The sequence below is a fragment of the Mus pahari genome, chromosome 17, assembly GCF_900095145.1.
Source record: "Mus pahari chromosome 17, PAHARI_EIJ_v1.1, whole genome shotgun sequence".
Taxonomy (NCBI): domain Eukaryota; kingdom Metazoa; phylum Chordata; class Mammalia; order Rodentia; family Muridae; genus Mus; species Mus pahari.
In genome coordinates, this window is record NC_034606.1 from 55,997,173 (window position 1) to 56,069,261 (window position 72,089).

At 40.2% G+C, this 72,089-nt stretch overlaps 2 protein-coding genes across 3 annotated transcripts in view; one reads left to right on the top strand and one right to left on the bottom strand.

Moving 5' to 3' along the window:
- The first annotated feature begins 17,308 nt into the window (after positions 1-17,308).
- C17H12orf40 (chromosome 17 C12orf40 homolog) lies at positions 17,309-57,466 on the top strand. The gene is made up of 14 exons (XM_029547871.1): positions 17,309-17,369; positions 24,002-24,137; positions 27,324-27,363; positions 32,228-32,366; positions 34,997-35,129; positions 35,480-35,528; positions 36,955-37,131; positions 38,922-39,037; positions 42,031-42,545; positions 43,287-43,356; positions 44,672-44,732; positions 48,965-49,028; positions 53,770-53,852; positions 56,770-57,466. The coding sequence occupies exons 1-14, from the start codon at positions 17,309-17,311 to the stop codon at positions 57,253-57,255; spliced, it is 2,130 nt and encodes a 709-aa protein (XP_029403731.1). The 3' UTR covers positions 57,256-57,466.
- A 6,278-nt stretch (positions 57,467-63,744) lies between these two features.
- Positions 63,745-72,089, bottom strand: part of Slc2a13 (solute carrier family 2 member 13) — a 304,413-nt gene continuing 296,068 nt past the window's right edge. For both annotated transcript variants that reach the window (XM_021216709.2, XM_029548259.1), the window contains 3 exons: positions 71,839-71,960; positions 71,538-71,690; positions 63,745-68,428 (listed from right to left, as the gene is read on the bottom strand). In XM_021216709.2, coding sequence (XP_021072368.1) covers positions 68,202-68,428; positions 71,538-71,690; positions 71,839-71,960 — 502 coding nt within the window. In that variant the 3' untranslated portion in view covers positions 63,745-68,201. The remainder of the gene's footprint in view (positions 68,429-71,537; positions 71,691-71,838; positions 71,961-72,089) is intronic.

Consider the following 72,089-nt stretch of genomic DNA (forward strand, 5'->3'; position numbering starts at 1 on the left):
CAAGGCAGGGGCATTGTTTAACTTGGAAAAGAATACCTTATTTTCTTTGTTAATCAGTGACTAATTTCACAGTTAGCCATGGAGGCAGTAGCAGAAAAGAAAGATACAAAGATGCAAACAGTTTTTAGACCCCAGAGTACTAATGAGAGACTGAGGACATAGGATTTAGTCACTACAGCACTGTGGATGTGGAACACATCCTTTACCACACCCTCAAGCACAGGGTAACTGAAATCTAGTCACTCTCTGAGGTTTTACTGTTTACTGAGGGAAAAAGCAGTATTACTACTGAGAATGTTTAAGAGTGGGGACTCACATTCATACTAAAAAGCAAGTGGAATGAAAAAGAATGGAACATAGACTAGATTAGCAGAAGGTTTGACCAATCAGAAGATAGGTAGATGGAGATGACAAAACAAAACTGTTATATAAATATTTGGAGTTAAAACTCTATTTAAATACTTTAAATGAATGCATGTGGGTTTCTTTTTTTGATAGTGAGCTTGGGAGACAGGAATGTAGGTGTTTTCTATTAGTGAAGAGCCAAATTCACAAGTAGCCCAGCCACAGCAATGCCTTGTGTTACACTATAGTATCACTAGTATAGAGGTTTGCATGTTGTTGGGTAGGTTCTCAAAGTGATACAAGCTAGGATTATGCTAGAAAAATTTATACTGCTTTTCTATAGTTCTAGTATGACTATAATCTTCAAATTTCGTTGACAGACATCTTAATATGTTTTGTGGAAATCACAGGCTGTATGACTTGGGACAGGATGTGCCACTTTCCTATTCATGCATAGAGCCAGGTTGTAGAGGACATTCTGTGGGAAAGAATATTGTCCATGTGAACTTAGATACAGAGTCTTGGAATTGAGGTATTCATGTGAGGGAAAGGCATCGATCCATGAAGCAAAGATTTCACTTGTCAGTAAGAGTTCTGTCTGCCCTTCACAAGAGGCATTTGGTGAAATCCAATCCCAGCCCCCATCTACCCCCAGTTTTGACTCTATTTCTGCACAGGAGACCTCACTGGAAGTAGCCCCCCATCTTGAGGATTATTTCATGGACAAAGTTCACAGGCCTGAGAGATCGGCTGACTTATAAAGCCTCTGCTCTGAGAATGTCCCTTTGTAAAGAGAGATAGCTTGTCCTGCTGACGTGTCAAATGTCATGAACTCCTCTGAAAATCTCCACTGTAATCTCTGAGAAAGGTGAATTACTGATGGAGTGACTAGAATCATAACATGTGATCACTCCCGGCTAAGTTCTAGAGAGGGAGCAAGAAAGAAGATTTAGCTATCGTTTGATTTTTGGGTTAGAATAGTAGAGGACCTCTCTTTGTCTTGGGTTTGTGTGTCATGAGAACTTCAGTGTTAAAGTTGAACCAAGGTTCTAATGTGCTGCATCTAGGAAACATTTCCTTTTGAAGAAGAAAATCCGTATGGAGAAATGGTCATCCAGTAACATCCCATAAGGTCTTGGCTTTAATAGGGTTTCTTGGTGTGGTAAACGAACGTGCCACTTACTTTAGACATCAGCTATACTTCCCTTTTAGTATTTAAAACCATACAGGTGGTAAAAGTTAATCAGTAATTTTTACTGTCAAGGTCAGTTGAGGATCTGGTCCACAAGTATCAGTTGATAATATGGAAAACCCTTGGCTCCTTTAGTCTTAAAAAAAAAAAAAAACCCTTGTGTTATATGCTAGGATGAGTCAGGGTCTTTCTGACCATTCTGCTTCCTTTGAATGAAATAGGGACTGAGTTATGACTCTCCACTGTAGAATGTACACTGATTAGAGTTCAACCTCTGGGTCTCTACCACCTCACTGATGAAGCAGGCAGGCAATGTACTAGAATAGTGGAGCTCTTAGAAAGAGGTCCTGTTGTCCCCTGGGGCCTTGTTGACCTTGGAAGGTAAAGCTCAAAATATTGACTATTGTTCTGTCCTCTTCTCCACATAGGCATATGCTTCCAAGTATGGTTAATAAGTACCTAAAAAGGTTAGTTGCCTTTAGTCTGGCACATTTACCCTTTCAAAAATGATTGTTATACTTGAAAGTAATAATAATTACATTACTTTAGTGTCTCCAACCATTCCCATATATCCTTGCTCTTGCTTTTTCAAATTCATGGCTTCTTTTTTAAACACACACACACATCACAGATATACACACAAATACTGATGAAGGGATGATAAAAATGTAGACAATTTTCTTGATGAAATTTCAGGTTACTGAAATGAGCCAGGTAGGATATGTGAAGTAAACCAGACCCCAAGAGAGAAATGACTCATGTTCTTTTTCATCTCTGGTTCGTAGCTCAAGACCAGATGTGAGTGTAACCTGGAGTAACTGTAGAAATCAGGAAAGTAGGAGGGGACAGTGAGGTGGAGGGAGCAATGGAGAGGGAAATAGCAGGCTATGGGTGGTGTGAAGGGGAGAGTGAGAACAACAGAATGGGATTTAATTAGGGAGGGGAAGATAGTAAGAAGGAGGGAGGTAAAGTAGCAGTGAGGATATCTGAAAGGAGTCATTAGATACCTAAAGTTATAGAAAATACATATGAGTGTGTGTATGCATGTGCATATAGAGTATAAATGAAAAATTTCCATCTGGGCTGACAGTGCTCCTTCCAAGAGCTAAGAAAGTTCCCCAAAACCATGCCTGAGAAGATCCCTTTTGAGTTGTTGGTCAGGGGAGCTCAAGAGATTCCCCAAACATTATAGGCTATTGCTCTTGCTTTTGGTTGCCTCTCAGGCGGAAGGTAAACCCCTGTTTCTGAAGGCACTATGCACTTTGGGCACTGGACCAGAAACAATGAAGCTGGATGTGGTGTGGAAGCCTGTTTCTCAGAGACTAGCCTTTCTGATACCAGAAGATGCTATGTGAGCTTCCCAAGGATGAAACTTGGGCAAAAATCAATCTTTAAAACAAATCTAGATGTTGTTAAGACTCAGCTGTCCTCATTACGCTGAACACACACACTTTCTTTTAAAAGCCAGTTCTAGATTCTATGAAGAACAGAACAATAACTTAAGAGAACACCATTGATTTTTAAAAAGGATGGCACTGTGGCCTTAGAGATTTTAATAACCTTTTTATCATCGTGCATACCATATCAAACTCTCATCTTTTACCTTATATAACCTACTCAGAACTTTTGTGACCCTCTTAAGCTTCTGAGCTTCTTCTTTATCGTTCCCATTCTAGAACTATCTAACCATCTCACCTTAGGACGAAGTCCTACAATATACAAAGCTTTGTCTGCTCGAGTGTCCTTGCTCTTCTAATACTTGCTTCTCTTATTTACTGGCTGCCTTTTACTCGTCTTTCCTCACATCACGAGACATCATGACATTAATACATTTACTAACTTATTTCAGACTCATTATTGCTTCCAATAACGTAAGGCCGAATCCAGAACATTTGCCTTTCATGTGCAAATTTGTTTATATGAATCTTGCACGTGCTGCGCTGCGCATTTACGAGAGGCGGTAAAGTTCTTTTCCTACCTCACAGTGCTGTCAGAGAGGGAAGAATTTATTTTGAAGGGCCACCGTCTGACAGCTTAGATTTATGTCATAAGTTTTTGGTAATAAACACCATGGCCTTGGAGAATCCTGGTGACCAGTTCATCTGCCTTTATAAGTGTCTTAACTTGAAATGCTGCCCTGATAGACTTAGAGGTGGCCAACTCCTTGAAACTCTGTACTCAAAACCAGCATGTGCCCGCAAGTGAAAGCAGGCCAGCTGAAAAGTTGACAAGTGCCCTATCTCCTACAAAAGGACAATACTATTAATGGCATTTTCCTCTAGAGGCCACTTTTTTATATTCCCCCAGTATAAATTTAGGCAAAGCTCAAGAGTGTAGAAAAATATAAAGTATTTTATTTCATGGTCCGTGGATCAAATAAATGATGGGTGGCTATCCATCCAAAAGACCAAAAGGCAATGTTACAATGTCTTCTGGTTTCTTGTTTTCCTCTACATCTGGAAATTCTCTGATATTTTTTCTCCCTCATTAGTGAGCATTAAGAGAGGTCAACCAGAGTAACTGTACTCAGTGACATGACCTGAAATCTACAATGTGAACAGGAGGGAAGATGAGGAGCCATCCTTACCAACATGACCTTTATCCCTATGGTACTGATGAAGTCTTCCTATCTTTTTTTCCGGGATGACTTAAATAAATCGGTGGTAAAAAACATGGAATACATCTGAGGCAGATCAATACATCTGGATTGTCAATTCTAGCGTTAGTTTGGTTTAGCAAGAACCACACATCCTCTCCATCTCTGAACATAACCTTAGTAAGGTTAAGATTCCCAACAAGACTAGGTCAGGACCCACAAGCTTCTTTGATTGGTAGAGACGAAGCTTTTCTTTTCATTGAAGGCTACTATTCTCTTTCAGATATGTCATAAATTTCCTGTCTGTATGGAATGACTAGGAGGGAATTAAAAGAGAAGGCTGTCTATTCTGGCTGGATTGTGTTAAAGGCACATGGCTGCAGGTCCCATGTAGTACAGTATGTAAAGTAATGCCTCAATACCAAAAGAATTCACCAAGGGAGTATGTCATTGCCTTCATAGTATGTTATAGAAAATGCATTGATCTTATCACATAGCAACAGGACACTCAGAAAACATTACATAAGAATAACTACAGCTTAATAAAAGGACATGAGTTATGTGGATATAGCAGTAGACAGAAAGCAGGAGTGAGTGGTGTAGGTCTGAAGTAATAGGGAACCAGAAAGAAGCAAAATCTTTCATGGTCTCCACTCTTGGAGGGTTCCAACTGGAAATAACAAAAGATGCCACCTGGATATTGTTTTGCTCTCCCTTTGGATCCTAGGTACAAGCTGCTGGGACAATGGCTCATTAAAGAACTGGAAGGGACAGGGACATTCATTCAGCATGGATCTGTGCTGGGCTGCATTGGAAGCATATAGAGAAACTGAGAAGAAAGGGTTTCATGGAGTCACTTTGTCCACGGTCCATGGTGAGGGCATCACAGACTGGCAGAGTGTCTGTGCCCCTTTCTATATTAGTTTAGCAGTCAATTAGAACCCTCAGAAATGAAGCTGTGAAAAAGTCAACGTCAATTTAAAGCTTTAGCAGCTTTGTGTGACATTTCCATTCAATGAAAAACTATTTGGGGCCTTGGGACCAGGCACTTAGCTGTAATCACAGTACATATAGTCTAGGGCAGTTCTTAGAGCCCTTTGTTTTGATCAGGGGTCTATGTGCCCAACCCTGAAAAGCTGTTTTTTCTTTTCCTTTCTCCACATATAAGCAGAGAGCGGTCTGTCTCCAAGGCAATGGTGATAGGGAGCGAAAGCGAGGGGATCTCAGTGCTCATGCAGAGAGAGGAAATTAGACAGACATAGTGTTGTTATTTATATCTTGCTCTGTGATTACATCTCACAATTATATCTGACTAGTGCTATAGATACAGTAGAAATACCCCCAAGGAAGAGACAGGGGAAGCATTGTGGGAGGGGTGATCAGGAAGGGGGCGACAAGTGGGAAGTAAAGTGAATAAGTACAATAAATAAATAAATAAATTTAAAAAAAAAAAAAAAAGAAAGAAAGAGAAATTCCCAAGGGGAAAGGGCATTGTATGTGTTCCCCATGTACTGCCCTTGTCCCCAAGAAAGAGAGTCTGCGACTAGAGGAAACCACAGAGAGGTAGCTGTCTATTAGCAGGAGTGTTCCCGTAGCTTCCGACAGGGCAGAGGCTGCATAGGAAGTACACATAGTCAAGGGTGACCCCAAAGTCATTTTGAGCCCTTTTTTGACAGCAGTGACTTTGAAGCCAGAGCCCTGAGATGTGCATGGCAGCTCTGTGCCACAGAGTGTGTTTTTAGATAGGTACCGTATGCTTTGTCTCATTGGCCCCAGGTCAAGGCAGAGAAGATGGAAGGGCCCACTTTTAGGTAGTTAAATGAGGACCTCTACTTTGAAGTGTCTGACTTAGTTACTTTCCTATTTCTGTGATAAAACAGTATGAGCAAGGCAAGTTAAGATGGAGTCATTCCATGGAGAATTATCATCCGATAACCAAAGCCCATGCTGTTGACTGACAGGATGCCATACGCCTGATATGTCTGTAAAGGAACCTGGGAGAAGACTGCAGTGCATTTTAGCTGACCTTTAACTTGGGGCACAGGTTCTTCTCTACTAGGAATACTTACAAGGAATAGCTTTTTCCTCCCTGTGAGGAAGTGGGTATGATGGCTGGGCTGAGCCATGAAGAATGCGTCTCTGGGACATCTGTAAAAGCCAGCTCTACCATCCCTTAATCGGGTTCTCTCATCCAAGGAGGGGATCAGGGCATTATGTGGACACTGGAAAGGAGTGAGCAAACCTCCAAGTTTCCTAGAGAAACGGTTGTCTGATTGGAGGGTCAGGGCGGTTCAGGATAGTCCAACCAGGGGTGTCCCATCTGGCCATATCACGGACAAACCTCCAGAGCTGCCCCTACTTCTGGTACTCTTGTTTCCCATGGCGTAATCTCTGGCAGACATGATCGTTGCCTGTTTCTGTTTGCAGGTTATCTAGGAGATGCATTTATCTCTCCTATTCTTGTGCTTTTTCTTTGGGCTTTTATTTCCTCCACCTCCTTCTCCTCCTCCTCTATGTTTTCCTCCTCCTCCTCCTTTTTTGTTGTATTGATTGTAATCAGTGGAGGTGATTACACCTGGCAAATGTCCAGAGCTAACTGGGCAATGAATTTATCTTTAAGAAATATCCAGCCTTCTACACTATCATAACTTAGTAGGATATTCTTTTAATCTTTCCAAGACAGCAGTAGGATTCTCCTGTACCCCCTGATGCATGGTAGCCAGGTAACTGTGATGAGGGACTTGGCCCAGCTGTTTTGAGTTTTCCACCAGGCAGACTAGGAAATGGCACATTCTCTTAGGTCTCCTAAGTCCCACTCAGGGTACTTGTAAGGAATGCCAAAGCCCCAAGAGGGACTGGAGTCCACGAGTTGTGTTCAAAGATCCTTTGTTTCTAAGACCTTTTTAGGGCCTGTTCTTCAAGTCGGAAGACTGGCTTAAGTGCTGGAGAGCCTCTACGTACTTTTCAGGGATGTTTGAAAATATGCCCAGGTCTTTTATCTGGTTTAAATCTCACAAGGAGAAAGAGATAAGTATTTCAGATGATCCAAGTTCTTCTATTGTTTCAGGCAGAGGGCAGACTGATGGATTCTCGTGATAAATTGGCAAGCTCCCTACCCCAATCAAACAGTGTTCTTAGTGGATAAATATTCCTAGGGAAGAGTCAAAGATGGCTGCATAGGAGATCCATTTGACATTTGAGACTTAGATCAAGTTGGTCCCTTGGGACATAAAAGACTTGAATGGAGGGACTTTACTCCATTTTTAATTCATCCAACAAAATAAATTCAATTGTTGAATGGTGTTCGAATTTAAGCTACCATTTAGAGGCCACATTTTTCAACCCCAGCTTATACTAGGGCCAAGATGTATTCTGAGATAAAAGGTCACTTTTTAAAGAGTAGTTGGGTCAAATTGATTCTAGTTCTTCAATAGTGTATCTGGTGAGATAACTCAGTCATCCACATGCAAGGGAAGGGAAAGCAGTGAGTGGCGTAGGCAGTCCTGTACCCTTTAGGACACAGTTGCAGCCCTCCCAAGAGGCTTAGAGCCCCACGGGATATTCCAAGGAGGTTTGTGATCCAGTAATGTTGGTCTCTCTGAGTTACCCTTTGCTGGGTCCTTGGTTCCCTCCTCCTTATTCTTAAGCACTCCGCTCCTCCAGGACATAAACTAGATGAATTCCAAGCTAAGCTTTAGTCCCAGGAACGCCTTCTGAAAATTTGGTCCCACTATTTTTTTTTTTTTACTTTTCATTTTTTTTTGTTTTTTAAAACAATTTTTAGTTTAAATATCATTTTTATTATAGTCTATCCCTCTGCCAAAGCCTTTCAGATCCTTTCCTACTCCCTACCCAACCAACTTTAAGTTCTCTTGCAAAAAAAAAAAAGAAAAAGAAAAAAAAAGAAACCAAAACTAAGAAAACACAATAAAGTAATACCCTAAATGAAAACAAACAAACAAACTGAACTGTAAGGAAATAAAATCACACAAAAAACTATGGGGTCCATTATATGTCGTTCAGCAATCCATGAACATGAGGCTCGAAGTGAAGTGGTTGATATACCCAGTGTCATTTCATTGGAGAAAATGAATTTTTCTAATCCCAAATGTGTATAAATTTTAGTTTAATTAACCTTTGCCCTAGGGGCTAGGGATTCATTCATTCATCCATTCATTCATTCACATTTTCATTTTAATATAATAAAATAATATATATTGAAATAAAGCAGAAATTATCACATCAGTTTAGACAGGGCAAACCAGTAGAAGGAATAGAGCCCAAGAGAAGGCACAAGAATAAATCCCACATGCTCACATTCTCAGTAATTCCGTGCAGACCCTGAACTGCAGACTGTAGTGAGGTAGGTTCACTACAGACCCTCAGATCTCCTTGGGCTACTCTAAATCAAATCTCCCAGTCTCGTTCTCAGTTCTGCAACATAACACCAGCTGCACTCTCCCTCCCCACCTTTCCCCATGGCCAGTGATTCCACAGATCTACCTCTCCTTACCCTCCTTCCTGCATCCCATTGTGTAATCTCAGACCCCAACTCCAGCAGGTACTAGCTGGGAACCCGTAGGCGCCTCCTCCCAGGGAAGCAGGTAGGTTGGCTGGAGGTCTTCGCCTTTCCCTCTGCCTTTTCAGATCCACTGCCCCTGCTTATTTTTCCTGACCAGATTACCCAAAGATTCCTTGATACAAGTGATGAACTTTGCTTTCTAATACAATATTAGAATTTGAGAATTAGAATCTTTGAGAATTTCATACACTATACTATTATTATGATCATATTCACCTCAATTTTGTCCCCACCCCCACCCCCCACTCACCAACCTACCCACTTCTACTTCCTGGCCCTGGCATTCCCCTACACTGGGGTATAAAACCTTCACAGGACAAAGGGCCTCTCCTCCCATTGATGACCGATTTGGCCATCCTTTGCTACATATGCAACTAGAGCCATGTATTTTCTTTGGTTGGTGGTTTAGTCCCAGGGAGCTCTGGGGGTACTGATATAGCTGTCTCCTGAGAGACTCTGCCAGTGCCTGACAAATACAGGAGTGGATGCTCACAGCCATCCATTGGATGGAGCACAAGGTCCCCAATGAAGTAGCTAGAGAAAATACCCAAGGAGCTGAAGGGGTTTGCAGCCCCATAGGAGGAACGACAATATAGTCCCACTTTTCAGATGATGTAGAACCAGTGTAGAGAATGCTGGGACCTGGTGGCTTACATCTAGTCATATGACAACTGGGGACAGCTAGTCAAATGACAACAGGGAAGGTGCTAGAAACAGGAGAACCCTTCATAGAGGAATGTAATTCCATTCTCTAACATCCCATGGCAGGATGGACTGCTTAATGAGCCCAGACAATTCTCTTAGAGTCATTACTGTTTGTTCCCTTGTTAATGGTGTGTAGGCCAAGAGCCATACTAAAATTTGACAATAGAATAGAGAGAGGTTCTTGGGTAAAAGATAAGACTCATTTTTGTAGACATGAGAATAAATGTCATCAAGATCATATCCTGTAATATCTTGTTATCTTTCCAGGCAACCAAGCCACCAACTGAATAATCATCTCAGGGGGTTCCTGATGTCTTTCCAGAACATGACCAGGATAACAGCCTTCATCTGGAGAAGTATATAGAGAAGGAAACAAGATAGCTTCCTATGAGCTTTCGTAGTTGTAGTAAGCGATCAGAAAGGCAAGGGTCTGAAGAAGCAATGCTACAGACTGGACGGGCACACATCATGCAGGAGGGAGGGTGAAGGGGAGCAGTTCAGCTGAGGGGTCACATGATAGCCCTTGAGATGGAGAGCTTCTACTCCACTGTTGTGCACAGTCCAGAGACCAAGCTATACTAAGTATGTTGCTGTTCCTGAATGAGTGAGTTTATTAAAGATGTAATCAGGAACAGTGGAAGATGAGCAAGGAGCAGATAAATAGCAAGCAGCCGACAGCCAAATGTTGTCAAATCAGGAGTTTACAGCACACAGCAGGGACAAGTGGAGTAACCTGACTTAGAAAGCAAAGGAAGGTTATATCATTAAATTTAAGGATTGTAAACATCCAGGAGAAATTGGCTGGGGAAGTTGAAGCCATCAGCTGGTGTTCCTGATGGAGCCTTCTCTGTGGATGAGCTTCCCACTTTCTGTTCCCACTGCCAACGATTTTTGTACCACGGAATAAGCGATACATGGCGTCTTCCTCTGGCTTTCTCAATACAAGTATACGGGAGGAGATACATTGAGACAAATATCTTTAAGTTTGAATGGGTGTTTGCCTTCCATACTTCCGGAGACAGTACATGACAGTTTCCCATTCTACTGTCTCTTGTACCTGCAGATAGAGGTGTGAGGGATCATAAGCTGCAGTCCTGAGGTAAAACCAGTGCTGTGGTGTGTTTGGTCTTGATTCTAGCAGCAGTCTATTCTTGTGCTCTCCAAAGAATTCAGATGAGAAATAGTTGTAGATCAAGCAGCCATTGTTTTTGAAATTTACCCCCAACCCCTCTCTGTGTGTGCCCCAGTGCTTGTGTGGAGATCAGAATGTAGGAGTCAGTTCTCTCTGTTTACCATGTGGCTTCCCAGAATCTAACTAGGGTCCTCCATCTTGTCAGCAAGAGCCTTTACCCTCTCACCCACCTCATCCTTCAGTGTTCTTTCTGAAGCTGATCTCTCCCTAACAAACATATGCCAAGTTTAGCATTTGTCTTAGACTTTTTAAAACTTGATTTTTAAAGATAGTGTAGCCCAGGCTGACTTGAAAAATCATAGTAATTGTCTTAACTATCTCCCACAAGTTGGAATAGTAGGTATGAGCCACCGTGCCTGGCTGTGGTGTTCTGTGTTTAAGCTAAATATTGACTAATTTCCATAATTCCACTTGATGAGCTTAGTTATATTCAGTGACATCTCCGCCATCACTGTACCTGTGTAAGAGCAATGTGCAGAGAGAAGGCCTCAGTTTAACCCGTGATTAAGCTGTAAGGCGGCCAGGGATGGTAACGATCGCTTTTTCCGACACTCTCTACATAGAAATTGGCATGCCCTGTTTAAAGCAGCACAGAAGCATGTGTTACAGTGGAGGTATTCTAAGACTCCAGCAAGTTGAGACAAACAGCTCCTTGGCTCGTGTAGAAGAAACACTGTTACTGTCTGTGTCGGAAGGTTGAGGACATGGCCATCAAGCTGTACTATTGCATACTGAGGTCTGCGATGTTGCATGGCTCTTCTAGTTGATAATAGGAAATATGGTCATTTTTGATATGAGACAATGAAATATTTGAAAAAAGTTATGATCCCTAATCAGTCCTGCCAGCGTTGACAAGAATGCTGTTGCTATAGTGGTTTTGGTCAGTACCATTTTTTTATTTAATATTTTTTATTAGATATTTTCTTTACTTACATTTCAAATGCTAGCCCCTTTTTTGGTTTCCCCTCCGAAACTCCCCATCCCATCCCCCTCCCCTGCCTCTGTGAGGGTGTGCCTCCACTTACCCACCCACTCTTGCTTCCCCATCTCGAATTCCCATACACTGGGGCATCCAGCCTTCATAGGACCAAGGACCCAATTTTTAAAACGTATTTATCTTTGAAGTTTGTATTCAAGTGTATGTTGTATATTGAGCAGGTTGGGTTTGTTTTTGTTTTTGTTTTTCTGTGTGTGCCTATCATCCTGACCTTTGCCCCCTTCTCCTCCCTTTGTCCTTAAGTTAGTTTTACTTCTACTTTCAGGTCATGTACATACACATGTGGCTTTGTGTATCATGCAAAACCTAGGACAGACAAATATGAGGAAATATATAGTATTTGTCTTTGTGAGTCTTAGTGTATCATTTCAGTTTGCATCCCTTGTTTTCTACAGATGACACATATTCTTTCTTTTTATTGATGAAAAATGGCACATTTTAAATTTTCATTTCTAAATGAAATGATGGCCACCCATGCTGATTCTGTAACAGATATTGTGAACTATGTTGTAATAAACACTGATACAAAGCATTTCTGTGTCATTCTGAATTGGAGGCCTATGAGTGAATACCAGGTAGTTGTATGGATGGGCCATGTGGTAGATTTACTTATTTATTTTTTGTTTTGTTTTTTATAAACTTACCGTGTGTATGTTTTTATACGAGTATGCACAGATGTGTCAGAGCACACATGCGGAAGTCAGAGGACAACCTATGGAGATTGGTTCCTTTCTTCCTTCATGTGAGCCCTGGGAATTGAACTCAGATCGTTAGGCTTGGCAGCAAGCACTTTTACTGGCTGAGCCATCTCACTGGTCCTATTTTCAATTTTTCTTTGACAAACCTTTGTACTGCTAATCTAGCCCATAGTGGTTAGAGTACTGTACACTCCATCAGTGGTATAGAAGGTTCCCTTCTGCACACATCCTTGATAGCTTTCATTTGTTTTCTTCATGACTGCCATTCTGACTGGGCCAAGACAGAATTTGAATTAGGTTTGATTTTCATTCCCTGATGGTTAGTGAGGCTGAACATTTTCTCATTGTTTATTAGCCATTTTTATTTCATCTCTTGAGAACTGCTTATTAATCTCTCTTGAGTTTTGTTGTTGTTGTTCTACAGCTAGCTGTTGTAGTACAACTTTTCCACTGGGCATAGCATGATTACTACCTTGGAGTAGAAACTACCTCATCCAGGTAAGAATTGAGTAGAATAACACAGAGATGACTAGGTCTATGGCTATGGTGATGAACTGTTGATACTCTAGTCGGAGGCTGGGAGAATAGGATAGGGATGCTCATAGCATACATGAAGTAGGAGGTTTACTGAAAGGGGGACTCCATGATGAGCCTCTGGGAGGTGGTTATGCATGGTGAAGTGAGACACTGCACTATTGCATGCGTTTTGCTGACATTCACACTCCTATAAGTAACCCTTCACCCATGCCCTGTAAGGAAGCTAGGTAAACTAACTTGCTCTCCAAGTTGGACTTCAGTGAAATTGTTGTTTGCCCTATTGTTGGTGTCCTGTCTGGATGAATGAACTTCTCCAACTCTGGGCTTGTCACTAGACCTACAGTGCCCAGTGTCTGAGTTGTTTTAGCAAATGCAGGAGATTTGAGATAACTTCTTGTATTCCATTTGACCATAATGGATTAGAGTTAGAAATCAACAAGAAAAATCATAGAATATGAGCATAGAGATGAAAGAACACACCATTCAATGATGAATGGGATTGGCAAATAATATCAAAAATTCCTAGGACCAAATGAAAACATAATTTATAAAATATATGAGATCAAAATAAAAGCAGTTCTGAGAAAAAGTTTATACCTATCATCCCGACAGCCTTCTTTAAAAAAATAGATATCCCAAATAATATGCCTTTGGGTTTCAGAAAAATAGGAATAATCCAAACATAAAGCAGCTGATGAAAAGAAATATGAAGATGGGGAGTCATGGGGTAACCGACCATTTTCTGACAGAATCTGTTTTACAGAAAGATGCATAAGCTTCTGAGAAAGATGATCTCTAGATATCTGTTAGGACCATTTGATACATAATGTCATTTCACTCATATGTTTCTGGTTTTATTATTAATTATTATTATTATTATTGTTGTTGTTGTTTTGGAATGTCTGTTGGTAAGACTTGGGTATTGAAGTCATCCACTATTATTGTGTTAGGTTAATCTGTGACTTTATTTCTAGTACTATTTGTTATATAAATTGTGTGTCCTTATTTTGGTACATATATGCTCAGAATTATAATGTCTTCTTGATCAGTTATTCTTTTGATAGTGTGACATGGCTAGTTTTGGATTGAAATCTATTTTGCCAGCAATTAGCATAATGACATTTGTTCATTTCCTAATTCCAGTTACTTGGAATACCTCTTTTTCCATTTTTTTACACTATGACAGCTGCCTATTTTTGATGGTAAAATTTATAAGAGATATCAAGTAGATTATTTGGTTTTTCAGCACAATTTATTTGTCTGTATCTTTTGAATTGGAAATTAATATTATTAATAGATTTATTTAAAGGTGCATTTTCTGTCATTTCATTAGTTTTATGTACATTTAGTTTGATTTAGGAATAAATTCATTTTCTTCTGATTGAGTGATAATGTGAATATCCTGAAATAAGTTTCCATATTAGATGTAACTCCCATTCTAAAATCCTCTCCAGTATGGACTGGGAATTTATGTTTACAAGCATAGCCTATAGTTGTGGAATAGTGTTTCTGTGTTAAAATACTGAAATTCATCCTATGAGAAGTTATTTTAAATAGGTTCTGCATTCCTGTCTCATATTTCTGTTTTATTGGCTTTATAGTTTCTTCCTCGGTGCTTTACTTTTGTAATTCATGCATTTCCAAAAGCCTTTTTGCTTTTTATGAGATGTACTTAAAGACAAGATTCTGACATGTACCATTACTATTCCTGACACATCGGGATGACCTGCTTTAGTTTTGTGGAAAGCCAATGTAAGTACTTTTTCTAGGCTAGATACTGTCTTGAATCTTAACAAATCCACTAGTTAGGAGTGTTGCATTATGATGTTTCAGGCTAATATTCATTTCAGTGTAATACAAGCTTTAAAGTGTTATGTTCAGTTAATAGTTAAGACTATTTGCTTTATGTTTGCCGACATTAATCATAGTTGTAAAATTTAAAAGATCTTGATATTCTGAAGCAATTTGCTTTGCATGCCACAAACCCTTCAGAAAGTAAACCAAACTGAAAGTTACAAAGCAAAACCAAACCAAAGGGGCAGAGTTATAGTGATGACGTTAGACATTTGTGTGATGTCCACAGTGTTTAATTCCTGATAGAGTTTTTATATCTACATGCTGCAATGTAGATTTTAAAACTTATTATCTTTTAAAAACATTTCTTTAACAGCCATATTGTTTTGTGTCTTTAATTTTAACAGAAATGTTTCTTGAGGGTTACTCTTTTTACTTCTTACTAGAATACAGGGGTGGGAATTCTCCTGCGAGCGTCTGGGATCGGCATGCTTCTCTTCCGGCCTGTGTTCATTTCTCTCCCCTCTCCCTTTCATTCTGTCACTCAACTCATTTCATTTTGGGATTATAATGATCACATTTCTCCTTCTTCCCTTCCTCCCTCCAAGGCCCCCCATTAATCCTTCTTCTTCTCTGTCAAATCCATGGATCTTATTTCATTGATCATTATTGCATTCATATATGTATATGTATACTGTACATTCTTAAACATTACCTGCTCAGTCTGTGTAATGATATCATATGTATGTTTCCAGTGCTGATCATTTGACACTGGCCAACCAGTTGTGCCCTTCCCCCAGTATGACCATTTCTGCCCCTGGTACCCTTAGTTGTCTCTAGTTCTTTGTATGTGGATGAGGCCTCATGAGATTTTCTTAATTCATTTTGGCGGGTCCGTTGGTGCTGTCTTCTTCAGTTAATATTTGGGAAATTGTTTTAGAGTGACAATGGCTGTAGCTTCTGACATTACTGGGAGAGGCATTTTACAGCAGACTCTCTTATCTTCTGGCTTTTACAATCTTTCTGCCAACTTTTTAGCAGTGTTCCCTGAGCCTGAGGTGTAGGAGTATTTTGTAGATGTACACGTTGGGACTGGGCTCCACTGCTCTGCACTTTGCTTGCTTGTGGTTTTCTGTGGTGATTTTTGTTGAAAAACAGGTTTGTTTGATAAGGAGTGAGGATTACACTTATTAGTGGGCACAAGGGCAAATATTAAGATTGTTACTAGGCATTATGCTAATTGAGTAGAGTAGTGATTGTAGACTCTCTTCCAGTAACAATACTTTACCAGCAAGTTTACTAGCAATGTTTCTTGTAGCAGGCATGGATCCTCCTTTGTTGAGAGTATATGAAGTCTAATTAGAGAGCTCTAGGTTCTTGCTAAAGTATGTGTGGCACTAATGCACCCATAGTGCCCTGCTGGCTGCTGATGTGGGTTTCTGGCATCATCGTTGGGTAGGACTTCTGTTTGCTTCAGTTCTCTGAAGGCTCGCATGTTGTCTTCTGGTACCATGAAAGCTAGGGAGAAGGCATTTAGGTTGTTCCAGCTCATGGGTCTCTGAGCCCATTTCAGAAGCACAGAATGTCTTCAGCAAATGCACTTTCTTTCCACCTCTGAAGGGCAACCAAGGACAACAGCCATAGACTGTGCGTTTTGAGAGTCTCTTGGACAGTATTGGCCAACAACTCAAAAAAAGGCCTCTCATGCCTGGCACTGGGGCTTTTGTTAGGTGGTCCTTTGGCTCTTGGTGGGTAGTGTTGTCAGCCCAGATAAGAAAAAAAGTCATTAAAAGTTTCTTTGTATATTTATTCAAATAATTACATGTGTTACATGGTTTTCTTCTTTTTTTTTTTTAAAAAAAAAAAGATAGTTAATAGTACAATATCTTATTCCTTTTTTAGATTTCTTGTTGTTGTTTTATCTCCCCTTCTATATTTACTTCCCGTCCACTCCCTAGAGAACCCCCCTCTTCTCATTTCTCCTACCGATAACGTGTGCCCTTCTATGCCCCTTCTGGGTTTACCCTAAAGAGCCCATCTTTCTCATTTTCTCACTCAGATTGCTCCTACTCTGGTATTTTCTTCTCTGTTGTTCTCCAGCTCCCCCAGTTAGTTTCCCTGTCCTGCCAGTGGTCCTGTTTCACTCATCTGCTCTCTGTAGTTACTCTAGGCTCTGTACTCCCATCAGAAAATTTTGGGCTAGGACCCTCTTACAGAGAGAACACGTGACTTTGTTTTTCTGGGTCATTTCACTTAATATGATCTCTTCCCTTCCAATGCATTTACCTGTAAAGTTCATGATTTCATTTTTTTTTCTTTTTACAGCTGAATAGAATCCCACAGTGTATATGTACTATATATATATATATATATATATATATATATATNTNTNTNTNTGTGTGTGTGTGTGTGTGTGTGTGTGTGTGTGTGTGTGTATTTATATTTTAGAGACAGGGTTTCTCTGTATAGCCCAGGCTGTCCTGGAACTCACTTTGTAGACCAGGCTGGCCTCACACTCAGAAATCTGCCTGCTTCTGCCTCCTGAGTGCTGGGATTAAAGGCGTGTGCCCCCAAGCCAGGCTGTACCACATTTTAATTACGCCCTTGATGCTTAAAGGATGTTTAGGTTGTTTCCATGTCCTCGCTATTGTGAACAGAGCAGCAGTGAACATGGCTGAGCAAGTGTCTAGGGAGTCGGATGTGAAACCCTTTTGTCATATGCCCCAGAATGGTATACCTGGATCACATGGTAGATTTACTTTTAACTTTCCAAGAAAACTCTATATGAATTTCCATAGGGGCTGTAATAGGTTGCATTACCACTAACAGTGAATGAGGGCACCATTTTCCCAACATCCATCAGTATTTGTTGTCTGTTATTTTGTTGATTTTAACATTCTGACGAGGATAAAAATAAACCCTCAGAGTTCTAATTTGTATTTTCCTAGTTGGTAGCAAAGATAAATTTTTTTTTTTATGTATTTCTTCTTTTTTTTCTTCTTTTGAGTGGGTTGTGAGACCTGGTCCATCTAATTCAACAATGACTGTCTACCAGTGCAAAGTCCAAGAACCCAGTATTTGTTCAGCCTGTGGACCTGGACATCTCAGCTGATATTCACTATGTGATAGAATCCTGAAGACAGGCTCTAATGACAGTGAGGGAAGAGCAGCAGGCTGAGCAGAGTGAGAGCGAGAGAGCAAGAGCAGAGTGAGCAAGAGAATCCTTTTACCATGGTCTATTTTTTTAAATTTAATTTTATTTGTAATTCATTTTTTACACTCCATATTCCATTCCCTGCACCTCCCCACCCACCCTCCAACTGTTCCACATCCCATACCTCCTCCCCTCCCCAACCCATCTCCACACGAATGCCCCCACCACCTATCCCACCTGACCTCCAAACTTCCCGGGGCCTCCAATCTCTTGAGGGTTAGGTTTATCATCTCTGAATGAACACATACCTGGAAGTCCTCTACTGTATGTGTGTTGGGGGCCTCATATCAGCTGGTGTATGCTATCTGTTTGGTGGTCCAGTGTTTGAAAGATCTCGGGGGTCCAGATTAATTAAGACTGCTGGACCTCCTACAGGATCGCCCTTCTCAGCTTCTTCCAGCTTTTCCCTAATTCAACATCAAGGGTCAGCTACTTTTGCCAATTGGTTGGGTGCAAATATCTGCATCTGACTCTTTCAGCTGCTTGTTGGGTCTTTTGGAGGGCAGTCATGATAGATCCCTTTTTGTGAGTGTTCCATAGCCTCAGTAATAGTGTCAGACCTTGGGACCTCCCCTTGAGCTGGATCCCACTTTGGGCCTGTCCCTAGACCTTCTTTTTCTCAGGCTTCTCTTCATTTCCATCCCTGTAATTCTTTCAGACAGAAACAATTATGGGTCAGAGATGTGACTGTGGAATGGTAACCCCATCTCTCACTTGATGCCCTGTCTTCCTGCTGGAGGTGGGCTCTGTAAGTTCCCTCTCCCTGCTGTTGGGCATTTCATCAAAGGTCCTTCCCTATGAGTCCTGGGAGTCTCTCACCTCCTAGATCTCTGGTGCATTCTGGGGGGTACCCCCCCAACCTATTTCCTGAGATTGTCTGTTTCCATTCTTTCTGTTGGCCCTCAGGGCATCAGTCCTTTTCCCTCACCCAATACCAGATCAGGTTCCCCTCTATCCCCCACTGTCCCCCCACCCTGTCCACTTTCCCTCCCAAGTCTCTCCCTCCCTCCGTCCCCACTTGTGATTGCTTTCTTCTGTCTCCCAAGTGGGACTGAGGCATCCTCACTTGGGCACTTCAGCTTGTTGAGCCTTTTGAATTCTGTGGAACTGTATCTTGTGTATTCTGTATGGGTTTTTTGTTTTTGCCTAATATCCACTTATTAGTGACTACATAGCATGCATGTCCTTTTGGGTCTGAGTTACCTCATTCAAGATGATATTTTCTAGTTCTATCCATTTGCCTGCAAAAATCAGGATGTCCTCATTCTTAATAACTGAGTAGTATTCCATTGTGTAAATGAACCACATTTTCTTTATCCATTCTTCTGTAGTGGGACATCTAGGTTGTTTCCAGCTTCTGGCTATCATAAATAAGGCCACTATGAACATAGTGGAACACATGCCCCTGTGGCATGGTGGGACATCTTTTGGGTATATTCCCAAGAGTGATATAGCTGGATCTTCAGGTAGATCTATTTCCAATTTTCTGAGGAACTTCCAGATTGATTTCCAGCCACCAGAAAGTGTGACCCAGATCAAAGTTGGATCTTCTGACCTCAAAAGATTGGGATTAAAAGTAGGTCTTCCTACTTTAAATGATTTACTTAAGTAAAAAAATTCCCCTCACAGGTGTTCCTAGCCTCTTGAGTTTTACTTAATTTCAGATATAGTGAACTTGACATCCAAGAACAGCCATCAAAAGTTCACCCCTTGTCAACTTGACACAAACCATATTTCCATATTTTGTGATTGATTTCAAATGAAAATAATAACCAGGTCATAATAATGTAAAACATGATAGAAATATCCCATATACAATTGCAAATGTGTTATATATTTTACCAGGTCATAATTATGTCTAACAAGTACAGTTGCAAACACATTATAAATTTAGAATGTATGGCAATGTTTCTTGAGAGACATTCTATTAGTATCTCAAACTTAAATATGACAACCACTTGTATTCTCTTAATTGATATTATACCTCATGATAAAGAAATTGAGGAAAGGAAACACAAATATCTGTAAAAATGCTTTCTTATATGACAGAACTATTCATGTCAGTTATAACTCATTTCCGTAACTAATCACATGTCTTTAGCTGGTATTTATAACTACATTCCTCTACTACCCATTCTGTATTTCTATCACCCTTGGCAAGTACTTCATTCCTGACGGGTCTGTGCCATTTGTCATCTTGCCTGGATTAGATTGCTGTAGTTTTTCATTAATCACAAGACTTGATAGCACCAAGAAATGCTCTAAAGGATGTCTTGTATTCCAGATGTAATCTTTCTCATCTCCATTGTGAAGAAGTGGTCCAACTGCCCCATGGTAATCTGGATCAATTACCCCTCCTAACACTATTATTCCTTTCTTAGCCTTTGGTGTAAGGATACCAGAAACTCAAAGTGGCCAGGGGGAAGTCTGAGCTTCCAGTTCAATGGAATATTTGTTGTGTTTCTTGGCAGGAGCACGCCTCTTTCTGGAACCAAAATTTCTAGTCCAACAAAACTTAAGGTCACAGGAACAGGAAGGAGGAATTTTCCTAGTGAATCACTAGGTGGAATAATGAATGGAAATATTCCCTTTTCCACTCCTTGATTCCTGAACCCATGGATCCTGCTATGGAAAAAATTGTACCCGATATTGGACACTGATTCAAAGCATATGCATGGTCTGGAGATTTCTGCCACAAGCTATTCATCCTGTCACTGCCTAATTGGCACTGTAACTGTGCCTTCAAAAGGCCATTCATTCTATCAGGCCATCTTCTTCAAGATGGTGGGAAATATGGTAATAGAAGTAAGGGGAACTTACTTCTCTGACTGTGAAGTAAGTTCCTTAGGTAGAAGCTGTCTTAGGTAGGTTTGTATTGCTGTGAAGAACCATTTTGACCATGGCAACTCTTGTAAAGGAAAGTATTTAATTGGAACTGTATATAGTTTATGAGGTTTAGTATTTATTGTCATGGCAGGAAGCATGGTAGCATGTAGACAGGCATGGTGCTAGAGATGTAGCTGAGGGTTCTACATCTGGGTCTGCAGGTAGCAGGAAGTGACTGCTGCACTGGGCATGGCTTGAACATCTGAGCCCTCAAGTCCATCATCTGTAACCACTTCCTTCAACAAGGTCACACCTACTCCAACAAGGCCCCACCTCCTAATAATGCCATTTCCCATTGGCCTATGGGGGCCATTTTCTTTCAAAACGCTATAGAAGCAATACTGTGTGGAATACCATGACACTGGTAAGACATTCTCTAAGTCCACAGATGGCAGTTTTGATGGAAGCATTAGATGAAGGAAAGGCAATTCAGTGACCAGAATAGGTACCTACTCCAGTAAGTACATGGTATTGTGCTTCCTATGGATGAGGTGGTCCAATGGAGTGAACCTGCCACCAGGTCACTGGCTGGTCACCCAGGGAATGGTGTGCTATGTCTGGCTCAGTTTTGATCTCTGTTCTTGCCAGATTTGTCACTTAGCAGCAGCTGTCTGCCTTAGAGAGTGGCAGTTCATTTTGTCAAGTCCTTGTATAACCTCAATCTTTGCCACCATGACCTCTTTGTTCATGGACACCTTGGGCAATGACAAGGGATGGCCGAGGAAAGAGGCTGACTGTTTATAGACTGGGTCATTCTGTCTACTTAATTATTGAACTTCTCTGCTGCTGAAGTCACTTTTGATGAACATTTATACAAGTCACATCCTTCACCCAACTCCTGAGATCTATCCACATAATTCTTCCCTAGATGTCTTTCTTAGCAGTTTTCTAGTTATGCTCTGTCTGAGTCCTGACAATTGAGTTAATATATTGGCTACAGCTCATGAATCAGCAAACAATTTACATCTGACCATTTTTCTTTCAAACAAAATGTAAGACCATATATATTGCCCCAAGTTCTGCCCACTGTGATGATGTGAAGATTTCCTTTGCCAGTGTCTTTCAGGATTATCCCAGAACAGGGTTTTAATGCTGTAGCTGTCCATTTCTGGGTGGTGCCTGCATAATGTGCAGAACCATCAGTAGATCAGGCCCTAGTCTTCTCTTCCCCAGTCATGAAGGCTGTCCCTTGAGACTAGAGATGCAAGCTTGGGAACAGAAGACAGTAAATCAGGGATAGAAACCATAGGCATTTGAGCAACTTCATGTAACTTGCTTGTGCCATCAGGATCCGCTAAGGCAGGATCACACATGTACTACTTCTGTTTGATAATGGATTGCTACTGTGCACATCCTATTTTGTGGCTTGGTGGGTCAGATAATACCCAGCTCATGATAGGCAGCTTAGGTCGCATATTAGCTTGGTGGCCCATTGTCAAATTGTTAATTTCAATTAAGGCCCAAAAGCTGATGGAGGGTTGTCTTTAAAGTGACAGTATTTGTCTGCATATGATTTTAGAGTCTTGCTCCAAACCCCAAAAGCTCTCTTCTGTGCTTCACCTCTAGGGACTTGCCAATGGCTCCAGATAGCATTCCTGTCTGCTGCTACCACTTCACATACTATTAGGTCTGCTAGATCATACGATTCATGCGGTAGAGCAGCCTGCACAGGAGCCTGGGGCTGTTCAAGAGTGTTTTCCTGTTCAGGCCCCACTCAAAGCTAGCAGCTTTCTGAGTCACTTGGTAAATAAACCAGAGTAACACACCCAAGTGAGGAATATGCTGTCTCCAGAATCCAAATAGGCCCACTAAATGTGTTTCTTTCTTGGTGGTAGGAGGGGCCAGATACAATAACTTATCATTTATTTTAGAAGGAATATCTGTATGTCCCACATCACTGGATTCCTAAGAATTCTACTGAAGTAGAGGGACCTTGAAATTTGGTTGGGTTTGTTTCTCATCTCTGAAGTGCATGTGCGTCACTGACAAGTCCCAGGTGATTGCTACCTTCCGTCCACTTGGTCTAATCAGCAAAATCTTACCAGTCTAATAATCTTGTCAATCTAGTGGACCAATGGGAAATTTTGTGGAAGAGACAGACTATCAAGATATTTTCAAACTAACTCATGATGTGGGGGAAGGGAGGCTATAGGGTTATTAGATGCTTGATGTGAAACTGTGAAGGTATGTGACTGGCCTTGCCAACTGAAAAATTGCTTCTGGTGGTCTTTATAGACAGTTACCAAAAAAGCCATTTGTTAGATCAATAGCTGCATCCCACATACTAGACAATATGTTGATCTGCTCAAGTAAGGATACCACAACTGATATAGCAGCTACAGTAGGAGTCAGTACTTGATACATTTTTGCTAGGTAACTGTCAACCTCCATGATCCATCTGTCTGTCCTCTGTACTGGCCAGATAGGAGAGCAGTGGGATGCACCAACCCTGCATTTTTCAAGTCCTTGAAAGTTGCAATGATTTCTGCAGTTCTTCCTGGGATGTGATATTGTCTTTGACTCACCATTTTCCTTGACAGAGGAAGCTCCAATGACTTCCATTCGACTTTTTCCAACCATAATAGCCCTCACTCTACAGTTCAGGGAACCAATATGAGAATTCTGCCAATTTCTGAGTATATCTATATCAATTATACATTCTGGACCTGGAGAAATAACTAAAGTATTAGTTTGGAAACCCCTGAACCCGCTGTGAATTGATCATCCAAACTCCATCACCTGACCTGGATAAGCCTCTACTTTAACTGGGGGTGGGGGGAGCACAATGCTTCTTGGGGTCTTCCAGGATCGTTGCCAGTTCTGAATCAATAGACCCTGAAAGTCTGACTTTTTTTCCTTTTTACCAGTATACAGTTATCTTTGTAAAAGGCGTTGGGTCCTTCTAGGAAAGGACAGAGAAAGACTAGCAATAAAAATCTTAAATATTTTATCAAGGTCCTGTCTCAGTGGAACCTAACCATCCCTTCATTCAAGGGCTTCTGGATCTTCAAGTTGGCTCAAGTCTGGAAATTGGTTCACAGAGCAAGATTTCCTTTTGCCACAATCTAGTGGAGTCTCTATTTTGTTTGAGAAAATTTCTGGTTTTATAGATCAAACAGAAATGCAGTAGAATCTTTAGAAATCAGTAGAAATGCAGTAGAATATATTTCATATCTCAAAACCCCATGGTTGATTAGCTAGCACCAAAGGTCCATATGGATCATGCTACTATAAAGTTCACTTTGCCTATGCTTCCATTACAGATCAGGCCATTATGGACATTGCTATTCCTATGTTGCCTGTTATAGCTAGAATCACCTTACCTTTGGTGCTCAGTGCTGTCACTTGGCCCCTGCTACCTCAGAGTCCTATTAAACCAACTGCACTGAATCCATCTAAGTGAGCAGTAGTGTCCCCAACCCTAAGGTCTGGCACACAGAAGGGTGTGATAGTAAAGCTCTTTAAATATTCTTGCACCACTGTCGCCATTTCGGATTTTTAGGATTAGTGAAGGACATGTCTTCTGGGCTTCGCCATTGTGGAGAATTTGATCTCATACAATCTACCCACTCGATTAGATCTCATACAGTCTACCCACTCTATTAGACCTCATACAGTCTACCCACTCTATTAGATCTCGTACCATCTACCCACTCTATTAGACCTCGTAGAGTCTACCCACTCTATTAGATCTCCTACAGTCTACCCACTCTATTAGATCTCCTACAGTCTACCCACTCTAATAGACCTCGTACAGTGTACCCACTCTATTAGATCTCGTACAGTCTACCCACTCTATTAGACCTCATACAGTCTACCCACTCTATTAGATCTTGTACCATCTACCCACTCTATTAGACCTCATAGAGTCTACCCACTCTATTAGATCTCCTACAGTCTACCCACTCTATTAGATCTCCTACAGTCTACCTACTCTAATAGACCTCGTACAGTCTACCCACTCTATTAGATCTCCTACAGTCTACCCACTCTATTAGACCTCGTACAGTCTACCCACTCTATTAGACCTCGTACAGTCTACCCACTCTATTAGACCTCATACAGTCTACCCACTCTATTAGACCTCGTTCAGTCTACCCACTCTATTAGATCTTGTACAGTCTACCCACTCTCTTAGCTCTCATACAGTCTACCCACTCTATTAGATCTTGTACAGTCTACCCACTCTATTAGATCTCATACAGTCTACCCACTCTAGCATTGCAATTTCCCTGAGTTTTAAAATCCCCTCATCAACACCAAGCCAAGGGATGTCAGGCATCTCCAACTCCTTTTCAACATGTCATTTTTTGGCAATTTTTTTCAGCCAACCATTGAAACAAACTTTGACACCTTTTAAAAATGTGTGAGCTTCCATATTAAAACTACTCACTCAGTGGGTCAATATAAAGAAACTGAGCCTCGTCCAGTTTTATGTTCTTTCACCATTATTCCACACCCTTAAAACCTACTCCCAGACATATTTCTCAGCCTTCTGCTTGGAATGAATTAGCAAACTTGTTAAGATCCTTAGTAGTGTAGTCCACCTCCTCCCCTCCCCTCTCTATCATCTCCCCTTTAGGGGCCTGCTGAGCCTGCCTAGCCTGTGTTTTGGTTATAGGTCTAAAGGAAGCAGGTGGTGAACGCTGATGGATTCCAGTATTGTCTTGCCTGGCATTTTCTTCAGGGAAAGCCACTTCTGGTTTATTAGACAATGAAGGATTATTTTCCCTAGTCAAAGACAGAAAAGGCAATATTTGTAAGGAGTGGGCTTAGGTGTACGTCTTTCTCCTAAGGATGGAGAGACTAACTCTTTAAGTGAGGAAAAACTCTTGAGAATCTCTGGGTTCAAAGTTCTATTTCAAGTGGAGTCTTTCCACATAACCCCATCCTAAGTTACAGGTTCTCATTCTTTACCAATTAATATCCTTACTTTATCTGACACCCTCTAAGTCTGGGATCTGAATTTTCTAACCCCTATGGTGATGGTGTGGTAGGTCTTGGACCTGAGTGATGTGATTAAATCATAAGAACAGAGCTTTCATTGTTATGATTCCTGTCTTTACAAACACCAGCCCATCCCTTTGCTTTGTGAACAAATAGTGTATTCATCTGTGAAGCAAAAAATGCGCATCTGTTAGGTGTGTCTCTGGGCATTCTTAACTATAGTCTGTACAGCTGTCAGAACTGAGAGGAAGTTCTGATGTTTTAATTTAGGCAGAAAAGTATATTATCTTTCCCGTTCATCATAAAGTTTGTGGTTGGCACAGCCCTGTAACTGAAGCCAAATTGTGAAGAGAGAAGTGTAACAGTTATTTTACTCAGTTCGATGTGACTCAGTAACCTTGAGTACCGAAGACCCCAAACCCAGAGAAAACCATTGGTCCGTATGCTTAGGTTTCATGAAGATTGGCACCCGGGAAGAAGACTGGACACAAAAAGCGTGGCTTGATATAAGCAGAGGGTAGAAACCCATAAGGTCTATTATTTTAAATTCTTCTTGGACTCTCTATGTAGCATTCTTTCCTGTCAGGTATGAGACAAGACTCCTTCTTGAATTGAATTGAAATTGAATGTGGACTCCACAATGTATATGAAAGAAAAGGGGTCAGAATATTTCTTTGATGGCAAGCTCTTATATAAAAATCTGTTATATTTCTAGACATATGGCTGACCATATAGAAGGAAGGTCTATTTTCTGTGATCTGTGATGAGGAGAATAATTGCAGTCTCTGTGATCTGCTGTGTAGAGATGGCAGAAAACAGAAGAAGGTCTGAGGGAGACTTCGCTTTTGAGTATCAATTTTCTTCAAAGTACTTATCATTTCAAAGCAGCATACCTTACAGTTGTGGTATTTTTATAGCAACCCAAACTGACTTAGAGTAGGACATTTCCTTCTTTCCCTCTGTCTTTCACAGTACTGAGGACCAAAGGCAGGGCCGTGTGAGTGTGGACAGGTTTTCTACCAGTGAGCTGAAGTGCGTTCAGAGCCTTGTTCCCATCATGTTGCTCAGAGTATTTTAGAACAACTCTGTAGGACAAAGTGACCCCAAACTCATGGTCTTACTGCCTCAGTGTCCCAGCTACTGGGATTACAGGTGTGTGCCATAGTACTCAGTGCTGAGATAACTGGTATATTATTACACTCGGAGTTGATCTGGCAGTACACCCCAGAGTTCCTTCGAGCCTGAAATAACTTACCTCCCTTATCCTGGTGATGTCCCAAGTGATACTACCAGAATGTTGAAACATTAAAGAAGTGCAGAGTAAGTGGAACTGCTGACCGGGAGTGTTAGAGAGTGGTTCAGTAATACACCATTTCTAATGCATTCCTTTTTGAAAATCTCAGACTTATTTTGACTTTTATTAATTATTGTAATAGTTTTTATTGCATTTTGGACTTCCTAAGAAATTTATGTGAAATATTACATGCCGATATTTTAAAAAACATTTTCATATTTTCAGAAAATATTACATTGATAAATAAATTTAGAATTTAATTTTAGGTTTTCAACTGAAATGGCAATCATCTTAGAAATGGTCTTTTCCTTAATAACTGTGTTTTATCCTGCTTATGTTTTTAGGAGCAGAGTTCTGATAAAGCAAGAAAGAAGAAAGCAGAAGGTAAGGGCATTATAATCTGAATGATGTTAGTTCTATAATAATAAACTTAATATTAAACTTCTGAATCATTCTTTATTATTAATAAATTCACCTCATGGCCAGGTATAGTGGCTCTCTTTTGTATTGTAGCCACACGCAGTAAGGCTGATGTTTGTTGAAGCCCAGCCTGGGCTACATAGTGAGTTCTAGTCATCCAGACCTCCACAGCAAGACTCTGTCTAAGAAAAGGATTACTTAAATAAGATGGAAGATAACTTCATTTTTCCTTCTTCTTCCTTGTACATGGCTTATTTAACACCATACATTGCTCAAGCAGACACTTATAATGATCATTATTGACTGTTGCTGTGTTTGTAGCTGTAAGACTCATCTCAGATCTAGCCGCTTCTCACTGCCCTCAATTTTAGCCCTGTAATTCAATCCATAGGCTATTGTGTATAATGGTCTTATGTCCCACGTCTGGCTTATTTAGTCACTTTTTAATATATTCATACTATGAGCCAGGAGATGAGTGAGTTTCCTGTGAGACCGTCTCTCCTATTAATACCCAAACTCTACCTATATAGCCTCCCTTCCCTAACATGATGGCCTACACATGAGCTGAACAAGAGCAACGGCAGTGGATGGAGAATGCCCAGGGGACCCCACCCCTGCCCAGAGAACCAGAAGCAACTAAGAGATTCTGTGGGAAAATAGTCTTCCTCAGGGAAGAGCGGACCAATTGGTTACCCAACGCCAAGTGGTCACCCTTGAAAATATAAATATGAGTGACTCTGGAGAGACTGAAGGGCTGCATTTAAGAATATAAATGTATATTCATATATGCATGTAACATAATTTTAAAAGGAGGTCATGACTATGAAAGCAAGCAAAGGGAAAGGGGAAAATGGTGTAATCTCAAAAAAAGAGAGAGAGAAAAAAATCCATTGATTATACTAAACCTTACAACTAAGAGTATATATCTTGGAAAAGAACTTTGAAACTTTATACTTTGAGAATATACATAAATAATTAGGTCATTGCTATTAATAAAATAAGAGAGAATGGATTAGAGAGAGAGAGAGAGAGAGAGAGAGAGAGAGAGAGAGAGAGAGAGAGAGAGAGAAAGAGAGAGAGACAGAGACATACACACAGAGAAAACGTATGCAAGGTGGAACCCAAAATTTCCACTAGTACATTGATAGTATGATCTTTAAGCAAATTGTGGCCTGTGAAAGACGCAAGTGCTTTAGCAGAGATAATGTGTCAACTGCATGCAGTTAGTGTGGAGCATCTTACAGAAGGGTGTACTGAGATTCCAATACAGCAAATTCTAAAATACAGAGAGGGCAAGAAGGAGGAATCCTACAACATCAGTGTGCTGAGAGAGAGAGAGAGAGAGAGAGAGAGAGAGAGAGAGAGAGAGAGAGAGAGAGAGAGAGAGAAAGGGTGGTTACAGTGAAAGCATGGAGAGTTGCCCTGTATGGAGTTTTCTTTTTCTTACGGTAGCTCTTGAGTCTTAAAACCACCCTCACCTGTTCTTTCCCCAGTTTGCTGTCATGTCAGTTTTGCTCCTGCCAAGTATTCTCAGTCAGACTCAGCTTTAACCTGTCATCATCTTCTCTACAGCTGGCCACTCTCAGCTTGCAACTCCTCTCATGTTTTCCTGACGTGTTTCTGACGTGTTTCCTGACGTGGCTTTTATCTCTCTATTCATTTTAATGCCCATGTGCAAGTTGAAATTTGGTTTGTTTCCTGAAAGATTTCTCTTTAGATTGTTTTCTAGTGGAGTCTCCCAAGCCAGACTTCATCAGAAAAACTGAGCCTAATCTTTTTGGATGAAGTAGTCACACACTTTGACCTTTCAGTGGCCAGAGATTAGGAAGCAGCATGACAGCGAAAGGACGAAGAGCAAACCTGTTACCCAGTATTCCTGAAAAGAGCGGCTCACTTTCTCCAGTATTCCTGAAAAGAGCGGCTCACTTTCTTTTTAGACTGCACCCTTATTTTTTCCTGTAAAGTTACAGTGTTACTCTGAGACTGACACAGACTCCATGTGTTTTAGAAATAGTTCCCAAGACTTCTCTTGTTCTCCTGCTCTCCCCTTGCCCACCCTTCACCCCCTAGTTTATGCATCATCTCCTGTCATACCAGCTTGTGTTGTCTGCCTCACTGGCTTTAAGCCACCACAAAGTGCAGTGCCTTAAGAGACAACATCTTAATTCTAAGACAGCATCAATTATGAGACCTAACACAGACTTTTCTTTTCAACAAGGAAAGATATTTGCATCCTACAGAGTCTGTTATTTCAACATTGAAGAGCTCATGGTATGATGTTTTTGAAGATACTTTATTCCATTGTAGAATTATAGATTATTCAAATGAAATGTGTTTGTTTTTTATGTTTGATTAATTTTGTATAATGTGTTTGTTTTTCATGTTTGATTCATTTTGTATAATGGGATATTTACATCTTGGCTTGATATTTTTCAGATCTCTTACTGGTCTTAGAGTCTTCATCTAATTTTTTTTAATTTAGGAAGAAGATTATTATACCATCATAGGTAGGAACTTAAGGTGGAGGGCAGTGATGCTACATAAACCAGGAGAGGGTCTGTTGGAACAAAATTGCACAGAGTTGCTAGTCTGCAGTGCTTTTACAAATATATTTTCCTTTTAAAAATAAAAAGAGAATTACATCATTCCCCCCTTCCTTCTTCCATCCATTCTCATACCACACCTCACCCCTGCTCTTTCTCAAATTCATGGCCTCTATTTCTGTAATCATTACTAACATTGTATGTGTATCTGTATTCCTAAGTATGTATGTTATTTCAGAGCTGACCAACTTGGTTTATAGCTACACTATTCATGGTAGCTCAGAATGGGACCAGCCTACATGTGTATCAAGCATCAGAAGAATGAATAAGAAATCTGATACATATTTATTTAGCTATAAAGAAAAATGAAATCATAAAGCTTGCAGGGAAATGGGTGGAACGGAAAATCATCAAATGAAATAAGGCAGAGCAGGAAAGGCGAACCCTTCATGTTTTCCTCCATGTATGGAACATAGACTTAACAGTATAAATACATGGGATAAAAAATATATATGTTATTTATTATATTATAAATACATATAATTATATATATGTATATGTACATATATATGTACACACATACATATATACATATATATATATGTACACACATACACACACACACACACACACATATATATATATATATATATATATATATATATATATATATTGTACAGGTCTTGAAATAGAAAGGAGATCAGTAGAAGTGGTGAGATACCTTTAGGGAGCAGGGAAAGCAGGGTAAGGAAATCAGAAGGGAGACTCCCTAGGGGTTGGAAGCAGCCAGTCAGAGTAGGGAGTGCATGGGGATTGGGGTGTGGGGAGGAGGGAGTGGAGGGAACAGTTAAAGAGTGAATGAATGCAACAATGAAACCCATTACTTTGATAAATTAAAATATTAATTTAAAAGGTTTTTAAAAAATATTTATTTATTGCATTTATGTGAGTACATGTCACTGTCTTCAGATAGCACTGGATCCCATTGCAGATGGTTGTGAGCCACCATGTGGCTGCTAGGAATTGAACTCAGGACCTCTGCAAGAGCAGTCAGTGCTCTTAACCTCTGAGCCATCTCTCCAGCCCAATTTAAAAGTTTTACAGAGGGCTGGAGATGCGGTTTCTTATTTCAGAGCGCAAACTGCCCTAAGAGAGGCCCTGAGCACCCACAGAGGGTCTAGGCACCCACATCAGAGAGTTCACAACAGCCTATCACTCCAGTAGATTCACCAAAGCTGCTGTGCACTCCACAGGCACACTCACTCACAAATGCACTTACATTTACAAATGAAATAAATCCTTTCTACAAACAAAAATGTCTTTGGATTTAGTTAATTAAAGATGTAACTAAAATATGAAGAATAATTATAGTTCAGAAATCCAGGAAGAAAGTATAAGCTGGACAAATAATGATACATATGTGTAAGACTGGTTTATATGAAACATTAAGCAATAGGGTTACAGTGAGTTAAATTTGTATTAGTTGCAGGTTAGTTCTCATATGGCTTTTGCTTTCCTCTTGGTTGGTTGTACAATTTTATTTTATGTGTGTGTGTGTGTGTGTGTGTTTGCATGTGCACGTGTGCACATGCATACATGTGTGAGTTGGGATGCATATGTACCACAGCATGCCTGTGGAGGTCAAAGGACAACTTTGAGGACAAGAATATCTTCTATCAAGGGGATAGGGGTTGGGCTTAGGTCATCAGGGTTGTGTCAGGTGCGGCATCACTGTCCCCTCTTGAATTTTCAGTGGCACTTTGTTATGTCTTTGAGGGTTTTTGTTGTTGTTGTTGTTGTCTTTTAAATAAAGGGCAGTATGTTATTTGTTATAGAAAACTTTTTTGCCTGCCAGATTGAAAGTCTTTCAGCAAGCTACAAGCTGTCATAACTGATTTCACTTCCCGTGTAAATGTGAATCTTGTGTTATAGTGTGAAAACATTTAGCTGGGCGGTGGTGGCGCACACCTTTAATCCCAGCACTTGGGAGGCGGGGGCAGGTGGATTTCTGAGTTCGAGGCCAGCCTGGTCTACAGAGTGAGTTCCAGGACAGCTAGGACTATACAGAGAAACCCTGCCTGAAAAAAAGAAAATAAAACCCCCCCAAAAAACAAACAAAAAAAACCCCACAACAAAAAACAAAACAAAACAACAAAACAATAACAAAACAAAACCCAACAAAATATGCAGTTGGTGGCACGGTAGCCTCTGTGCATTTATTGTTTATGATTTGTGTCGAATTGTATGGTTGTGAAATTAATATTTTTAATTCTTAATTATTCCAGGAATACTTTGAAAGGAATAAGTTAAAATCAAAACTGAAATTACTGGGTGTTGTTTCACCTGTGAAGAACCCCTCTGTCAGTTTAGACCTCCTTAACCTGTATGTGGTAAATCAGATATCTTCCATGAAGGAAACTTCTGGTAAGTCTTTCAAAAGCATTTGTTTTGATTTTGATGTGGTAACTCATAATGTCTAGCTGTGTAATTGGGTAGAAATTCCAGAACTCAAAATATAAGCTTAACCAATATTTGAATTAAGATCTTTTGTTGTTTTATCTATTTGTTTCTACTTATTTTATTCTTAGCCCATGTGTGTTTGTATGTGTGTGTGTGCGCGTGCGTATGTACACACATTATGTAAGATTAACTTGTTTGATATTGTTAATTTGTCAAAGAGTTATTTTAGTTATGATATTATTTGTAGGCAAATAGTCACCAAAGTTTAGCTTTAACAAAGACAATAATAAATGTACTATTATCTCTTACTACTTGGGAAATTTGTACAGAAGGAGTTCTGGGGCATTAGCTTTCAAAATAGTTTTTTTTTTTTTTTGTCACAGTTTGACTTTTCAACTAAAACAAATAATTTTCCTCTTTTAAAGGAACTTCAGCTTATTTTACATGTTACTAACAAGTGTAAGAGTAAGAACTTAAAAATAAACAGTTTGGGGCCAGAGCAGTGGCTCAGGGATGAAGCACAGTGACTTCTCTCGCACAGACTCATGTCTAGTTCCCAGCACCCACAGGCTAGCTCACCAGCGCTGACTCCACTTCCAGGGGCTCTAACAGCCTCTTCTGCACTCTGCAGGCTCCAGGCTGAACATGGTACACATGCATGTGTGCAGGAAGACATTCATACACCAAATTAAAATTCGTCTTTTAAAAAGGCAGTTTCTCAGGGAAAGGTTGAAGTTGATAAGTATATTAGTATCTTCCTGTTTACTTTAACATCTTCTCTCCATGAATAATAAGTAGAATTAATTTTGTTTTAGAAGGAGTATATATATTATCCATTGATTTTTTTTTTTTAGTATAATGCATCTTACTTTCTAGATATCTTTTTCTGTTTCTCTTATATTGCTAGAGTCATTGTTGAGGCCTCAATAATGAAAGATTAGCAATATAAAGACATTTGTATAATACGTTTTCTGTAGCCTGAGAGTCTTCATTAGGAAATGAATGTCCAAAGAAATGGCTAAACCAGTGTCTTGGTATGCTGAGTGTGAAAAGCCATGGAAGAGCTGTAGAGAAGCATGACAGAGTCACAGAGGGTGACTCAAAGTGGGAACTCAAGAGTGAACTCGTCTTGGTCTGCTGAGGTCTTCTCTGAGGTCCCTTTGTTTAGAGTGGAAACTGTTCAGGGTACATCTTACACAGTCTTAGGTTCAGTTCCAGCACTGCATCAGGGCCAAGAAAAAGGCTTTGTCCTTCAGGTCTAAGAGGGGCACCTCTCACAGGAAGCTTCTATTGCCCGCTTTATGAAAAGGTCACAAAAATGCTCTTAAGTTCTGCGACCTACTTTGAGGAGAAGGAAACGTGAGCCTGCCCTTCCTCTTTCTTCAGCTTCCTTAAATGCCGAGGTAGCGCACTTAGAATGTATCAAGTACTGTATGGCCTTCTTCCAGTGGTACACTCACTCACTCCCTCATTCAACACGGGTTTACCGAGAACAGTTATAATGTTACACACATGGAGTATGAAAGAGGAAGCAGGATTTTATTACTTATGACTTGGTGGCAACTAATGGCAGAAGTTCCATAGTCACAGCAGTAGTACACTGTGTCTCAGGGATCCTTGATCAGGAACACAGATCCTAGTAAGATTATTTCTCTGTTAAGTGAGGAACCTTATTTCAGATTTTCTTCATCGTGAACAGTTAAAACCTGGCTTTAAGAATCAGTTTTCATGCTCAGTTCCAAAGAATACAAGTCATTTCCCTCATTCCAAAGTTTTCAGTTCCACCAGAAGCTGCCCGTGCTACTGCTGGACCGCAGTTAGACAGCTGCACCGAGTCGGAGGACAAGTCTGTGTCTCATTTGTCTTTGCTCAAATGGCTGTTCTGCTCCAGGTGTTTGTCCATAAAGTGATGGTTGACAGAAAGAGAGAAAACTCCCCCTGTAGGTGGGATTGGCTCTGAGCAAATAAAACAGTGATCTCACTGGCATAAAAAACATAAAAGGCTCCTTCCTTTAAAGCGGTAGTTCTCAGCCTTCTTAATGCTGTGACTCCTAAGGCTGCAATTTAGTAAAGCATTTTGTCATGTTTTAGTGACCTCCCCACCATAATATTATTTTGTTGCTACTTCATAACTTTATTTTTATATTGTTATGAATTGTAATGTAAATATCTGTGTTTTCCAGTGGTCTTAAATGACCTCGTGAAAGGGTCGTCTGACCTCCAAAGGGGTGGAGAACCACTACTCTAAAGTTTAAAGTCTGTTGAGGGAGATATTATTAACCAAGTGTAATTAAGTGTGCAAAGTGCTAAAATAGGAAAAATATATAAATAGAAAGAATATATAACACAGTATCTGATATAATTTAGTAATTGGGAAAGAAGAAATTACTTGAGTTATTAGAGCCTTTTAATTGAAACAGGGTAATTTTTAAAAATTTCATAATAGTTGTTAGTAGTCTAATTCTGTAATAGCATGCATATAGAACATGTCTTAGAAGAATATTGTCATATGTATAATTAATTGAGGAATGATATAGCAAACTGATTTTAAAACCTCTACTTTAAAATTATTATTTAACATTTTTTCATTATAGAAACCACGAAAAGACCAACTCATGTGAATATGACTAGAGGTTTGAAAATCCCACTAAGGAAGCATGATTTAGAACTTCCCATGTCACCTCATTATGTGCCTTCTAAACTGTGCATCGATGATATGGAGGACAGGTAAATGTTAGCTGGGACAGTCGCTAGCTCACAGAACATTATCAGCTTTCTCATTTGCTGGGAAGTTGAGAGCAACATTACCTTCCAGCTCTAGTTCTTGTTGATACCAATCAACTCTTAGGATGCACACCATTGCTGTTAGGGCTTTGTGCATATGCTCTGACTTTCTGTATTAGAAAATGCCTACCCTAGTTTATTTTTTTTCAAAATTTAGTAGTATTATCACCCTAGAATGATTTTCCAGAGTTTTCTGTGTTGAGTGCTTGTGTAGCCACTGTGGACTTTAAACATACACAAGATAAATGTTATTGCTGTTTGTATTTTTAACTTTAAATTTTTGTTTTCTTTAGTGTACCCTATCAAAGAATCTATAGCAAGGAAGAAACTGGCCCAGTTCAAGTGAGTTTTAAAGATAACTATAAATTGTTCCATTCTTAGATGATCTAACTTTTAAAATACTAGGTAAAATTAAATATCCTTTAATTTTTATAGTTTCTAAACGAGTCATTTCATAATTTTCAAATGTAGGAAATTTACTCTAATTACTCTGATTATGTATGGTGATGTAATGTGGCCATACATATTTAACACTTGAGTCTTCTTGTTATAGAAGAGTTACAAAGCACAATTCGCATAGAGATTATTTTATTATCTATCTATCTATCATCTGTCTGTCTCTCTGTGTGTGTTTTTGTGTGTACATGGAGTGGGTTAGGTAGATGCATATGTGTTTGTGCACAGAGAGGCCAGAAGTCCCTCACTCTCCCACTTGATTTTTGAGACAGGGTCTTTCTTCATTTCTAGAGCAGGTTGGTTCGGTCACACTGACTGACCCACAAGTCTAACCAGTAAGTTCCAGAAATCAACCTGTTTCTTCTGTCTCCTCATCATTGGGATTGCCAGTGTGCACTGACACACCTGGTTCCTTCACGTAGGTGTGGGAAAATCTGACTTGGTTCTCATGCTTGCATAACAAGAAGTTTATTGCCAGACTATCTTCACAGCTCCCGCTGAGGGAGTCTTATTAGGTTCACATGATCACCGATCAGTTCATCTTTTCAAATGTAATGAAAAGATTATTTATGTCAAATGTTAGGAACTCATATTTAACACAAGATAATTTTCAAAGTATAACAGTTATTTTTGCAATAAACCATAATGAATCAGAAAATGCATCGGTTGAGTAAAGCTTGAAATTTTAATTAATGTCCAATGCCATAATAATTATTCTTATGTGTGCTTGAGTTATCAGGCTTAAATTAGTTGGATCAGAAAGGCAGTGGAAGTTGATGAAATAATAAAATACCATGGACAGCCTGTCATTTGTTTTTTAAGATTTTATGTCATTAGAAGGTGACATTCAGAAAAGGAACTTGAGGGAGGAAGGCTGTAGGGAAAAGCAAAGGGAAGGAGTTCTTAAGCAGAATCTCAGTGGCTAAGCTCAGGACCTCAGTGGCTAAGCTCAGGACCTCAGTGGCTAAGCTCAGGACCTCAGTGGCTAAGTTCAGGACCCCAGTGGCTAAGCTCAGGACCTCAGTGGCTAAGCTCAGGACCCCAGTGGCTAAGCTCAGGACCTCAGTGGCTAAGCTCAGGACCCCANGACCCCAGTGGCTAAGCTCAGGACCTCAGTGGCTAAGCTCAGGACCCCAGTGGCTAAGCTCAGGACCTCAGTGGCTAAGCTCAGGACCCCAGTGGTTCCAGGAATTGCTGATGGTTTACCATTTCTCAGGACTTCCTCTTTAGTAACCACGCTCTTTCCTTCTCATTTTTGTTGTATTATGTTGACTTCTTCTGTACTTTTAGTGACTTTAATTTTTTTCTATAGTCATCACAAGACATGAAGTCATACAGAATATTCAACGAGACAGGAAACTGCAGTTATATTCCACCATCTTTTCCAGAAGAACTACGCTCTAACAGACATATTCGGAGCCAACATTCCACCCCAAGAATAACTCCAAGTCCTCAGCAGTTTGCATATGAAAATCCTCACAATGGGCAGGTATACTGGAACCATCACTTCTCTCACCTTATGTTTTCATGATGGTCCTTCTTCTCCTAAATCTGACAAAGAGAGGTTTCAGGATGCTAGCCAAATATAGTGATGAATGAAGGATAATATTTCATCTCATGCCAAAAATTCTCTGTACTTCAGATGACTATGAATCTAATAATTGAAGTATTATTTTAAAAATTTAGAAGTAATTCTCTTAAAAACTAATGGAAGTAAACTTGGAACTAGTTTAGTGTATTTATAGAATTTGATGTTAATTATCATTGAAATGAGGAGCTGGGCTGCCATGGTGACTCAGCAGACATGATATGGGAAGCCACATGCCAACAGCATCCTGCTGTCTCCTCGATGTGTTGCAGGCTCTCAGACATAAGTACAAACCTTCATTCTTTTTACGATTTTAAAGAAGATAGCTGTTTATATATTTATATGATAGATAGATAGATAGATAGATAGATAGATAGATAGAATTACTCATTAAATGCTTAACCACTGTGTCCTGGGGTTAATATAGAGATATAAAATTTAAAATCTGAACTATATCTGTCATAGCACATAAAAGAGAATGATTTTCTAGCAAACATGTTGATAGTCTTAAGGTCATTAAGTGTTATTTTACTGGTGGGTGATATAAGGGTAATATGCATGAGTCTTATTAGCAAAATGATTTACTTTTAGGACCTACTTTTTGGCATATAAGGTTGATGCCATATTTATCAATATGTATTATTTATAAATCAATTTATAATGAACATATAATTTATAAGCCCACAAATCTCTGTTATATATTCTAGAATTAGATACGTAATTATTTAATTCAGTTTTACTATATATTAAAATATTTTACTGTTTCTCACAGAAGAGAAAATTAAGGATTTTATTTCAGTGGTAAATGAGAACTTGCTACTTCTAGGGCCTCGTGCTTTGTGATGCTGTTGTGACGAGACTTTAGGTGCTGTCTACTTTTTTTTGAGTTTTCTTTTCTATTACTGAAAATTAATAAAGACATTTTGATTACAGTCTTCCCACCTCCCTACACATTCTATTCTTCTCATTCTATCTCTCTCTTTCTGAAAGCAAACAGGCAACAAACAAACACCTAGAAATTTTAAAAAATGAAAATGCACGAGAAATAGTGATACACATAAACAAAATCCATAAAACCACAAAATCAGAAACAATGAAAAGCAAAACAATATTATAAGTGTAATAATTAAAAGCCCCAGTAAGATAAAATAAATGCCTAAACAAAATCACCATTGAGTTTGTTTTGTGTTGGTCGCCTACTGCTGGGCAGGGGCCTAGCCTTAAACCTCATCTGTTTTCATCAGTTTTCCCATACAAGCCCATATTTACTGAATGATACTGATATCAAGAAATTAAAGCAGAAGACCCCATTTGCTTATCAAATGGAAGCGAGAGATGCACACAATTCTGTGGGACATGGCTAATTTCCTGCTGGAAATATAACTTTTAGTTATTCAAGATACCAGTGCGCTGAGTGGTTTCATTTTGTTATATAGAAGTTTTTAACTTCAAAAAGTGGTAATGTTAGTATAGTAAAATTTTGTTATTTTAGCAATTACTTAAATATTGACATTGATCATATCATTAGAAGAGTATTTATTTGGTTATCAATAAGAATTAAAGTTACTTTCTTTTAGGCAGAGCAAAACGTTTTATACTATAGACATTGCTCACCTGGGTGCCGTTCTTAGTAAACAATTTAAATCATAAATATGTTCATATTGTCTTGTTGTTTTCCCCTTTTTTTTCAGTTCAGTAATGGAAAATTTCCTGAGTCCTTATTTTCCAAATTAAATAAACACCAGAATGTTTTCAGTTCATCTCAGACAACGGCGGAGTTTGAAGCGTCATACAAGCGAACAAATAGGTATATAGAACTAGAAGAAAAGAAGCAGAGTGCTGTCCTCGAAGCCACTAGCTTGACTTTAAAGGGGCACAGATATTTTAGCTGAGGATGCAAGTAATATTCTAGAAAAAGGTCATTATAATGTAACACATCCTTTAGTTAGTTTAAACTTGTCCCTTAAACATACTATGCATACTAGGACTTCTGGGTGCTAGCTCAATACCTGAGTATTGAACTGTACTGTATGGGCTGTCAGGCTCAGGGCAGCCCACACCCTCCCCAGCAGCAGTCCTCAGTATGCTATGTTATCTCACAGCATCTGCACATGAGAAAGAGGATCTGTCCCCATCCTTCTGTGTCTTTCATTTAATATAGCATTCTCTAGTCTTAACCATTTTGATATAACCAACTGGATTTCATTCTTTGTGTGTGTATGTGCGTGCGTGCGTGCGTGCGTGCGTGCGTGTGTGTGTGTGTGTGTGTGTGTTTGTGTGTGTGTGTGTGTGTGTGTATGTCTGCGCGCGCATGCGCGCATGTGCGGGCGCACCAAATACTACTCTGAAAACATTCTGCATTTTTAAACTATTCACCTGTTGATGGCCATACAGACTAATTTGGCGTCTTAGCTTTTGTGAGTAGTGCTATATATAATATGTTTGGCTCTGCAGTTACATTTTCCGAGGGGAGAGTGAGCTGGACCATCTGCTATGTTTTCAGGTTTTGGGGACCTCCACTGCTGTTCTTTATAATGGCCATCCTATTTTTAGTTTGTACTTCCACATAACATGTGGAAGAATTCCTGTTCATTTCTTGGTCAGCATTGGTTATTTACTTATTTATTTGTTGTTGTTTGTATTTTCTTTTTAAAAAGGAGCCATTATAATTGGCATGGGATGGTATCTCATTATGGCTTCACTTTGCATTTCCCAAGGGCTAATCATGTGGAGTATATATATTTTGGTCATATTTCTGTGTTTGAGAAACATCCATCTAAATCACTTGATCATTAATACAGTTTTTTTTATTATTTTATTTGGTGTGTCTGGGTGTCGTGCCTGCATGTATGTCTGTGCACTACACGTGTGCCTGGTACCTAAGGAGGCAAGAAGAGGATATCCGATTCCTTGGGACTAGAGCTATAGATAGTTGTGAGCACCGTGTAAGTGGAAAATAATCAAAGGCCTCTGGGAGAACAGCCAGTGTCTTAACTGCTGAGCCATCTTTCCAGCCCAGTTTTTCTCATTTTAAAATTTGATTATTTGAGCTTGGAGGAGGGGTTTTTGATAGATTAATAGTGGGAAAATATGGTTGTCTCCCCACTCTCTGGATTGTTTAGTCACTACATGTGGCAGTATTCAGAAAAACCATAGCCAAAATCTGGAGCATTCCACTTCCCTGATCTTTGCTTCATCATGAGCTGAGTTTTGTAGAAAGCTTTTGTATTCTACCCGTGGGTATACACGCACCCAGAGATGTGTGCTGAGGAGATAGATGCCTGACGTTAGAGATGCCTTTCTTCCCGTGGAAGACGCTCTGTTCATTATAGTGCCCTTCGACTGTAGGATTATACTTCTGTGATTTGTAATTTTCTTTCATTTTCCTTACTGTATCATAGATCTCTTGGTGGTGACTCTTTTTTTTACTGAATCTTCTGTTATAATGCTGAAAATCAGCTGTAAAATATGATTTTCTTATGTAGTGTGCTTTATAAGTTATGACATATTCTATGGTTATTTTCCCATAATGATATAATTATAATGATGGAAATTTTTTTTTGTCTTTAGTGGTGTGTATTATTACATTGGACTGTGTCTTTTAGTATAAGATACTAATTAGATGTTTATTTAGAAATCACAGGAAATCTATGAACATTTATGAACAGAACCACGAATTTTCTGTTTAACTATAAACAATTCTTTCTCTCTCTATCCCATGACCTAGTTCCTAAAACATAGTCTTTCGATTTAAATATTAAGTAAGTTGAATGCCAAATTAGAAATCAAAATTTTAAAGCTGAAGAAATGGCTCAGCACTTAAGAGTTCATACTGCTTTCACAGGAGATCCTGGTTTGGTTCCTAGCACCCACATCAGGCAACTAAAACCCACCTGTACCTCCAGTCAAGAGACTTGACACTGTTGGGTTCTGCGGACAGCTGCACTCAGCACACATCACCCATATACATACAGAAATATGCAGAATTAAGAGGAAAAAAAAGATTAACATGTTCATGTGTTTTTTTTCAAAAGATTCTTTATACTTCCAGTCGCTGAAATAATCCAATCTCAAGTGAGTATAGTCACTAGCAATGAAATAAAAGGGATTTCTGTTGTTAACATTTTTCCATCAACCTTGATTCTTACGTAGAAGTTAGACTTAACCCAAAGTTTCCAGTTTTTGCTCAGAGAATGAACTTACAGGCTACCCAGTTCACCTAATTAGTTTTCATCTGGTCACCGTATCTTTCAAATAAATATTTATAACTTTGTTTACCTTTATTGAGAACTTTGTAACTATTTCAGTTATTAAATTAGAAAATATCCTTGACATTTTCTACTTCTTAAACTGATTTATAACTCCGTAAGACTATTTTTACATACAGCTTTCCCCTCACATTCTTCAAAATCTCTTTGTTTGTTTGATTAAACAGCAGTGTCATACAGTGGTACCCTAGGTCATTTGTAGACTGTATGTAAAAACCGACTATTGGGTATTATGCTTTGTTTGTTAATATAATGATAGCTAAAACTATGCACTAAATTTCACATTGAAATACAGAACCATGTATAAATTATTTTCATACCTACTATTAGAAGGCTATATTAGATATATATTTCCATCCAGAGCAGTAATAGTTACTTAAATATTAAGTTTAAAATGTAATTTAGGAAAATGCTTGTCATTGTTCAATATGTTCTCCAAAGTTTTAAATTTAAGTTAGTGTTTAAATTTAAGTCCTTCTAAAAGAAAATGATCAAACCTTTCCTGCTAAATTTATCTTTATTTATTCCAAAGTTCAGAAACTGGTGATTTCCTTACTAAAAGATCTGTGATTATGGATGAAGATTGCAGAAGCCTGTATGAAAGAAGACAGCCAGACTTTGCTATGGAAAAAACATCAGTGCAACAGATTTATGCAAATAATGAAGAATTCTCTAATTTTTTTGAAGATGTGATCCACCCAACTCAGAGACATCTTCCAGACAATCATAACTCTTTTGTTAGTCACAGCATGATCGACTTATTAAGCAAAGACCAGCCTGGGAGAAGGACAACCTTTACTAAGTGTGGTTATGACAGCCTGAGTGACACCCATGTCGTGTCTTCTGATGAAAGCCATTCCACTAGTGGGCTCATTCACGGGGAGTTTACAGCTCCACAGGCAACTTCTCCCAATCTTCCTTTTAATACAAGTTACACAGAAACCTGTCAGTCAAACAGGCCCTGCCAGGACTACAATAGCAATGAAAGAAATGAATTTAGAAGGTCTTTTGAGAAAGGTCGTTACTCCATCAACTGTGGGAGAAAAGGTTGGTGTTGTTCATTCAGCTTTTCTCTATAGAAATATACATTACCATGTTTCAGCTATTTAAACACATACACATATAGTTGGCTCTCCATAGCCAAATGTTCTGTATCTTCAGATTCAGCTAACTATAAAGACTAAAACTAAAAAAAGGTGTCTTTACTGAACACGTACAGACGTTTTTCTTACTATAGACTGTAGCTATTTAGTAAGATCTTTTGGAGTTGACCAGATGGCTTTTCTGTTGGCCTCAGTTTAATCCTGGAACCCATGGTGGAAGGAGAGAACCAACTCCTGGATGTTTTCCCCTGACCTCCATCCACATGCAACGCATGCAAACATACATACACACCGATCAGTACTTTTTAAAGGAGCACTCATACTGTACCATATATTCTAAGTTGTTTGGAGGTAATAGAAAGGATATGAGATTATATGCATTATAGGAACAGATTGAGCCATTTTCTGCAAGGCACTGGTGTGTACGGGTGGATTTTGGTGTCTGTAGAGCAATGGGTAGAGGGGAAGGTTTTTGGAACCTATTCCTATCAAATACCAAGGGATGAATGGACAGTACATTAATATATAATGTGCTTAGAGGTACCCAAAGTCACAATTATTGTGTTTTATTGCACTACATCATGAACTACCAATTCCCCTCCATGTATCCTTTTAATATGCTTTGAGTTAAAAATGAAAATAAATGATACTAAATTTAATTCAGTACATGCTTATATTTTTGAAGGAAAAATTGAAAGTGATAACCGGTTGAAAGCACTGCAGAGAAATGCCTGGGAGTACCCAGTGTACACTATGTAAGTTTATGCTTAAATATAAGATATGTAAATTAAGATCTACTATAATGCATGCATTCAAATGAACAAATAGAACACGAGATGGTAATATTTTTCTAGTAGGGTGAGCAAAGTGGTCTTAAAGAAGCCTTACCATTTTCTTTTACAATGAGTACTAGCAACTCCTTAAACATACAGCAGTCACATTTTCCAGACCCCAAATACCTTCTTATTTGACCATTTAATGTTGAATATCCACCACATATAGTCTAAATATCAATTTATCCATGAACAGAAATAGAAGTATTGTATGTGTCGAATGCTTATTGACACAAACAGTAGATTGTCTTGTTTGCAGTCCCCACAGGAACATTGCTAGAATCAGGGACAACGAGAATCCTGTGAGGTGGCATAGGCAAGAATATCCCCATCTGTGTGTCCCACATTCTCCTCATGCTGGCACTCAGCCCCAGACTCCCTGTGTGACAAAGCAGTGTGGTGAGGGCTCATCACTCTTATGGGTTTGTTACATGAAAACAATTATATGTCACCAGGTTTGGCTTCTTATCGCTGCTGGTGTAAAAGGGGTTTTGTGTCTTAGATTTTTAATCAGATCCATTATTTTTTAAGCCATGGTTTATTCCTTTCAGTTCTGAGGTTGCCTTGCTGGCTTTTCTATAAATTATCTACAGTTGTAGATAATGAAAGGAAGTGTTACTGTGGCTGTTAGTTACTGAACAGTTCTAATTTTCTTAATCATAATTTAGTCAGATATTTATGATTTGAAATTTATTAAGTGAAATTTTTATTGTGGTAGTAATGTCTTATGGAAATCTTTAAAGTATCTATTGATGAAAAGAATTCGCACATATCATTTTATGGAGTTGGCATTTATTCAGAAGTTTATGCATGGTACTGTGTTTCAAGAGCACAAAAAAGAAAGAAAAGAAAAAGGACAAGAAAGAACCTGATTCTCAGTCTTGAGTGTGGCGCTAAGTTATCTGGTGTGATGATGTCATGGTATAGATGTTTTGGGGCTGCAGATTTGACTCAGTGTTACTTAACACACAAGCACTAGGACCTGTGTTTGCTCCCAGCATTGTATAAAAGAGCTGGGTGCATTGATGCACACTGGTAATCCCAACACTGGGACACAGGAGAACAGGAGGTTTAGCCCACACATTAAAATAAATGGTCAGTTTGGCATAATACTTTTCAATCCATATATTTACGAAGCTTCTCATAATTATGATTTGAGACCCAGTTTTGAAACAATAATTTAGAATAATAACTGTCAGATGAAATATGCTTTAATTCTTGTTTTAATAATCCCTAGGGCTGATATTCCTTTGGAAGAATTACACTGTAAACAGTCATGTGATTTTGACCAGAATGAGGTAAAGCTCACTGTCATGTTGTCTTTTCAATTAATTGTTTGTGATACCATATTTTAGCATTTAGTTTACCTTGGTTTATGATTAGTTTTTATTCTTAAGTTTACTTTTATGTACACTCCTATCCTCTTAAACTGAAAAAGTTATGGCTTAGAAAAATAAGATGTCATTTATGTGAGACAGATTAATCTAGACACATTTAAAAATCGTTTCTAGTGCACTGTAAGATTTTGTTGAAGAAAAACTGCTTGTGTTTTCAGCAGTCTCTTGGTGAGTACAACCGAGTCATGGGAAATTCCTGTCACAGTTCATCCTTAGGAAGTGTGCTTGCTGGCTCTATGTCATTGACACAGAATAGAGTCATCCAAAAGGAGGGAGACTCAGTTGAGAAAATAGCCACATAAGATCCAGCTGTGGGACATTTTCTTAATCAATGATTAATGGGGGAGGTCACCGCGCACTGTGGGTGGGGGCTCCGCTGTCCTGGTGGTCCTGGGGTCTATATGAAAGCAGGCTGAAATGCCCTTTCCTCCTCAAGTTACATTAGCCATGGTGTATCATCCCAGAAATAGAAACCCTAAACAATGCGTGTGTATTGAGTGTTAAGAACGCTAAGTAAGCACCGGACAGAAAAATGGTACCAGGGAGTTTCTTCTTGAAACTCTGGCTAAAGCTCTTGAAGCTTGCATTCTGTCTACACTTTGTTCTGCAAGGTACACATGTAAAATGTTATATAATCTGCCTTTAAAACTCTTCCGTGGCTATGCAGACAATAAAAGTAACGCATGTAGATAAATGGCCACCACTCAGCTTATCCAAAGGGCATGGGTAGCCCATGGAAATGGGGTTTTAATTTTCCAGGGTAGTTAACAGGGAGACATTCTACAAGAGGCAGTTTCTGAGCACAGCTGTCAGTTATGAGCTTGCTGGATGCTTTGGCTATCTAGGGGAAGGAGTTACAGAAAGTGAGGTGTAAGTGAGGGGTTTTGTTTGTTTTACAAAGTTCTAGAACCTTGTTCAATTTTAATTATTGTCATAGACACAACTTATAAATTACAAGGAGGTGCTGAATGACAAAAAGTTAATTCTGGCCAAAATAAAGAGCCAGCTCACAAATGAATTTGTATGATATTTAGCACTTTAATTTCCTGTCACTAAACAGAGGCCCACTAAAAGTCCTAGCAGGGAAGAATGGTGACATTAGAATATTACAGTTGACCTTGTCGACAGAGACAGATTTGATCAGCAGACACACTCCTAGCTGAGCATCCTAGTCAGCTTTAATGGTCAACTTGAGGATGCCAGCACACTGAGAGAAAAGCCTCCATTGCAGGACTACCTCGACCAAATAGTCCTGTGAAGAAGTCTCTGAGGCACTGGTTATTATTATTATTATTATTGTCTTGACTATTAATTGATGGAGGAGGGCCACACATACCCCAGAGTATGTGTAAAATCAGAGGACAACTGTATGGATTGCCTTTGTCTTTCCACTCATATGTACACTTTTATGTGTTCCTATCAATTGAACATGGGTCATATGATTTGTGAAATTGTTTTTGTCTGCTGGGATATTGTGTTTTTAAAGCTGGGCAGTGGTGTTCAGGATGGAAAGATGATTTAGACTGAGAATTTGGGTGGATTTTACGGATTGTGGTTAGTAAAGGGACAAGGAGGAAACAGAAAAGTGTATACTTGATGGTCTAGAAAAGCGAATGAGAAAATGAGAAGTGTCATGGCGCCATTCACCAAGCATGAAAACAGGAGGTGGCAGATGAGACCCATGACCACCCAGTCTGCATTCACTCTCCGTGCGCAGAGGGTTGCTGCTGGGAAGTGGCTTCCTAGCCATGCTCACCCTGTGGCCAGAAGGCTGACAAGTTAGCGAAGGCTGCTGTGTACATTGCTCTAGTCGAAGGCTTGTGAGGGGTGGAAGCTGCTTTTCTGTATTCTCTCTTTACTGATGACGGGATGGCAGTGATGTCCCTAAGCAATCCTGGAGCTACAAGATGGAAAGGGCTGGGTCTCCGAGGTACTGTGTGGGAGAAATGCTTATTTACCAGGAGATTTTAGGAAGAGAGAGAAGCAACCGTGCTATTATATAATTTATGATCTCCAAGCTCTTTTGTTCTGTTTGCTAGTACCTCCTTGTTCTCTGACTCAGGGAGGAGCAGATTTCTGAATGATAAGGCTGGCACATGGAGCTTGGGATCCATGGTCTATGTAGTTTAGGCATTTGCATTCACAGGCTGTAGGCCAGCTGAAGCCGTGAGTCGTTAATACATTGGTCTTTGTTGAATACATTATACAGTTCTCGGAGAAAATGTTTAGAATAAAAGTTAGTTGACAGCTTCCAGAGAAGCCCTAGGGTTTCAGCAAGGCAGAAGAGGAGACTGGGTGACTAGCAGGAAGCTGTGAGGAGTGCTAATGGGACATGGTCAGAGGAGACACAAGGGGGCGCTCTCCACTACTGGCATGTGGTCGTTAGTGCTGGGTGCTCTGCTGATTTTAAGGAACCCACATTTCCCCAGTATAAATAATATAGATGAACCCTCTAAACTGAGCTGTAAACAGAAGAGATGTCTTAAAATACTTGAGCTCCGATAATGTCGATTACATACATACATTATACAAGTCTATTCACATGTATTTTGCATAGTTTTAGGTAAATCGAAAAGACTATGGTTTCTGGAGGCTTTCGACAAAAACAACCCCCATGTTATTTGTCCCTGTCCCTTTGTCTCCTCCTGTACTGAGCTCCCTTCTTCCTTCTCGTTTTTCTGTTTCTTCTGCCACTGGGTTACCTGATTAAGGTAGAAGATAAATAAAGCCACACTCCTATATAAAATAGAAGGAATGGGAGGTGCTTTGAAATTACCATACACATTGTGAAGGACTGTCAAAGTAAAAAAGAAAACCCCCTATACATTTCTAGATCATAGATACAAATATTAAAAAATAAAAGCTGTTGGTTATGTGTGTGCATAATATCGACGACTATAGATCATACGCAGCCCCGTCCTTGCCTTTGCGAGGCCAGAGCCCGTGAAAAGAGAAGAAGGAATCAGCACTTGTAATCTTAGTAAGCATGAAGTGCTGCTCAAACTGAGGGCAGCCCCTTTCTCCTGCAGAGCAAATGGAGCTCCCTCTCCTTTGGGGGCCCGCTGTGGGCTCCTACATTTGAGTATTTGCTCCCCAGATGATGGACCTCTTTGGGCAGGATTAGGAAGTATGGCTTCCTTGGAGGGAGTGTAACTGGAAGTGGGCCGTGAGGTTTCAGAAGGGCTCACATCCTTCCCAGTCTCTCATTCTTCCCCCATCTTTTGAATCCAGATGTAAGCTTTAGCTGTTGATGTCGCCATGTCTGTGCTCAGCTGTCCTGAACTCTAACCCTCGGAAGCCAGACACCTCCACATTAAACACGTTCTTCTCTAAGTTCCCATGGTCCTATGGTTTATAGGAAAGTAATTCAGACAGAAATTGGGCCCAGGGAGTGGGCTTAGAAATGTAAACTGGCTTTGTGTCCAAGAGGAAAGGGAGACAGCTAGACAACGTCCCCTTAACTGTGTCCCACCAAAAGACACAGGAAGTGCTCCTTTCCGTCCCTGCAAACTGTCATGTAGCCTTTCAGCAATAGAAACATCTGTAGCCATATTCTCTCATCAGGCTTTATAAAAATCCAGAGCAGAACAACAAAACAAACCCAGTTGTTTAACCTCACTAACTTCCTAGAAATTAAGAAACACCCTGGTTTTAAAAAACAATAAAGGAAACAAAAATCATTAATTACATAGAAAGTAGTAAATTTACAACCAATTGTGTGTTCTGTAGGTGATTTACAATTCCAAGCTCTGACTATATCTTTAAAAGGAGAAGTAATAACTGATAGCCAACCTAAAAGACAAAACAAACACCAAAACAAGTCCAGAAAAAGTATAGCAGACTAAATTCTCAAGTACTTTATTATCTTGCATTTATTTAAAACTGCACACACCACGATGGAGTGCAGCCTTTCCTTTTCTTAGTACTGAATTTCTTAGTAAATATTTACTCTGTTCTTGATGTTTCTGAGCCAAGTTTTAAATTTAGTTGGAAAGGTTTTTTCTCTGTGAAATTATCTTTATTGAATGTAAGTAATACAAAGCAGAAGTGGTATAAACAGGCTGACAGTGTAGATATAAATGAACACTATTATCAGTACTTTGCATTTGTAAATTTTTGATTCTTTTATGTAGATACCAATGGAAAGAAGAGGAATGTGTCCTTTACAAGGGAGGCCTATGTCTACTGAGAAAATCTGTGAGTGTAACTATGTGTTAAGTTTATTATTTTAGAAAAGAAAAAGATAGAAATTAAATTTTAAATGTTTTGAAGGGTTTACCCATATGTATTTCAAAAATATTCTAAAGTAGAATTCATTAAATTTGCCTTTTCTTTTATACAGTAGTCAACAATGAACACATATAATGTAAATTTACAATTTCACAGTCTTTTACTCAGCTGTAGTTTGAGAATGTGGCCTGTTGCATTTCCTACTATGGTCCCTAGAGGTCACTATTACCCATTTTTTAGCCTGTTTTCAGTTTTCAGCAGGTAACTATTTTGAGGTTCATCCACTCTGTTATTCATGGCTTTCATGGATTAGTTTCCCAGCCATCCAGCACTGTGTGCACGTCCATGCTCTGTTAGACTTCTGCGTCTTCTGGTGCTGGGCTCTTGTGTTGTCACTATTGTGTCCTTGGCTATTCTGACCATTCTTGTTTTGTTTTGTGTTGTTTTTTCGAGACAGGGTTTCTCTGTGTAGCCTTGGCTGTCCTGGAACTCACTTTGTAGACCAGGCTGGCCTCGAACTCAGAAATCCTCCTGCCTCTGCCCCCCAAGTGCTGGGATTAAAGGTATGCACCACCACTGCCCAGTTATTCTGATCATTCTTGATATTTCTGGAACACACATAAAAGTTCTTCTTGGGTATATTTCCTGAATTATATTAGCTTGTGCTTATCTTGAAATGTTATTTCTCCATCAAGCTCAAATTCTAGGTGTAGCAATTCTGATTGACCATTATTTAGTTTCCAAGTTGACAAGAGATGTGATGTTAGTCTGATATTTCTGCCTTTGTGTGTAGTTGGTATTTTTCTCTTACAGCTTTTAATGTTGCTTTTCCTGTGTGGTTTGTCATACTAACTGTGCTACACCCTGGAGAGGGTCTTCTCTGCTCAGGTCCTTTTGGGGCTTTACACCCCCTACCTTTTGGGGTGTAAAAGGTAGGGGGTTTCTTTTTCTGGGTTTAGTACTTCTCTAATTTTTTGAACAAACTGTTGATGACTTTCGATTCTTTCCAGTTCATTTTTACCTTGGATTCTTGGGGTTGTCCCTGTAATCATGCCCCAGAGTTCCTGAACATCTTGTCACACTCATTATGCTTTCTCTTTGCATGCACTGTAGGGCATGTGTCTTGACCTGTCTCCATCCTTGGCATTGTCTCTGTGTGGTCCTAGCTGTTGATGAGTCCACAGAGCTGTTTGATGTGTTGGCTCTTTTCTTTCCTAATTTTCTGTTAGCTTCCTTCTTTTTTTCCTCCTCCTCCTCTTTTCTTCCTCTTTTTCTTCCTCCTCCTCTTCCTTTTCTTCCTTCTCTTCTTTTGTAGTTCTAGTTCCTGGCTGAATTTTTTCTCTGTAGTTCAAATTTTTCCTGAAGTTACTGAGTGGTGTCTACTTGTCTTTCCTAATCTGCCGAGTTTGTCTGTGAACTTCATTTATCTTGTGTGAGTTCTGATGAGTTGGCTTCACTTGGCTTTAGGGAGAAGTTGGCTGCAGTAACAGATGCAGCGATTTGATGACATTCCAGTGTCAGCTTGTACTAGAAATGTGTGCACTTCCCCTTGTCCCCGAAATTCAAAGACAGACGCCATAGAAGAGTATGTGTGGAAAATTTACTTTGCACTTTTTTAGAGGTGAGAGGTTTGTTTGCTTTTTTTCTTTGTTTGTTTTGTTTTGTTTGAGAGGAAATAGTGGTAAAAGGAAAACCAAGAGAGTAAAGTAAGAATGAGAAAGGCCAGTATAAGGGAAAATACGTTGCCAAGTGGAAAATACAGCCAGAGCAGCCTTTGCTGTGAGATAGGGAGAGATCAATTAAAGCACAACAAAGAACAATTAAAGCACAAAATGTCAATAGTAGAAGATGAAGTTTAAGAAGTGCCATGACCTGCTTTGCTTTAGGGATTGCCCTGACCGGGCCAATGAGAGTGAAGAACTGACAGCACACATACAGAAACGCTGCGGTGTGTGCACTGAGCGCACTGATGGAGCTCACAGCAGCGGTAACCTGGACAACCAGCATGGTTCTTAGATACATCTGAGTCGGGGAGGAAGGCTTTTGTGTGCAGCTGAACAAGGATGCAGGTGGATCCAGCCTCAGTGTGAGGTCTCTGTGGGGAGCAGTCTCAGGCTCTAAATACCTGGAGGGAGGCAGAAGCTGCAGTCACTATGTTCCTTATACATGGTCAGTACTGCACACAGACCAGGGGCAGGTTTGTCATTCACATTGGAGGCCCTGGAGTCCTTGACATGGCTGTGCTCATGCCAACCACACCCACTTGCTTGGGACTTTATCCATTCCTTACACATTCATTCAGGGATTTCTTTTTCTTTTGACGTCCCAGAAAAAAATTAAGTAGAAACTATTATGAACCCAGTCAATATTTCTTCCCAGTTGACATTATCTGGCTTCTCTTGTCTTTTCCTTCAGTCCCTATGGGTGGGAGAGAAGGCTGCTTGCCCTAGTAATTCAAATAAGTCAAGTGTGTCCTTTGAGGATTTCTGTGACAGACAGAGAGAGACTGTCAGAATTCCCCAGGCTGTATCTCCTGCCTGTGAGTTTGACCTTGCCTCTGGTATTTTAGGCACCTTTACAAAAATGTAACTCTCTGTGACTCCGGATCTGAGCAGGTGTGGAAGGCCTGCCAGCCTCTTTACCTGTGCCACAGCCATTGGAATAATGCACCAAGTTCCTTATCCTTCTTCCTACGGTTGTGTGTACTTTGGCTGGGTGGGAACTCTGTGCTGAGTAGCACCTCTGTCCACAGTGAGCATTCTTAGCTTTAGGCTGTGGTGCCACACTTGGACGACAGTCCCTGTTACCTGTCTGTCCGATCTCGCATGCTGTATGGTGCATCCCCCTTACCGTTCCATAATCTGAATCATCTGTAATGTCTGCAGTGCTGGTGAGAGCACGGGTATAGCCGAATCTTGTTTGGATGGAGTCCATGACCATCATGGTGGAGAGGGTAACAGTAGGCAGGCAAGTATGGTACTGGTGCAGGAGCTGAGAACTTACATCCGGATCTACAAGCACACAGAGAGTGAAAGTGAGAAGACTAACTGGGAATAAATTAGCTCCTGAATCCTTAAGACCTACCCAATGGTACACCTCTTCCTACAAAGTCACACTTCTTGTCTTAGGTGCTACTCTATCGCTGTGAAGAAACCATGACCAAGGCAACTCTTATAAAAGAAAGCATTTGACTTGGGGCTTGCTTACACTTTCAGAGGTTGAGCCAGTGGTCATCATGGCAGGAAGCGTGGTGGCAGGCAGGCATGGTGTTGGAGCAGTAGCTGAGAGCTCTCCATCTGATCCACAAGCAGCAGCAGACAGAGAGACTGGGCCTTCGAGTTCTCAAAGGAACACACTTTCTCCAACAAGATCACGTCCCTCATCCCTCCTAAACAGACTCTCAGCTAAGAACTAAACATTCACCTGTATGAGCCTAAGGAGGCCATTCTTACTCAAACCACCACACTTCCTTTCTGTAGCACAAGACTGTGAACACTTTGAGAGCTTGTCCATACAGTCTTAGAAACCACCTTAGCGACCTGTGTAGTCGCTCAAGCATTACTGAACTGAACTGTCATTTTTGTCCTCACACCGTTTCATATGGTGCTCTTGGTAAGGTCTCTGGAACCAACATGCTTCTTCTTTGTGGAATCTGGGATTATAGCACCTGTGGACTTGCTGAACCTTATAAAGAGAGAGTAGGCGTAGACTGTACTGTTACTAATCAAATCAAATCCTCACTTTTTTTTTTCAATTTTCTTTTTCATCAGAAATAACTGTGAAAGTATAACTTTTTGAAGTTTTTTTGTTTTTTGTTTTTGTTTTTGTTTTTGTTTTTGTTTTTCGAGACAGGGTTTCTCTGTGTAGCCCTGGCTGTCCTGGAACTCACTTTGTAAACCAGGCTGGCCTCGAACTCAGGAATCCACCTGCCTCTGCCTCTGCCTCTGCCTCCCAAGTGCTGGGATTAAAGGCATGTACCACCATGCTCGGCGGAAGTATAACTTTTTAAAATTAATTTTAAATTTATTTTGTTCACGTGTTTGCAGGTATTAGAATACAACTAGGTTATGTCGCTCACAGCTAACAGAGATGAGATTCTGTTACAGAGAGCGTCAGTCCTGACACAGGACACGAGTAGCTCGTGCTCATGGTTAATTGCAGTGAGTAAGGGTAACTGTTTCCTGCTTGGTTTTCATTTCTGCTTGTTTTTCTTGTTGAAAAAAAAAAAAAAACACATAAACCCAGGCACAAGGTAACGGAAGCTGCCGTTGTTCTGCAGTGTTTATGTGTGGCAGAAAGCCACGACATACATCCAGTCCCATTCCAAACTTTATTTGGAATTGAAAAGTAATTGACTAAGCAGATACCGACATGCTAGGTGGCATCACACAGTTCTGACTGCACTGAGATGTCTGTTCACTGGACAAGCAGATGTCCCATGCCCAGGCTTTATAAGCTTGGTGCCTCCTGGGTCACACTTTAAGATATTTGCTATTAAAAATGGTTCCCATATTGAAAAGTCAATCCTGTTTTCTCTACTCTTACTTTATACTTTATCCTGCTAGAATAAACAAGTGTTAAACATCAAACATTTAAGTAAGCTTGGCACATTTAACAACGCTGGCTGCTGAGCCAGTGATACTCAGGTGCCTGTCACTGTGTTGGCACGTGAGCGGTGCCGGCCTTCACGAATGAACCTGTCTTCCAGACCTGGAGTCTTCGCAGAGCAGCCAGTCTGCCAGCTACTCTCCTCGGCCGACCGAGAGCACATTCAGCTCCAGTTCCGACTTGGTAAGACACTCCTTTTTGACTTATTAATCAATGCTGTATTAATGTAACATCATTTTTGTCTCTTTAAGAAGAGTTGAGCCAACCATAGAAATAAAAATTAACAAATGTTGTTTTCAAAGTTAAAAAACTTAGGAAATTTTAAAATGTAATGGTAGAAAAATGTAAACAATAAAGTAAAATCAACTACTTGACCAAATATTAGTGATTTACATTTACAAAGTGAATAAATTTTTATAAAAGTTTCCTATCAAGATATATAAATATACACACACTTATATATATGTACTTATTGCATCATATAAATGTATACAGATAAACATAATATATCATTTATTTATTTTTAAGAATTCACAATAATTTGAAATATAGAATAACCAAATAAACATTAAAAACATAATTTTGAGGCTTATAAAATGTGGTAAACTACTCAGTGTTGTCAGGGACTGAAATCTTATAGTAGAACAGCATGTTCTCTTCTGAGTGGAAATTGTCACACTTCTCATGAACCACCGTTGAATGAAAATCTCCTCCCTTCACTCTGTCTTCTCATTGCTCCTGCCCCTGGCGTCAGGTGTGCCAAGGAGCCGGTGTGCTAAGGACACCAGCAACGTCTGCATTGCCAGACTGGGCCGGAGCCCGCCCTCTCGCTCTGATTGGCAGCGTTACCAAAGCACCTTAGAAGAGGGTAGTTGCTTGGCTTAAGTGTCCTGATCCTCGTTGATCTCTGAGGGAAGTGAGGGCAGGCACTCAGGCCGAGGCAGAGACAGGAACCATGGAGGAGTGCTGCTTACAGGTTTGCTCTGTGTGGCCTCCTCAGCCTGCTTTCTTATACAGTCCAGGACCTCTGTCCACAGTGTGCTGCTCCTCCCACTCTGCCAGCCACATCCGTCATTAATCAAGAAAAAACTATAGAGAATTGCCTACAAGCAATCCGATGGAGACATCTCTTAGTTAATGTTTTCTCTTCCCACATGACTGTAGTTTGTAGCGTTACCTAACTAAGCAGCATGCAGACTTTCCAGCCTCCAGTTCCTAAGGACTTGTACCTGACAATGCAATGACTAGGGTCTTGTATAGGACACCTCTGTTGTCCCATGTTCTAAAGCTGCAACGATGTTACACACTGCAGAAATAGCAGTTGTGAAGCATCATGATCTTTATTTAAGTGTTCTATCGGTCATTTCTTTCATAGTTAAGAGAATCTCTCCCCTCTCATATTTCAAACTGATTTTACTTTTAAGCTTTTTGGTATTTCCCATATCTATAGACTCTTTTTCAGTATGCCCAAGTGTTCATTTCAGAAGCTAGATTCACTTGACCTGATTGATTGCAAATTCTCCTACTTCTCAGTCCCTCCCACTAGAGCTTCTCCTACTCTGTTTCCACCAGTTTGTTCTTGAATGGTTGTGCTTGTTTTTCAAACAATCTTAATACTTTGTTTTTGCCCCAACTTCCTCTCTGAGGAGCAAAGATCACAACTTTTTGAGAACACCAATTCAATCATGTTCCTCTCATTTAGTAGGTTCCTATTTTACTAACCCATCTAAATGTTGTATAGCATCTCCCGACTTTGAAAGCTGACTTCGGATGGCATTTAACATTCTCCCTTCCTTGTCCTGATCTACACGCACTAGTGCACCAGTCTCTCCTCTGCTTTGGTTCTATGAGTCCCAATTCACAGTGTTGGCCCTAACTCCTAAGCAAATAGAATGCTATTCATACACTCCATTCCTGAAACTGTGGCGTGCACTGCACTGCCTGTTTTCTCTGCCATTTCACACTGAGGGCTGCGATCCATTCTCGTACATACTCTGCTTCTAGAGCCTGCCCGTGTTTCAGGTGTCAGCAGGTCATTTGTGCCGAGTTCTTCAGAGGCTCCACAGTCTAAGGGAGGCCTCATATGGTTGCCATGTGCTTCATGCTTAGTCTTCATAATGCTTTTGTCAGTTTTTCACGTGTGTGATTATTGATGAATTTCATTTTTATCTGTGATTATGTGTAAGAGTGCAGCATTGTTCTTCTTCCCCGCGAGCGCAGACGTTCACTCATGTTGAATGGATGAGATAGATGCACAGGACTGCGCTCTCCAGTTTGTAGCGGCCAGCCTGGTGCATTTCTTGGCTGCTTTTGCTGCCCAGTGTCAGTCAGATAAAGTCTAGATCTCATTTTAGGTTTTTGTCATTCAGACTTTGTCTCTCCACTTTTCAGCTTGAATACTCAAAATGTATTTTATTTTTCTTTACCATGGGAGGGACTGAAATCCATTCTTCATACATTCTTGGCATGCACTCTTCTACTCAACTACAATCACAGTAAACACACCATTTTAATTACAATATCCATACAGTAGTTCTATTAGCTTTCATAAATTACTTATAAAGTTGAGAAATGAAAGTCAACCAAGTTTGTCCCTTTATATAACAGTTGCAGTATCTATTGTAACCACCTACTTTTCAGTTAACTGACATCCTCATTTTCTCCTTAAGGTATTGTATCTTTTGTGGGATGGATGGAATGACAGTTATAGAACTGAAATATTTCACTTAAGGAGCCAGTGAGTGAACACGGTCACACTTGTCGCAGCTCCCTGGCAACATATGACTTCTCCACCCTTTCTAAGTAGTTGAAGAGTGTCATGGGGTAATAAAACCTGGGACTACAGTCTGAGAAGAGGACATGGTAGCTCTTCTCTTTTGCATTTTTATTGCAGTGACTCTTGTTATTATTGCTGTTTAAAACCCCTCAGTGTTCTGGGAGCTGTGGGAGAGCCTTTGACTAATCTTTGATGTTATGTATGCTTTGATTTGTAACCTATCAAGCTCTCTTCATTTTTGAAAAATTTCCTAGACCGAATTTAAAGACTGATTTGAAATGGCCAGTTTTTAAATTTACCATAGATCTCTTTAATTTCTTTTAGTTATCTGAAGATGAAGATCAGATACAGCAGCAAATTGAAGATTCAAACAAGAAAGCTACAGAAACAACTGATAATTGTTGTCTGGAAAAGATGGAAAATCATTTCGATGACATATCTATGAGAGACAGTGCCAAAGCTCATAAACAGAATCATAAATTTCACCAGTCCCCAGAGAAAAACAATGCTGATACATTTCCAGAGTCTCAGTGCTATTCAGAGAACACATCACAAAACAGAAGCACTGATAACTGTGTGCTTCAGGCTGAGAGATGTGACATAGGGGTACAGACAGAAGAAGCACCCCTTGTGGGGAACACAGCAGATGTTGCTGTACAGTGCACCATCATTACATGGTGCTCATGTATGAGTAGTCCCAGTGTTGATACAGAAAAGGAGTCCTCCCATCCTGAGGCTGGCAGCTGCACTGAAGATAGGATGGCAGATAGCACTGGAGGGCAGGAAACACCTACGAGTAACTCACTCTAACATCTCCAACTAGGAAGAAGTGTTTCCTTTACCCTTGGAAGGCAATAGGAAGTGTTCAGTCCTTCGTTAACATAATACATAATGAGAAAATGAGGCTGAACATAAAGGGGGGTTCTAAGAACTATTGTTTATAGACAGTTTTAATATTCATGTATTTAATAGTTCTCTAATAGTCTAGTCTATTCCTGCACAAAGCATCAGGAAGTAGGTTGGGGAGGAAAGGGTTTATTCAGCTTACACTTCCACATTGCTGTTCATCACCAAGGAAGTCAGGACTGGAACTCAAGCAGGTCAGGAAGCAGGAGCCAATGCCGAGGCCATGGAGGGATGTTACTTACTGGCTTGCTTCCCCTGGCTTGCTCAGCTTGCTTTCTTATAGAACTAAGACTACCATGGGCCCTACTCCCTTGATCACTAATTGAGAAAATGCCTTACAGCTGGATCTCATGGAGGCATTTTCTCAAGGGAGGCTCCTTTCTCTGTGATAACTCCACCTTGTGTCAAGTTGACACAGAAAACCATCCAGTACAAGTCTTATTCATAGAAAATTTGCACACATACATATGTGTATGTATACATATGCATACATACATATGTACACATACATATGCACAAATACATATATGTAACTTGCCATTCTTGGTATATATGTTGCCATTCTCATGTTTACTTGTCCTTATTTGAATTAAAATATTCACAATTACTTTATTTCTCTTGATAATTATTTTAAACCTTGATGTAGTTATATCATCTAACATATGTGATCTTTAGACCTTCACTCTCCTCTCTCCCAAATCCTTTCTGATCCAGAGCTCTGTATAGACCGCCTGCTGCAGCCTCCCTTTCTCTCTGACCCCCATCTCCAGATCACCTACAGCCTTTCTCACCAAACCATCCTGTTATCTCAGCCTCTACCTGGGAAACTGTGGGCAACACAGGCCAGAAGAGTAAGCAGGCCAGGGGAGCAAGTAGGTGATCTCCACATCTTTGTGTTCCCTCCTTTTCTCCAAATCTAATCCCCAGACTCATCTCTATCTCTGCAGCAAATCTATCAGCTGTGGGTGCTCCTTGCTCTTGTCCCCCATTCCCGGGAGACTAAGCAGAGCAGAGTGGCACAGCCTGATTTCCTTACTCCTATGGGCCTCTGCCCGCCCCTCCCCCCCAAGCACATCTCTAATTTTAAGCTCAGTTTCTATTACTAAGAAACACAGTCTAACTGGGACATGCTCAATGGCCACCACACCCATCAGGACCTCAGAAGCATTCCATACCAGACAATCCACAACCACCACACCATCCTAAGAACCAGAAAGGTCAACAGGAACTAAGGAACTAAATACCCACCCAACAAAGACAAGACCAGATAGATAGTAGCACCTAGAATTTCAATCACCTGAAACCCAGATGCCTAGATACCATCATAAAAACACAACCAATAACCTCCAGGACAATATGTCTTCCTTAGAGCCCAGCAACCCTACTACATAGAGTAGGCCCTGAGAAATGCAATATGGCTGAAACACAGACAAAGACTTCAAAATAGCCTTCTTAAATATGTTAGAGGTCCTTAAAGAGAAAAATGAACAAATCTACCAATGAAACCTACGAAAATACAAACAGACAATGGAACAAAATGAAGAAAACAGTTCAAGACTTCCAAGTAGAAATAGAATCAACAAAGAAAGCCCAAGTGAGGAAAATCTGGAAATGAAAATTTTAAGAACTCAAATAGGAGTCAGAGTGGGAAACTTCAAAAGAATTCATAAGATGGAAAACCAAATCTCAGACATTGAAGACAAGGTAGAAGAACTAGATACCATGGTCAAGGAACAAAAAACAAAAACAAAAACAAAAAAACATCCAGGAAACCTGGGACACCGTAAAAAGACCAAATCTACAAATAATAGTAACAACAAGAAGAAACCCAGGCCTAAGGGACAGAAAATCTCTTCAACAAAATAATAAAAGAAAAATTCCCCAACCTAAAGATTGAGGTGCCTATTAAGTTACAAGAAGCATATAGAACACTAGTAGACTGGGCCAGAAAAGAAATTCCCCATGACACATCATAATCAAAACACAAAGTGTATATTTAAAAGACTATTAAAAGCTTTAAGGGGGAAAATATCTAAATAGCATGTAATGCAGACCTACTAGTATAACACCCAACTTCTTAATGTAGACTAAAATCCAGAGAGGCTTGGTAGGATGTACCACAACTCATACTTTTGTTTGTTTTTTTTAATTATTATTTTAATTTTTTTTATAGTCCAGTAGTTACCCTTCTCTAGAGGGTTAGGTGCTTCTCTCACTGATGCCAGACCAGGCAGTCCTGTGATGTATATGTGTCAGGGGCCTCAGATCAGCTCATGTATGCTTCCTGGCTGGTGACTCAGTGTCTGAGAGATCTTGGGGTTCCAGGTTAATTGAGACTGCTGGTTTTCCTATGGGGTTGCCCTCCTCCTCAGCTTTGGTGGCTCAGTGTCTGAGAGATCTCGGGGTTCCAGGTTGAGACTGCTGGTTTTCCTATGGGGTTGCCCTCCTCCTCAGCTTCTTCCAGCCTTTCCCTAATTCAACCAGTTTTCCTTTTAGTGCTTTACTGCAGTCCATTGGTTGGGTGTAAGTATCTGCATCTGTCTCCGTCAGCTGCTTGTTGGCTCTCTTGTAGGACAGCCATGCTAGGCTGTAAGCACACCATAGCATCGTTAGCGTTAGGTCTTGGAGACTCTCCTTGAGCTGGATCACAAGTTGGGCCGATCACTGGACTGCCTTTCCCTTAGTCTCCTCTTCATTTTTGTCACTGGAGTTCTTTTAGACAGGAACAATTCTGGGTCAGTTTTTGACTGTGGGATGGCAACCCCATCCCTCCACTTGATGCCCTGTCTTTCTACTGGAGGTGAACTCTTCAAGATCCCTCTCCTCACTGTTGGGCATTTCATATAAGGTCCCTCCCTGTGAGTACTGACAGTCTCTCACCTCCCAGGCCTGGTACTTTGTAGAGGGTCCCCACCTCCCCGAGGTTGTATATTTCCATTCATTCTGCTGGTCCTCAGGGCTTCTCTCCTGCCCCGTCCCCATACCTTGCTCATGTTCCCCTTTCCCATCCCCCTCCCTTCTCCCACCCTTGCCCCCTCCTGTGATTTTTGATGATATCACAAATGCCAGCCCAGACTACAATACCCAGAAAAACTCTCAATTACCATAGATGGAGAAACCAAAAGATTCCATGATAAAACCAACTTTAATCAGTATCTGTCTAGAAATACAGCCCCACAGAAAGCACTAAAAGGAAAACTTCAACCTGAAGAAGCTAACCAGACTGAACAAAACACAAGAAATAGCATCAGAGCAGAAAATCAGAAGAAGGAGCGGGACACACATCAATACAATAAAATAATGGGACTCAACAAACACTGCTCATTGATAACTCAATTCTCCAATAAAACGACACAGACTAAGGAAATGGTTTTGAAAACAATTCATTCTTCTGTTGCATCCAAGAAACACATCTCCCACTCTCTCTCCCATCTCTCCACCACGTAATTACACACTGTAGTGACTCCTGCTGCAGGGGTGGGCCATGGGGTGGCAGGCAGGCTTCAGGGTGTCATCCATCAATCACATTTTCTAACAATAAATGAGGATACTTTATTGTACTCAAAGAAATCCTTCTTGAAGTCATACTTTCAAATATCATGTCACTGTGTGAGACAAATGCCCACAGGCATCATTTTTAATAGAATTCTCTTTGAGGAGCAGAAAGCAGATCTAGTCATAGATTGCAGGAGTGATTATGCTTTCTGAGTTTTCTCTGTGTGTACTATTGAACAATAGCATGCAATTCCTTCTGCAAAGAGATAGGATATTCTCCTCCAGTAGAATTTGAGTGGATACTATCTTCTGATTTTTGAGTCTGAAATGTGAATGTGGCATTGTGACAGTTGGAGTATAGGATTCCAGAAACTTATGGGCATCTTTTCTTTTGAATTCTATTCCAGCTGTCATATCTAAGCTTGGGTAAGCAATCTGAAAGAGTCGAGCCAATATTCCCCACAGGAGCCACCGACTATCTGACAAAACCCAGCATGAAACACTTCATTCAAGTTGTTGGTCGGGGTTGTGGTGGTTTGAATTGAGAATGTCCCTCATAGGCTCATAAGTTTGAATCTGTGGTTCCCTGTTAGTGAGACTCTTTAGGAAGAACTGGGTATAAGCAAAGAGATGGGAAATTTTGAGAATGTCTCCAATGATGGTGTTTAAAACTACCATCACAAAAACGAAGAATGTTTTTGGTGGACACAATAGCAGACAGGACACAGCATATAAGGACCTGTGAGCTTGGAACATCCAAGCAAAACAGAAATTGAAAAAGGACTGAGGAAAAAATATCTGGGAGACATAGGACAAAGGGTTTACTGCATCAACAATGGGGAGCCCATAAGTAGGAGCAAGAAAGAACAGAAGTATTTGAAGTAATAATGACTTGGTACTTCTTAATGTCACACAAAGCTAGCCATCAGTCCACAAAACACAGAGAACATTCATCAGGATAAACACAAAATAAAAAACAAACCCCCTCCTTTCTTTCCAGCCATATAATATTATAACTGGCAACATCACAGAAAGAGCCAAAGGAAAAGTTATCTGATGATATGGGAACAAAGACTTCTCAGAACCAGGGAGGCCTAAGAGGAATGGAGGGGAAGTTTAGTTGCTTAGAAAAAGTACCAGCATTTAATTATGTATCATTGACACGCTTCCTTTCAAAACTGGAGGAGGAAAAATAGTTTCTCAGACAAACAGGAACATCAGGAATTCTACTGCCAGTCTCCCTGCTGCTCCAACACTGTCACCAGAAAGTCTTATACAAAAGGAAAATTATGTAAGTAGAAACTTAGAACTACAGAAAGAAACTTAAAGCCATGTACAGAGTGAGTGGGGTAAAGATATACTTTTTTTTCATTTTGCTTTTCTAGACTTGTCTCACAGATGAATTTGCTTAAAATAATGAAACCTGAGCTGGAGAGATGGCTCATTGGTTAATAACACTGCTTATTCTTGCAGAGGACCCAAATTTGATTATCAGCACTCAGAAAGCAGCGCAGTGCCATCTAGAGAATGCCCACATACCCTTCTGGACTCTGCAGACACCGTGCAAACATCTAAGAAAAACACAAACTTACAGTCAATACAATAAACAAATTCACGTCCAAAAATAACAATAAAATCCCTCATATCACATTATTCTGTTTCCTTTCCAATCTACTTCCCTAAATCCTCTTTTCCCTATATCATGGGCTCCTTTTAATTTTTCTGGCCTGTGCTTCATGGACTTCCATGTAACTATCCATTGCTAACAGTTAAGAGTTAAGATCCATGTAGGAGAGAGAACGTGCAATATTTGTCATTTTGGGTCTGGTTTTCCTGACTTCAGTTCTATTCATTGTCTTGCAAGTTTCATAACTTCATTCTTCTTCATAGTTGAATGAAAAGCTGATCGTTTTATATGCCATTCTTTCTTGGTCCACTCACCTGTTCATAGACAGCTAGGTGATTCCATGCCCTTACTGGTATGAACGAGCAGCAATAATCACTAATGTGTGAGCCTTTCTGCGGTAAGATTTAGGTTTTAGGTATGTTCCAAAAAATAATGGAACGGGGCTATACGGTAGTTCTGTATCTAGCATTTGGAGAGATCTCAACATTGTTTTCCATAGTGTTAAACCAGTTTTCACTCCTGCCAACAGTGAGTAACTCCCCCTTGGAGTTATTCTTCTCTGTGGTTGAATAAAAGTCTGTTGTGTACATGTACTTGGAGGCTGCCTGGAACCGGGACATCAACATGGCATCAGGTGGCAGCTCAGCCCACGGGCCTTGGCAAGGCCACAGGCTTTAGCACAGACCACAGGTATCCACACAGCCCTTGGTGTAAACAAGCCACAGACATCACTTCACCCCAGGTGGTACATGGAAGGGATATCTCCGGGTTATTGAGAGGGAAGTGGACAAAATAGCACAGAGGGTTGATGTCTGCTCAGCTGTGTTGCTCTACGGCTTATTATAAACATAAAGGTTTTGTGTTCTTTTATTTGAGAACTAAATGAGCTAAGGTGTGGTAGAAATCCCCAAATAATATTGACTACAACATTTGCTAGGAAAGACGGTAGAACGGCTGGAGAGATGGCTCAGTGGTTAAGAACGATGGCTGTTCTTCAGAGCAATTCCAGCAGTGACATAGTAGTGGCTCACACCATCTGTAACTTCAGTTTGGGGGGGGGGGGGAATCTGATTCCCTTTTCTGGCCTTCACAGTTACCAGGCATGCACATGGTGGACAGACCTACATACGGGCAAAATGCCCATATACATAAAATTAAAATGAATAAAAAGCCCCAACAATATGTTCTGTGTCCAGTTCCCACAGTGTGCTCACTGTGTGACCTAGATGCTAAAATCCAAGATGAGATCTGAAGGAAAGAGCACAAGACAGTGAGTTCTCTTTGCTTTTATTTAACTGTTTTCTTATACAGTTCTGGCACTGGCACTTTCTTTAAAAAAAGATTATAACTTCATGTAAATATTGAGGTTCAATAAAATAACTTAAAAAACATTTACATGTATATCACTAAATCTCCAGAAAATAGACCATACTTTAGATACAGCATAGGCTAGCATGTTTGATAGATGGGACAGTGGCAGTTTCCAAGAGATGGTCCGTATGTCACAGGTGGGAATGGAAAGACTAAACTTGCCAAGGTTTGTCAAGTATTAAACCGTAGATAACATGCACTAGAAAATGAAATGCACTTCAAAATACATACACCTCTGACCGCAGGAGACTCCTGATTGAGTAGAGATGTATACTTAGAGTTTCTAGATAGAAATTAGAACATATGTCACAAACAGTATTGTAACATCAAGTGAGACGTAGCACAGGGAGCCACCAGAGAATCTGGACATGTAGATAGGTCATAAATTTCTACTTTGGCTAGAGTTAATATCCTCATATTGTCTAAACTTTAAGTGATATGGGATGTTGAATTTAGCAAAATCTTAGAACTTTATAAAGTATCAGTTCATAAGTTTGAGTACTGATTATCTGCACAGTCCATTTCTTATTTTTATGGACATGACAAAAAAATCAATCCTATGAGCCTAATTTGTCTAAAATGTGAATATTACCTGTGAACAATGTCAATGAAGGCCGTTGACAAGATTACTAAAGTGTTATAGATTGTACTGTACACATATGAAGATTTAGAGAAGTATACTGTTCTGAACTCACAAGTACATTATGATAATGATAAAATACTTCCTGGTACTTCTGAACATGAATATTCATAAAGCAACTCTCTGAAGATGATTGGCACATAGGCGTTGTCTTCTCTAAACTGCATACAAGGAAGAGCTGAGCAGTTAGCATTTGCAACTGATTGCTGTTTCCCAAGGAGGCAGAACTACTTGGAGAACTGAATGAACCTTACTGTGCACGAGGCCAGGATTGGTAGAGATTGATAGATTGAAGGATGTTAAAAATTAACCCAGAGATTAATTCTGAGTCTTTTCATAGGCAGTAGCTACTTTTGAACTGTGAATTTCATCTCTAACTTTGCAGTGTAAGGTAGAATGTCGAGTTGTTTTCTAGAGAGCAGCTACCATGTATCCTCTACTCTTGGCCTGGTTTTTACCTTGTAATCCTTTTGTTTCTAGTTAGGGAGATGGTCTGAACTTGATAACTGAATCTTTATCACACTCGGTTATTACAGAAGACATGGGTAGTGCTGTCTAAAATACCACCTCACCCATGACCCGAGAGGTGATTATTAACAATACATTGCAGTTTTACTTTGCTCTTAAAAACTAAGTGGGCCAGGTGTCAGTTTCTCCCCAGTCTTTCTCTGTTTAGTGGACACTGGAGCTACAGCAAAGATCCATGAACTCTGTGCTTTTGCTGGTCTCCCACACTGGAGTGAGTGACAGTTGTTAAGACTGGATCCTAAAGTGTGTCTCACTGATAAAGCTGTTGAAAAGATTCTGGTGGTTTTTCTCCTGGAATTACCATTTATTTAGATCTTGTCCAGGTATATTCAAAGCTGTGTTTTGGATGCTGACCAATATAGGTGTAGCCAGCAAAATTATTACAGATGTTTATATGGAAGAAAAATATTAAGACCCAATCTTTTCAGACCAGTGCTGTAACCACTGAACTGTCTCCAAAGATCACATCAAGTCTTTTTTACATCATTTCCAATAGTACGTGCTTACATGCATACAAAATTATGCATTCTTCATTCTCCTGCACATCAGCTACCCAGCCAGATTGCAGGCGTGTTCAGGATCTTCTTCACCCAATGTTCCCAAATGAAGGACACCTGGATTGGATATGGAACATGTTTGGAGAGAAACCTATCATTACAGGAGCAAGTACACTTGTTTAATATGTCTAACGTGTCAGGCCAAATCATATCATATAGAAACTGTCCTACAAAACATACATTTGATGGTTCAATAGAAGACGTGTTTGATAGAATAAAAATCTGAAAATTTAATGTATTATAAATGTTCAGCAAATCTAAAAATCATGTCTAGATTATAGAAGGTCCCTTTTCAAGTACTGAGTTGCTTTTTACAAGTTATGAATACGTCTCTTAGGCGCCTCTCTGTCTTGTATGTTACAGGTATGAGTTACTGTTACTATATAGATAACAAATAACTTTTAGAAATGATGAAGGGAACAGGGCAGAGGGATGTGGAGGATTTCCCAATATTATGTTAATTTAGGGAAATAAAGCTGAGGATGTACTTGTTTTCATGTCAGTAAGAACAGGTCACACCTAGCTTTCAGGACTAAGGATTCTAGCTGTCCCTTTAAAAAAGGTACCCTGTGCCAACTCTGTTGAGACACCTATGTGCTTAAGGCTATGTGGACCTCAAAGGGAAGAACTGAGGCAACGGGTTGGGCAACTCAGAAAACTCTATTTTAAAAGGAGCACTTTACTCATTTTTTTCTTCCCATAATATGCTAACTGTATTACATTTGACCTCAGAAAATGCTATTGAGTTAAGAAATATCTTGAGAGGTCAGAAATATCCAATAACACATCCTAATAAATAATATCTTCTGCTCTAGAGAAAAACCAGTACTATTATCCTCTATAAATAAATTTCAAAGCACCTAATTTGAGGAAAACTTTGCAAAAATATTACGTTAGGTGTGTGTGTGTGTGTGTGTGTGTGTTTAAATAACGTTAAATAACCAAACAGAGAGAGCCTCCTCTTTTGGCTGACAGATTTGTAGGGCAGGAAATTGACTATGTAAGTACTCCTGGTGACTGGGGGAAAACTTCCTTTACTACAGTTTCTGCTTGATAATTACAGTCAGAAAGAAGCAGCAAGAATAAACGTGTTGGAGCTCGGCAGAGACGCTTCATCTATCAGTAGCCATCATTCACCTGGGTATGTGCCTTAGTTAGGCGTTTAGATCATGGTGTGCAGCATCAAAGTGATGTCTTCCTAACTGGTCATGAGATTCATCCATAGCTTTAGAAGAACATGTAAATGACTTTTGTGAAGGAGAAATTTTGTTTGTATCACATAGCTCTTAGTAGGGTGGCGAGACTTAGGAACTCAGGGTTGACTGAACACAGAAACCATCAAATACTTTGAGAGATACAATAGAAAGTCAATTCGTTTTACCGACTGTGGCATTAGAACCTATCTATGTCTTTTTCAAATGGAGAAACCTCAATATCTCCAGACAGAAACCAAATCATGTCTGAGATAAAGTAGCAGACACTGCTTCGAATGTTCGCTTCTGTAGCAAATTACTAAGAATGAGAAGAGAACACGGGGTTAAAAGTAGCTCACGTCCTCGGGGGGGGAAATCACAAGTAATTAGACTTGAGGTGTGCTCCTGCTCTTAGTGCAAGCCAATCAAACATCTGGAGGAAGAAGTCCTAGGGTTTAAATGAGATGTCAATAACATCTCTGTCACTGACTTCTTTCCTCCTGTGTATCAGAAAGAGAGAAGCAACCAATCTGCCAGCAGCTGTCGTTTAACACCAAGGAAGGCACAGGACAGTGGGAGCCAGGGCGTGACAATGAAGAGAGTCTGGAGTAGAACTGACCCTGGGATACAGCTGACCGCCTGGCACCGCGTCACGTTTACAGTTGCATTCTGAAGTAACGAATAAACCAGGATATATAAAAATCTGTTCTTTCTCACTTGGACAATAAAATATACTTATCAAAACATGCTAGCGTGTCTCTGCAAATATACTCATCACTGATGCAAAAAGAGTACGAAAATAACCCTTAAAAGGCCTGCTTTGGATAATGTTCAAAAGATGCTGTGTACTCAGCCTCGGAGGGAATTTCCATATCTGTGTTGGAGAAGCCAACATCTGGAACCGGAAGGGGAGAGGGACAGCTGTGTCCTCAGAGGACTTCTGAATTTGTGGGTAGAAGTTTAGATGGCAGCTACCTTGTGCTGATCAGAGAAAAGCCACTATCTGATATGAAAATTTAGGGTCAATGCTATGTTTTGACATTAAATATCTTTAGATCATTTTAAATAATCCTTTATAAATATACATATATAATCTGCCTAGATTAGCACTGACTGTATTGCCACTAATAATTATATGTGGTTTAAGGAGAGAGGGATCCCAACTGAAGTCACTGGGTACAACAGTAATGTTTAGACTATTTCAGGAAGGGCGTATACACATTTGCTCAAGAAAAATCTGTTTGTTTGTTTTTTTTTAAACATTTCTGTGTATGAAAATAAACATCACCACGGTTGTATTTTTCTGCTCATCAAGTCTTCTGGAATATGGAGTCATTTGTAAGGACTGTGGGGAGACTCAGCTTGCGAGCAGGGCAGTGACCAACCGCTGGCCTTCCCGCCATGTTCACTTCGGTAACTAGAAAGTCATCAGTCGGGAGTTACTCCACGTCAGATGCGTCGTTGTCGGAGAGATGATAGTTGCTTCCCTTCACGCGGATGTACTCAATGTACCTCCCTTCATCCGAGTCGGCAGCGCCACATGAACATAGCCGGTGGTCAAAGAGCGATTCGATTTCCTCCAATTTTTTCCCTTTGGTTTCAGGGAGGCAGCCATAGACAAACAGCAGTCCCACAGCGGCGAATCCGGCGTAGAGGAAGAACGCTCCTGTAGTGGGAAAGGAACATGATGAACAGCCTTGGGTGGGGTTTCGACCGGAACATTGCTACAGTTTGAAATGCAAGCGAATGATGCCCGCCAAAGGGCCTTACCTCGTTGTTTCAGCCCTGTGACTAAAAAACCTCAAACCATCCCATAGCAAACGGAAGAAAAATAACAGAGCAGGCTCAGAGATAAAGTCATCTCGCAAGTTGCCCGCAGATCCCAAGCTGTGCAGAACTGCTCTCCCCTGTTTTCTCAATATGCTCTTTAGTATTAGAAGAACCAAAGAGCCCAGTTACCACGGGCATGCATGTGTCTGTCTCATCTCCTCAGAAGCATGGAAGGTCAGGAGAAATCTAGATTTCTGGGACCTGGTACGGTGATGGTCTGTTGAGTTAATGGCTCTGTGGAACTCGCGGCAATTCCCTTCTCCCTGTTTCTTATGCTCACACGTGGAGATCATCCCCGTGCCTTTCTCTTAAATTTCTTTCTCAATCTGGATATGTGAAACCATATCTCTAGAAAATTAAACACATCAAGAAACAGACCCCACCCAAACCAGATTCCCCCTTGGAATGCAGATTCCCAATGGCGAGCTGCATCCGGGTGATCCTACTGAACAGAAAACCCTAACTGAAACTGAGGACTCCAGAGCAGGCAGGCCGGCCAGTGACTGCGGGGTTCCAGTGAGCCCTGTGGTCAAGCTGTAGCTCAGCTGAGGCAGGGCTGCTACCACACCTTGCAGTCAGATAAGGATGATAATGGAGAATATAATTCCTCAGCATTTTCTTTTTTTTCCTGAGAGAAATCTTATGGGAATCCTCTCTTAAATTCAAGATTAAAACCAATATCTGGGAAATACACTAGTACAGTCAATGAGCCCACATTTCAGTTTCAATACTTCAATAATGGATAACTTTAGTATACGGCTCTTCATGGGATTCACTTAGCTACACATGCTGGGCACAGGTTTTGCGCTTGTCTTACCCTGATTATTCTTAGCAATGAGTGGCATCGAACAACCTTACAATGCAAGTCTAAGTCCTGATGCTTAGGAATGGTTCAAAACTTGAGATCTTATAAAAACAAAACAAAACAAAACAAAACAAAAAACCAAACCAACGAACAAAAGAAACACAATTGAAAAAAATGGAGGAAAGAGGATATGGGTATTTTGATGGAAATATAGCATCAGGATGCATACTTATTAATCAGGAATATAAAAACACACTTTCATAAATCATTAAGCTACAGATTAAAACATGAGCCCCAGAGTCTAATCGGACCGGCCACATGTCCCCACTGTTAGTAGAACTAAGGGGCCAGGGTATTAACAGGAGGGAAGCATGGCTTCTCCCTGTGCACTCCTGACAAAAGCCAACTGATGCCCTATCTAAACCACACAGTCAGCTGCCCATACTTTTTCTAACAGGACCGATTTGTTCTTGCATTGCTATAAACCCACTCGGTACATGTAAGTGCATGTCACACAAAACTACTGAGACGAGCAATCTGGTCCCCTCTGATGTCTCCTACCTCCCCTCATCCCCAGAGAGCATTTTGCTAGTGAAAGTTTCACTGCATGGATTTTTGTTATGCAGGTCGCTACAAAAAAATATTTCTTGGGCTGTCAGCCTATACCGAGAACGCTTCACATATGTAAGCGTTCTCAAGAATCATCGGTGACAAGGAGTACCTGTCATCATATCAGGAAAACAGTCTGTGAGCTCATGGAAACAGTTTTAGCTGTTAAGAGGCGTAGAGCTGGATATTCTAAACATACCACCAGCTTACCATCTCCTTCTCAAGAAAACAAATGTTTCTAGATCAGCGGCTCTCAACCTGTGTATTATGACTATTGGAAAACATGCATTTATGATAATCTTAGTAACTGAGACACACAGCCACAAAATTACAAGTTATGAAGTAGCAACAAAAGTAAATTTATGGTTAGGGGTTCCTTAAGACCACTGAGAATACGGGTTTTCTGATGGTCATGACCCACAGGTTAAGAACTGTTGCTCTAGATGTTCCAAGTAGGAGAGGAGATAATGAACCACTGGCGTCATGATACCGTAGCAGAAGGTCCTGCAGACAGAGGAAACAGATTTCTACTGTCCCTCCCAGCTGTCATTCTTACACGGGTGAACATGATGCTTGCCCGTCTAGTTCCCTGGCAAGAGTCAGGAGCACAGTGTTGGAAGAAGCACAAATCTGGCTTCTTGGGCTCTCTGGTATATAGTAAAGGTAGGGGCATGCCCAGAGCATGCGGTGGGATAAGGTCTGCTGAGGAAGCATCAGAAGAGATCAGACAGGGAATACATACATACATACATACATCAATCACGTGGGCTTAAGGAGCTATAAATACAGTGACTTTACATTCCATCTTTAAAAAATTATCCCAACTTAATATCATCACAACTGATAAAATCATGTAGACAAGGCAACTATGTGTGTGATGGGTGGAGGGTTGAGAAAGGACAGAACAAGATCTTTTGACTTTAGTAAACACAGGTTTGAAATCGCTTTGAAAAGAACTTCTGTACTGTGCCATTACCCACCAGTGTTTCCCTAAAGCTTCAATCTTTCCACAATTTCACTTCAAGGCTTTTGCCCCGTGTCTAGAAGTGGTAAGTGCTGGGCCCCATGGTGCCAGGATGCGTGTCCTGGCTGGACAGATGACTTGTGGATGGCATGGTGTCCCACATGGGTGAGCTACTCTTGGGCTTACACCCAGTCTGCTTAGGTGTGGGGCTCCACCCTTCCCGTGGGACATCTCATCAGTCCTGTTTCATCAGCCTTATCATTTTCTGTTTGCTTCCTTGTTAAACAGGAAGCTGTGCTGTAAGGATTTCCATCCTGGCAGGCTGATTTGTGTGTGTGTATGTGGGGGGGGGGGTGGCACTCATAAGTACTTGGAGACAAGATGCTTAGGAAAAGAGAACTCTCCCAGACACTTTGTCCAGAACTCTTAGAGTGGTGAAATATGTACAGAGCTTCTATGTACAGCCAAAACATAAGCATGTAGCCCTCTCTCACAAATCCAGGGTATCTAAGGATAGACTACCAGAAATAACAATGAAAGGGCATTGAAAATAAATCATGGTCTTACCATAATATGTAAGATACTCTGCTGTGTGTAAAAAGGTCAGTGAAACCAGCACGTTGAAAATCCAGTTTATTCCAGCTGAGCATGCATTTCCTGTACTTCTTGCCCAGAGAGGATAGATTTCGGAGTTCACGGTCCAGGGCATTGGTCCCATTCCTGAGAAGTGAATAATGAAAGCTACAGTTAAAAAAAATCTCCTATGGAATGAAACACAGTAGCCTCACTCTTCCAAGAGGGGACAATGCAATGCAAAGAGGTGACAAGGGGACAATGCAATGCAAAGAGGTGACAAAGCCTTGCTTACCAGGTGCAAAGAAAACAAGGTACAACACCAGGCCCACGAGTGCTGTCCAGGAATAGGGGGTGGGGCAGAAACTGTAAGCCCAATGAGCACCTTCTGCTTTGAACTTGGTTTCGTTATCACACCTGAAAAACATATGTTAGTTCAGTATTTTAGGATGTAGCTGTAGAAATTAATGTGATTATGTTGGACGAATTTGGAAATTCATCGATGTCCTCAGGAAAAAAAGGTAAACTTTTTTTTTTTTTTTTTTT

What these genes read in the sequence shown, in the direction of transcription:
- C17H12orf40 (XM_029547871.1), top strand. Translation starts at nt 17,309, where the DNA reads ATGGCTGAGCAAGTGTCTAGGGAGTCGGATGTGAAACCCTTTTGTCAT. An exon ending in TTGTCATATGCCCCAGAATG is followed by an intron (nt 17,370 to 24,001) that starts GTATACCTGGAT and finishes CTTCCATTACAG; the next exon opens with ATCAGGCCATTATGGACATT. An exon ending in GAGTACCCAGTGTACACTAT is followed by an intron (nt 43,357 to 44,671) that starts GTAAGTTTATGC and finishes AATAATCCCTAG; the next exon opens with GGCTGATATTCCTTTGGAAG.